The 72,089-nt window shown below is 39.6% G+C and overlaps 1 protein-coding gene across 1 annotated transcript; it reads right to left on the reverse strand.

Moving 5' to 3' along the window:
- Window positions 1-10,907: 10,907 nt before the first annotated feature.
- Window positions 10,908-37,462, reverse strand: LOC131765802 (polycomb protein SUZ12-like). The gene is given in 12 exon segments (XM_067006903.1): window positions 10,908-11,028; window positions 15,455-15,497; window positions 15,500-15,547; window positions 16,688-16,919; window positions 18,697-18,782; window positions 21,947-21,996; window positions 29,408-29,476; window positions 34,103-34,167; window positions 34,248-34,300; window positions 36,630-36,981; window positions 37,097-37,234; window positions 37,376-37,462. Coding segments are annotated over 12 exon segments (1,344 nt in total).
- Window positions 37,463-72,089: the final 34,627 nt, after the last annotated feature.

Raw genomic sequence — 72,089 nt, forward strand, 5'->3', positions numbered from 1 at the left:
ATGGGGACAAGGTGTGCTCCCGGGAGGCCTTGGACTGAAAGTGGCCCCCTGAGAGAAGCACCCCAGCTTGGACAGGAAGTTTAGAGGCGTGGGAGAGCAAACTAGGGCGCCCCCTCGGAGCAGTGGGAGTGGCAAGAGGGCCGGGGGCAGAGGGCACCCGCGATGGGAGGCCAGTGGGCTCTCAGCAGAGGCCAGCTGAGCCCGCGGGACCTGCCTCTGAGCAGGGGCCGGGAGGGCAGTGCTGCCCTGTGGCTTCCGGGCTTCGTGGATCACGGCTCTCCGCACACGGGTCGTAGGGTCCTCTGACCCTGTATCGCCTCCCTCACCCAGGGCCCCTCGCGAGGCTGCGCCACTGGGTGGCCTGTGTCGACAGGCACAACCCCATCGCCCGCCCCTCTCAGACCCGCCGCCTCTGCCCGCCTGCCTGGCCCTGTGCAGCTTGCGACCCGGGGGACCTTGAGGGTCCCCGCGCACTCCGCCAGCGGCCTCTGCTGGGTCTGCTGCTCCTGCTGGGTGTGCTGCTGCGGCTGGTAACCCGTGTGCACACCACGGCGGCCACCTCCAGCACCCCAAGTCCGCGGGAGCGCACGCGGGCCCTGATGCGGGACTTCCCGCTTGTGGATGGGTGGCTGCAGTGTGTGCGGGCTGCTTGGGGCCGTTGGGGGCCTAGCCTCGCCCTGGGCAGTGGAGGAGGTTCGGAGGTGCCCACACAAGCGTGGTGTGAGGCTCCCTCAGGCTGCCCCAGGCCAGGCAATGTATCCTGCCTGATCCCAAGACCTAAGGGGCCCACCCATTTGCCTTGACCTCCCTCCAGCCACAACAACATGCCCTTGGTCCTGAGGCAGTTGCACCACAATGGGCTGGGCTCCAGGCTGTTAATCTGCGCAAGTTCAGCCACGGCCACACCAGCTTGGACGAGCTGAAAGACGGTCTCGTGGGTGCGCAGACACCAAGGGGACACACAAGGTGTCACCGTGGCTGCTGGGGAATAGTGGGGTACTTTGGGGGCCTCTGAGACCACAGGTTAGTCACATTGGAACTATGTTACCATAGTGACCTAGAAAGTGCCATGCCATAGATGCTGGGGGCTACAGGGGTCACCGTGAGCCACCCTGACGGGCATCCAAGTACCACAGAAAAAAACAACGCGTTACAGGTGACTTCTGGGCACAGTGAGCTGAGAAGGCGATGAGAAGCCCAAGGATTTCCAAGCCCCAAACCAAGCCCTGGCCTTCCCTCACTTCTGGTCAGCCTACGTCCCACACCAGACCCACCAATGGGATGCTGAGCACCTCACCCCGGAGCAAATCGACCTCATCCGCCTCACGTGTGCCTCCTATTCTGCTACCAGGGGACTTCCCTGGTAGTCCAGAGGTTAGGACTCCACGCTTCCACTGCAGGGGGCTCGGGTTGGATCCCCGCTCACCGGGGAAGAGGCTCAGGTTCAAGGGCTCCTGCTTTGAACCATCTTCTACTCAACATGTAGAAAACAAAGCCTTGATCTACCCTCCTAAGCCTTGTCCTCTATCTCTAATTATGGATTCAACAGACACTTACTGAGCCCCTAAGATATGTCAAGCACTGGTAGGCACTGGACATAACCTGATGAGACAGGAGGGAAAGGTTCAGTAGAACACAGGGTTATAAAAAAGGCACTTAAAAATATGTGAGAAATTCAAACTGTGTATGGTGCTATGAAGGAGCAGTTATGTAAGGCTGTGGGAGTCTACGTCAGCAGGAAAGAGACGGATGCAGCTTGAGGAGGGCCTCCCATAAGAAATAAACTCTGGGGACTACCCTGGTGGCGCAGTGGTTCAGAATCCGCCTGCCAACACTATTTACGGTGGCCAGGACAGGGAAGCAACCGAAGTGTCCATCGAGAGACGAACAGATAAAGAAGATGTGGCACATATATACAATGGACTCTTACTCCGCCATAAAAGGAAATGAAACTGAGTTATTTGTAGTGAGGTGGATAGACCCAGAGTCTGTCATGCAGAGTGAAGTAAGTCACAAAGAGTAAAACAAATACCGTATGCTAATACATATATATGGAATCCAAAAAAAAAGGTTCTAATGAACCTAGGTGCAGGGCAAGAATAAAGACGCAGACATAGAGAATAGACTTGAGGACTCGGTGAAGGGGAAGGGGAAGCTGGGAGGCAGTTAAGAGAGTAGCATTGACAAATATACAATACCAAAGGTAAAATACCTGGCTAGTGGGAAGCAGTTGCACAGCACAGGAAGATCAGCTCAGTGCCTTGCAACCACCTAGAGGGGTGGGATCAGGAGGGTGGGAGGGAGACGCAGGAGGGAGGGGATGTGGGGATATATGTATGCATGCAGCTGATTTGTTATACAGCAGAAACTGACACACCAGCGTAAAGCAATTATACTCCAACAAAGACGTTTAAAAACAAAAACAAAAAAACAATCCGCCTGCCAAGGCAGGGGACAGGGGTTTGCTCCCTGGTCCGGGAAGCTCCCACAGGCCGCAGAGCAAGTAAGCCCGCGAGCCACCACTACCGAGCCCACGTGCCACAATTACTGAGGACCGCGTGCAGAGAGCCCATGCTCCACAACATGAGAAGCCACTGCACTGAGAAGCCCGTTCACCGCAATGAAGAGTAGCCCCGTCTCGCCGCAACTACAGAAAGCCCATGCCCGGCATCAAAGACCCAACGCAACCAAAAATAAATAAATAAATAAATAAATAAATTCATTCATTAACCAATTAATCAAAACTTACATTTAAACAAATCCCAAACACATGATGGACTGGAGCTTGAAAGACAAGAAAGAGGCAGGGTGTCAGGTTAGAAAGAGGGATGAAGTGTATAGGCAAACAGCGAACAGGGCTGAAAAGGAAATGATCAGCACTTGTGCAGTAGTCCTGATGCAGGCAGGAAAAATGCAGGAATAGTGAAGGAATACCAATAGCCACTTTTTATTTCTGCAATGCCTTTGCAATTCCCAAAGTGCTTCATTTATAGCTGTGATTCTCAAACCTCGGTGTACATTCGAAACATATGGAGAGATTTTAAACGCTACCAATGGCCAGGCCTCACCCCAAACCAATGAAATCAGAATATACAGTTCACTGCGGCAGGAATTCTGTTTCGTTCACTGTCCATATGAAACGTACCTGGCACATACATAGTGCTCAGAAAATATTTCCTGAATGAATAAATAAATGAAGGAATGTACCACTATCACCTGAGATCCAAGGAAGAATTCTTTTCAAACCTTAGGGAGTAACCAGGCAACGTCAGTTACCACGGCAGCCCTAGGAAAAACATTACCAAGTGACACTAACACTTCCAAGAGCCGACATTGGTTTCCACAATAAGTAAACCTTTCTCATTTCTAAAGTACTATACTGTGAAATATGCATCTCAGTAACAACTAGAGGTTACTCAATGTCTGCTGTGAGCAGGAGGAAAAGACAAGGGCCTTACACAGTATCGAAAGCAATGACAAGAAGAAACTAGGGGCTGTGCGCAGAGACAGACAGGCTCTGACTGGCTCTAGTCCCTATGACATTCTGAGGTGATCACATTCTAAGGGCTCGAGCATGAGAAAGCAGCCACTAACCAGCTACCCTGTCTCAAATATTTGCAGAAAGTCAATTCAAATACATACCTATGTATTATTCTTTTCCGATCACTCTTTCAGTGTATCCCTTCGGGCTTTTGCAAAGCGATTCTTTGTTCTGTACCTGAAAAATGAGTGGCACAGGTCAATGGATGAAACATGTCAGAGCAGACATCCAAGGAGCTCTGTAGCTCACAAATGAGGAGCTCTGAGGTCTGGGATAGAATCGTAAAAGTAGTGTAGAATCACAATATCTTAGAGCATCCTTTATATCAGCCTCCCTCTATCATATCACCAATCAGTGGTCATCAGCCTATACAGAAACTTTGCAGTGACAGACCACCCAGCACTCTCTAGACAGATCTAAGCACTGCTAGTTGCTAGAGCAGTCTATATCAAATTCAGAATCTGACTCCCTGGCAGGCATCAGTCCCAGTCTGCCTTCTGGAATGGTACACCCCACGGCACACCTCATCTCTTTTCCATCTCGTCCTCAGACCCCGAATGGCCTTGAACGATGCTCTGCGGGCTTTGTTAGCTCTTCACAAGCTAACAAAGTGAAGGCTTTTAAGGAGAGGAGTGGCATGACTGATCACATTCCCCATGATCACGGTGACTGCTGGATGAAAAACAGACTGTGGGGGCCACGGTAGACACAGGCAGATCAGTTAGGAGAAGGCTCTTCAGTCACCGATGTCAGAGATGATGGTGGCTCAGGATGGAGAGATAGTAGGGGAGGTGGTGAGAAGTGGGCACATTCTAAAGATATTTTGAAGGTAGAGCAACAGGAGTAAAACGAAGAAAATCAAAATCCCATGTTCCAGAGATAACTGTTACTTTATTTATTCTAAGCAAACATGGTCCCCTCTAAAAACCACAAAGCTTGCCAAGGATACTCTTCTCAGAGGTACTAACTCTTTACTCCTCACCCTACTCCAGCCTGGCCTCCCCCTCTGCCACTCTCCCAAAACTGCTCTGATTAAAGTCACCAATTCCCTCGAAGTTGCTCAACCTATGAGACACTGACCTGTCTGTCCTCAATCTTGTTTGGCTGGCAGCACATGGCATGGTTGAGCCTCCCCTCTTCCTTGATCTCTCTCCTCCCTGGGTTCGTCGACCGCACACTCTCCCAGTTTTTCTCCCTACCCCTGCTTTTCATACTCTTGCTGGTTTCACCTCTTCTTCTCACATGTTGAGGGTGCACCTTAGTCGGGGACCCTCTTCCCTTCTAATTTCACACATCCTCCCTCACAAATTTATTCACACCCATGGTTTAAAATATTGGCCATGACCATCTCCAAAGGCATCCCAATCTCACAACAATTGCGCAAAACACATCCCCACTCGGATGTCTTAAGGGCATCTTCTACTCAACATATAGTAAACAAAGCCTTGATCTTCCCTCCAAAGTCCTGTCCTCTGTCTCCATTTCTTTGTTCAACAGACACTTACTGAGACCCAAAGATATGCCAAGCACTGGTAGGCACTAGACATAAAATGATGAGGCAGGAGGGAAAGGTCCTTTAGAACACAGGGTTACAAAAAGGGAACTTACAAATATGTATGAAATTAAAACTGTGTATGGTGCTAAGAAGGAACAGTTATGTAAAGCTGTGGGAGACTATGGCAGCAGGGAAGAGACTGATGGGGCTTAAGGAGGGCCTCCCTAAAGAAATAATCTCTGGGGACTTCCCTGGTGGCACAGTGGGTCAGAATCCGTCTGCCAGCACTATTTACAATAGGCAGGACAGGGAAGGACCCTATGTGTCCATCGACAGACGAATAGATAAAGAAGACGTGGCACATGTATACAATGGACGACTACTCAGCCATAAAAAGAAATGAAACTGAGTTATTTGCAGTGAGGTGGCTAGACCTAGAGTCTGTCATACAGAGTGAAGAAAGTCAGAAAGAGAAAAACAAATACCGCATGCTAATAAATATATATGAAATCTTAAAAAAAGGTTCTAATGAACCTAGGGGCAGGGCAGGAATAAAGACGCAGACATAGAGAATGGACTTGGGGACTCAGGGAGGGGGAAGGGTAAGCCGGGAGGTAGTAAGAGAGTAGCATTGACAACTATACAACACCAAATGTACAATAGCTAGCTAGTGGGAAGCAGCTACACAGCTCAGGTAGATCAGCTCAGTGCCTTGCGACCACCTAGAGGGGTGGGATCAGGAGGGTGGGAGGGAGACGCAGGAGGGAGGGGATGTGGGGATATACGTATGCATGCAGCTGATTCACTTTGTTATACAGCAGAAACTAACACACCAGTGTAAAGCAATTATACTGCAACAAAGATGTTTAAAAACAAAAAATACAATCCGCTTGGCAAGGCAGGGGACACGGGTTTTCAACCTGGTCTGGGAAGGTCTCACATGCAACGGAGCAAGTAAGCTCGCGAGACACCACTACCGAGCGCACGCGCCACAACTACTGAGGACCACGTGCATAGAGCCCATGCACCGCAACATGAGAAGCCACTGCACTAAGAAGCCCGTGCACGGCAATGAAGAGAAGCCCCGGCTCGCCGCAACTACAAAAAGCCCACGCCCGGCAACGAAGCCCCATGGCCACCAAAAATTAATTAATGAATTAATTCATTAATCAATTAATGAAAACTTATATTACGAAAAGAAAAAAAATGAAAAGCAATAATATCTGCTGGAATTCCCCGGTGGTCCAGTGGTCATGACCCCGTGCCTCCACTTCAGGGGGCCTGGGTTCAATCCCTGGTTGAGGAACTGAGATCCTGCAAGCTGGCATCACAGCCCAAACAAAAATGCAATAAAATAAAATACAACTAAATAAAACAAGAAAGCATCTCTGATTCAAGGTCTAAAGGGTGAGAAGGTGTTTATCAGGCCAGTATAGGGGCAGAAAACGTTTCCCATTTCAGTAAGTAGCACCTCCATTTACCCAATTCCACATCCTTAACCCACATTCCCCACATCCAATTCATCACTAACTCCTATTCACCTCCAAGCCATCACTAACCTTCCAAATAGGACTCTAACCTGCCTGCTTTACTCCACCTCCAAGGCCACCACTGTGCACAAAGCCAGTCTCCTAATGAGTCTCCCCAATGCCAGTCCTGCCCCCTCCTAGCCATTCTCTTACACTAGCCAGTATGGTGTCTGAAAAAGGCATCTCTGCCAACCCCACTTCTCTCTTTATACCCTGCAATGGCTTCCCACCAAGTTTAGGATAAATCCCAAATAGATGACGGACTACAGGGTGAATGACAAGAAGGAGGTAGGGTGTGAGGTTAGAGAGAGGGATGAAGGGTCTAGGCAAACAGCGAAAAGGGCTGAAAAGAAAATGATCAGCACCTGCACAACAGTCCTGATGCAGGAAGGAAAATGCAGGAATAGTGAAGGAATACCAATAGCCACTTTTTATTTCTGCAATGCCTTTGCAATTCCCAAAGTGCTTCATGTATAACTGTTATTCTGAAACCTCGCTGTACATTAGAATCATCTGGAGAGATTTTAAAAACTACCAATGGCCCGACCTCAACCCAAGCCTATTAAATCAGAATATACACTTCACTGTATTGCATTTTATTCCCTGCCCCCAAACATCCATTAAGCCCCAGGAGAAGGAAAAGGGGATGTGACTAGCAAGAGATAGAAAATTCCTGCACAACAATGGCCATGGCAAGCTTAGGCACTTTTGGTGAAATCTCTCTGGGAAGTACTGGCAGCGGAAGAAAAGGCAAACTGACACAGTATTGCCTGGTGTGCATTTCCAGCCTCTGCCTTCTTTCTCATCTCTTGGTGGCAGGTGGAGGAAGAGGCGAAAAGGTTAAACATTTTTACAAAACCGGCAGAAGAAGCTTATAGCATCCTCTCACTATCTCTGCATAGGTTCTGACCTCTGCAGCACTATAGAAGCTTTGCCCAAAGTAATGAACAGCTGAAAGTCAAATGTAATACTTCATCAAACGACTTAAAAATGCTTGTACACTGACTGGAAAGGGTTAAGTTGCAGAGAACACAAATGGACCCCGAGCAACTTTTGCCAAAATAGAATATTGTGCTCTATGTACAGCCATACCTCTTTTCCATATGAGCAAACAGTCAGAAAGATAAAAGAACTTGGTCCAACTCACACAAGTAAGTAGGATAGATTCTGGTCTGTCTGTCCTAAGCGTTGTGTTCTTTAACCACCAGGCTAGCTTTTCTCAAATCTGATTCATGCATACAATTACTATACACCTCTGTTTGCCTTGAATATTCCCTGCTTCTACATATGCCTGCTGCAGTTTTAAATATTGCCCACTTTGAGTCCCCAAAGCAACCGAGAAGACACAATAATTTGGTCACTCTATACATGGACCACTGTTGTGCGACTGCCCAGGAAGCTTATTTAAAAAGTGCAGCTTAGGGCTTCCCTGGTGGCGCGGTGGTTGAGAGTCCGCCTGCCGATCCAGGGGACTCGGGTTCGTGGCCCGGTCCGGGAAGTTCCCATGTGCCGCAGAACGGCTGGGCCCGTGAGCCATGGCTGCTGAGCCTGCGAGCCCGGAGCCTGTGCTCCGCTACTGGAGAGGCCACAACAGCGAGAGGCCTGCGTTCTGAGAAAAATAAATAAATAAATAAAATATGTTTTTAGACCTGAATGTATTATCTTTTCTTTCCTTCTAAGGTGCTATTATTTTTGTTCCAAGCATTATCAGTCTACTAGTGACCCTAAACTAAAAATTTCAGAATTACATTTGACCCCTATTCTTGCTTCTGCTTTTCTTACATCATCATCAAGTATATAGATCCTTACTATCTTATTAGTCCAGTATCTTTGCTGCTCTCCCAGGTTCTAATTTTTACTTCCCAATCCATATCCAGGAGACCAAATAATCTTCTCAAAGACTGCTTTCATGCTATTCCCTTTCACAGAAATCCTTCGATGGGCTCCTGTTTATTTTTACTGCCACACAAGTCCAATCTCCCTCTACATCTTTATTACAAATAACCCTCGTAAAACTATAATTTTAGACCGGAATGAAGTGAAAGTGTAATCATATAAACCAATTTTGACACAGTGAATCCATATCTAGGAATTTATCTTATAAAAATACTTGCAATGCAAAAAGATACACGTATGGGTTGGCCATAAAGTTCGTTTGGGTGTTCCATTAAGATCTTACGGAAAAACCTGAACGAACTTTGTGGTCAATCCAATACAAGTATACTCACTACAACATTTGTGAAATGTAAAAAAAGTAAAATAAATTATCCATTGAAGTGACATTGGTTTAGTAAATTATGGGACATTTATTTAAAACAATAACACAGAGCTGTTGAAAAGAAGCAAATCTATATGACCTGACTTACAAGGATACCCATTTTATATTGCCTCAATTTCTTGGGAAAACCCAACAACTCATATAATAATCCTTACTCTCCCATGGATAAACGTAACAAACTTTAACAAACAAATTTAAAACAGAAAGATAATACCTGCAGAAAATTCAAGCACTGTAGATACGTATAAAGAAATAAAAATTATTTAAAGTCCCATCACCTAGGGGCTTCCCTGGTGGCGCAGTGGTTGAGAATCCGCCTGCCAATGCCGGGGACACAGGTTCGTGCCCTGGTCCGGGAAGATCCCACGTGCCGCGGAGCGGCTGGGCCCTCAAGCCATGGCCACTGAGCCTGCGCGTCCGGAGCCTGTGCTTCGCAATGGGAGAGGCCACGACAGGGAAAAGCTTGCGTACCGCAAAAAAAAAAAAAAAAAAAAAAAAAAAATTCAGGCAAGACTTGTTATCTATATCTTTTCAGTTAAACAGTTGCTACCTTGTAACAAAACTGTAGAATGAAAATTAACTGTTACATAAAACTGTTAATAATTATATACAAAATTAAAATTTTTATTTGTATCGCCAGTCTGCCCTCCAATAAGGTTATACCAACTTATTCTTACATTAAAGCATTATTTGAGAGCATGTGCCCTCACGTCTCCAACTAGAAACTCTCAACCCTTTGTAACTGTTGTCAAACTACTAGTCAAAAGTAGTATCTCTGATTTTGTTTGCGTATTTTTGAATACTAGTAACATTGAATATCTTTTAAAAAGCTTACTGGTCATCTATATTTGCTGCTTTAAGAACTGTCAGACTTTTACCCATTTTTTCTAATTAGATTGCTTATGTTTTTATTAACTGCATATTCATATTAGCCTTCTGTATGTTACAAATATTAGCCCCAGTCCATCATTTGCTTTCAATTTTAGCTTTGTGCAGTATATGATTCACTTTAATTAGTCATTTTTATTTTATGCTTTCTAGCTTTTGTAGCATACCTAGAAGGGCTTTCCTCATAGCAAGATTACATTAATATTCAGCTATATTTTTCCCAAGTTATAGAGTGTTAATTTTCACATTTACATTTATGAGCCTTCTGGAATTTATTAGGTCTAAGTTTATTTCCAGATGGCTAGAGACCAATTCTGTCACATGGATAATGAACAGTTTATCTTTCCCACACAGATCTAACACCAATTTTATCATAGATTAAATTCAAAATATACAGGTCTATTTCAAGACTACGCTTCAGTGATGGGCTTATCTATTGCTAAGATTTTACCATAAATTTAAGTTCTTTTAACTTTATACTATGTTCTGTTATCTGGTAAGTAAAGGTTCTCAAAAAACTTTTCCATAATTTTCCTTAGTATTATTACATATTGTTCTAGGTTAACTTGAGACTAATTTAAGGCTTAAAAAAATCAGGATTTTGCTTGTGCTGGTACACTGATCTAATATATTTAGAAATAAATGACATTAGTATTCTGATGAGTCTGCCTATCCAAGAAATGTATGTATGCCTATTTATTTTTTAAGTCTCTTAGAAGACTTATTTTAAGCCTGCTTCATCTAAGATTTGAAGATTTCTTGATAAATTAGTCATATGTTACCTGCTGTTACTATGAATGGAATTGAAAATATCAGTTAACATTTACTGAGCACTTATTTTATGCCAGGCATGGTGCTAAGCATCTTTAATTATTTCATTTAATTCATCAATTCTATGCCTTGTTTCACAAATGAGAACACCGAGACACACAGGGGATTAAGTAATTTGCCAGATGCCACATAGCTAGGAGTGGAGATTTGAAGCTGGCAACCTGGTTCCAAGGATGATGCCTTCCATTAAATACTCTGAACTAGATAATTTTGACTTGTGTTTTTCAAAGTATAAAAGAAAGGACTTCTTCCTTCCAACCTGAATTCCTTCCAATGTGAATTTGCATTTGGGGAAGAAAACATCAATAAAAAATGGGAGTTCATAACTATAACATGCTCAGTCTTCTAAGTAGTCCATACCTTCCCATCATAAATAGTCTCCCATGTTGCTCTTTTCTTGCTTCTTGGACATTCTTCCATTTCCTGCATGGCTACTTCATATTCCCCATCTAAAAGCTGTAAGTGCCTGTTAGACAAACACATACACTTTAAAGTAACCTGACTATTATTGTAAGTACACAAATTCTACATCTTTAGATTTATACTAAAAAGCACTTATTAAATTTATAAACTAGCTTACATGCCCAACAAGACTTAAAGATATACCTACACTCCATTCCTGACAAAAGAAATTTTAATGATTTGTACTGATAATTATTACTAGAGAATTATTTCATTACTGTAGCTACTCAGATATAACTTTAAACATTTAAAGTATAATAGGCCTAAGGTCTTAAAACTTGCTAAGTTTTAAATGTTAAGTATAAAGCATGTGCGCAGGCTTTATACTTTTAAAAACAAGGTAACAACGGTGTTATAATACTTGCTTTAGGGAACAGCTAAGAATTAGGTCTCTGTTATCTTTAACTACTGTAAGTACTTGAACTAGAATTCTTGACTTTTATACTTGACCAGTAAACTAATTAACTGTAAGAACCTGGGGGGCACCTGGCACATACAGGTGCTCAATAAACATTTCATAGGTGAATGAATAAATGGAATACTGGTTGAATCAAAGAATCGATGAAATTCTACCCATACTCACAGTATACTTTTAATGTGTGTGTACATATCTGTGTGTGTATACATAGTTTATGTTATTTTCTCCATACAATTAAACACTACTAACCTAAATACCATTCTTCAACCATACTCAATAATTAATTGTATATCAAGAATCTGGCATCTCTTCATCAGTCTTAGAGAAATTCTGTTAGGTGGTATTAGCTGACATTTATTGAGTGCTTACTATATGCCAGGCACTATTTTAAAGACTTTACAGAGTTCATTTAATCTTCCCAACACCTCTATGAAGTAGATGTTATTACTCCATTGTTCAGAAGAAACTGAGGCATAGAGAGGGTTAAATAACTTGCCTTAAGATGACACAGTAAGTAGCCAGAGCTAGCAACAGAATCTAGGCAATCTGTCTCCAAAGTCTGGCTCTTAACACCGCATGATTTTGAGCCTTAAGAATTCTTGTCTTGGGCTTCCCTGGTGGCGCAGTGGTTGAGAGTCCGCCTGCCGATGCAGGGGACACGGGTTTGTGCCCTGCTCTGGGAAGATCCCACATGCCGCCAGAGCGGCTGGGCCCGTGAGCCATGGCTGCTGAGCCTGCGCGTCCGGAGCCTGTGCTCCGCAACGGGAGAGGCCACAACAGTGAGAGGCCCACGTACCGCAAAAAAAAAGAAAAAAGAAAAAAAGAATTCTTGTCTTTATGCTGTGCTACTGAATTTATTCTACTTCAATAATTTATCAACAAAGCTGTTCAACTTAATAATTTAGAAGATAATTTTATTTACTAATTTGAATAGGTAATACATTAGTATACTTCTAAAATGGAAAGGACTTTTTCCTCCTGCATGTTTACATGGCTACATAATATTCTATTTTATGGCTGAACATGTGATAGCTACAATCCAATGTACTCTCCTACCTGTAGTCTATGAAGAGGGCCTTTTCCCCCACAGCCTCATCAACAGTGCTTTATCAAGTTTTTTGATATCTGTCAAACTGCTAAGTGAAAAAATGACATCTCAGTGTACTTTTATATTCAGATGTTTTACCTTTTAGTTGTTTAAAAACCATATGTATTCTCTTTTCTTGTAAACATTTTCACGATATCCCTTCCTCATTCTTCTACTGGCCTGTGGTGTTTTTCTTTTTACTTAGTATAATCTTTTTATATTAAAGGAATGAGGCATCTATCTATACATTATGAGTTGAAATTAATCTTCTCCTGACTTGTTATCTTTATTTTGACTTGGCTTATGATGGTGTTTTTGTTTTCAGAAGAAGGTTTTTTTTTTTATTTCACTCCATATTTCATACTCTTTCAATATGGCTTTTGAATTTTAGTCATTCTTTAAGGAGACTTTAGCTTCTCAAGAGATTATAAAAAGAATTTTTAAAACATCTAACTCCTCAGATCTTGGTTGGCAAATACTTCTCCTCTACTGAAAAGAACTATGACCCTTTGAAGAAACAGCCAATTCCAGAGCAGAGGTAGGAAAAGGAGAATGTAAAGCCTGGAATATCTAGAAGAATATTGCAGAAAACAAGAAAATAAATAAATAAAAACAAGTCAAAGGGACTTAGGAGCCTGCTTGGAGGGGCTCCTCCTCACCAAATTTGGGACAATTTGAGCATTAATATAGCAACATCAATAGATTAAAACAGACTGAATAAAAGTGGAATTCGTTAATCCATACTGATTTAAAAAAAGGTTGAGAAAAGGAACGTTCTTCTTCACAGAAAAATGCCAACAAACCAAACATGGAAGAACTGATAGAAAGTTACCATGTGGCCACCGCCATAGAATAATTTATTCAAGTAAGAATCATCAATGGATGCTAAACTATTGCGTTAAAAAATAACTGTTGGGAGAAAAAGGATATTTATCCAGTTTCATGTATTATTACAGAGGTTGCATATTAATTAATTAAAGTGAAAAGGGACCATTACAATGGAGAAATATGGTAAACACCACTTTAGCCAAGCGATCAAACCTAATATCAGCTGTGTCTGTGACGTCCACAAAGAACACATCACCAATGAGTGTTCCTGCCCAAAATGTTTAACCTGAATCTAAACATAAAGAAACAATCACAAAAGTCCAAACTGAAAAACATTCTGCAAAACTACATGCCTGTATTTAAAGTGTTGTTACAAAAGGCAAAAAAAAAAAAAAAAAAAAAAAGGCTGGAAAATGGTTCCAAATTGAAGGAGACTGAAAAGATATGGCAACTGACAGATCGCAATCCTTAACTGGGGTGAGTAGGGAACAGAAAAGGACATTATCCAGGAAACTGGGGAGAGAGTACTGTATTTTTGGTATCATGTTAAATTTCCTGAATATGATAGGCGTACTGTGGTTATGGAGGGAAATGTCCCTGCTCTTAGGAGATACACGCTGAATGAAGTGTTTATGAATAAGGAATGAAATCCAGCGTCATGATCTAACCCTCAAATGGTTTGTCACAAAAATACACTCACAAATAAAGCAAATGTGGTAAAATGTTAACAACTGATGAATCTAGGTGAAGGGTACACGGGTATTACTACCTGCATTGTTCTTTCAACATGTTTATAGGTTTGGAAATTTTCAAAAGAAGTTTGGGGAAAATTCTCCCATGATTTCCTCTTGGTACTTTTTTAAAAAGCAGTTTCTTTGTTTTAACGTACAAGGAATATGTTAATACAAGGAAGGTAGAAAGAATTCTTAAAAGAATGTACCCTTACCCTCACGCTGCCTAAAATATATAGAACATTTACCAACACTGATGAAGCCCAGTGTGCAACAACAGCCTAATTGCTTCTCCCACAGACACAACCCCTATCTCTTAGCATATATGTTTCTGTTGTTCTCCATTTAAATTTTTGATCTACATTCAAATTTCTGACTTTAAAAAAACACTATATTGGTTTCTGCTGGTAACATTAAGCGACATTAAGTGATATATTCTAAGACAATATGGTAGCAAAATCCATGGCATTATTCCTAATCACCTTTGCTTTCCCATTAAAAGCCCTATAACCTGTCTTTACCCTAGTGGCTAATAAGTGGATTACATTAAAGCAACAAGTTACTTTTTAAAGAGCAGGAGAAACACACTCATTGCTTTTCTTGGCTCTTTCTCCTATACCTGATGGTGGACTGTGTTAACTACCAGTGAGCAGCCTAGGACAAGAAATCATGACATATTATAAGTTTCACCCTTCAACCCTATCAAAAAAGAATACTGTATTTGCTTCCCAGAGGTTCTTTTACTGGCACTAAGATGCTTCATTCCCAACTGAAAACTGCAGAGATGATTATAAATCCAAGTGCTCCTTGCTACCCTGTGCCAAATGCACACAGAGCCAAACGATGATTTCACACACTTTTCTTCCTTAACTCTAGTAAATACATAATCTCAAGATTTGCATGGGGCCCACTTTATTCAGGTCTCTGCTCAAATATGACCTTTCCTCAGAGGCTTTCTCTACAAAACCACCATTTATTCTCTTTATTTTTCTTCACAGCATTCCCACTAAGTGACATTAGTTGATACAATTTTGGGGGGTGGTGTCTATTTCCTCCACTAGAAGTTAAGCTCATGAGGGCAGGGGTTTTGTTGCCTTCTCACTGCCTAAAACAGTGTCTGACAAAGAGGACACACTCAGAAAATACTGGCTGAATGAACAATCTTAACTGAGCCGTTCAAATAGTTCCTCGTCTGCGTTTATTGCTTTCTAGGTGATAAAGACAAAAGTTCAGTATTTGCAAATTTGTTTTTTCATCCATAAGAATAAAGAGAAACAAAGGCAAAGAAACAGTATCATCACTATATTCTGCTTCAAAATAAAAACATTTCTAAAACATGGGAGCCTTGCTTGTCCATCAACATTACCTGTTTTTATCAAATACTGTCATTTGTGCAACAAATGTTTTTCCCCATCTTCACGATTTCGTTTTCTTCTAGCTGCAAGTTCTTCATTGACATCTGAATTTGACAAACATTTCTCATGAATCAAATATTCAAGCAAAAACAGATTTATGATATATAGTCCCTTCACATAACATACTACATTTATCCCAAATGAGGTACAAATAAACTTAAGTTGCAATATAATAATATCCAAACACTCTTCAACTTTATGTCTCAACCTTATGTGTATGTCCTTACTTCCTGATATTCATTGACACTATTAACTCCACATTTTTGCAAATGTTATTTTCTGTTCAGAATGATCTTTATTGCTAGGCAAGGAGAAAAAACCCTCCTCATTCATGGTTACTTTCCAGGAACTTCAAAGGATACTTCAAGACTCAAAGATTATTTCTTCCAAGCTGCTTCTCCCCTGAACTTCACAAATACCTCTATTATACCACATATCATTTAGCTGCAATTATATTTTATGTTTATCTCCATACTCTAGGTTATGAGCCTTTGGAAGATGGGACTGGACTTTTTAATCATCTCTGTGTTCCCAACACCTATATGTTGTTTGAATGATTACCTCAAAGGTGGATTCAGAACTGTTGGGAGGATACAAGGATAGATGTATGTTAACTGTAGACTCTAAGTGGTGGGTAGATAGGTGCTCACTACCAAATTCTTTTGTCTGTTCCATATGTATGAAATTTTTCACAATAAAATGTTGAGGGGGGAATGAATTCATTGTTTGCTGAGAGACTAATTTAAACACCAGTCTTTTCCATCCAGTGTTTTATATATACATATATATATATATATATATATATATATATATATATATGTGTGTGTATTTTCATTTTGCTGCATGAAATGTTTCATCATACAACAATGAGAATTTTACAGATTAAATACCTAGTACAACATAATAGCCAAAAGTCTAAGAGCAAGGCCAATGTACCATAAAATTAAGTATCTCATTAGACTATAAGAGATTTGCAAATAAATAAAGGCCATGCTATTAGAACACATGCATTTATTTCTAGTTCTGTACCACTTTTCCCTCTAAATAATTATGAAAATAACTAAAAAAAGAAATATTCTGTACACAATTACGAATACTATGAAGATGGATTAGTTCAATCATTTTCACTGATCACCTTAATCTCCAACAACAAAATCTAGTAAAATTATTAAAATAAAAATTACCAATATTTTCATTGGTTTCTCCATTAATCATTCCATTAAACTCTCTTCTTCCTGGACAAGTCACTCTAAATAGCAATGAGTAAGACTTCACCATATGGCTGTTACTAGGTTCAAATTCATTACTGGAAACTGCAAGGGACGGGAAATTTCCAGGTTTTGTTTGATTGAGGTCAGGATTCAAAGGCACCTGCTTTTTACCTGTAGGAACTTGTCTTATTGGACAACGTACATCCTGCAAAGGCAAAGATTATTATATTTATTTATGCATATGCAATTGTAAGAATTACAATAAAACCTCTAATCACAGCTATAGGAAATATGGTATAGGCCGTGATTTCCAAATGGCATGCTAAAATTCTAACCATACATCTGAAAATTGTGATGAAGCAAAAAGAAAATTTGGATCAACTATCTTTCAAATATTAGCCTAATTGAGGATATCCTCAATACAATGAAAACAATGATATAATAGTATATCTAATATTTAGCTGATGGTCATCAGAAAGTTTTAAGTTAGAAATATAGAACTAAAACCATGCTTAAAATATTACAACTCATGTAAATTAATCTTTTCCCCTTAAATATTCTATTTTAACAAAATGACTGATAGGACTATTAGAAATGAAAAAAGATTATTACAATAACCCCACTGTCAAAAACACTGAGAAATAGTAAATCCATATATTTAAATAATTGTTTATAAGAAGTAACATTAATCATCTTATGAGTAATGTTCTGTAATTATATAACTAGTTATGCCGAAAGAGCAAAGTTGAAAAATTGCAAGATGCAGAAGACCTTTTTAACAAGAAAATATAGTACATATTTTAGGTAACTTCTTTTTAAAAACAAACAGAATACATGCTTATGGTCTTAAAATTCTGCTCTACAAGAATATAAAATGAGAAAAATAAAAGTCGCCTCCACCCCCCTCCCCGGGTCTTATACTCCAGAGAAGACTAATATTAGCAATTGGTTGTATTTATCCTCTGAAGAAAATATGTATGCCTATTACTTTTTTTTAAACACAAAAAGGATCATACTATAGTTACAGGCACATTTTTTTGTCTAAATAATAATATTATCTTGAATTTTCACATCACTACTTGTTGTGTATGGGTGTTGGGTGAGAGCGTGGAGTATTACTAGCTAACTTTATAGAGTTTTTAATATGTACTTACACTGCTGTCTCCCATCACCTTGGTCTATTCCATACCAATGCTCTAGCACAGTTTTCACCATATCACCTTACTGTGATTGATTTTGGAAGAGCATGAGCAATCAGAACCTCTATACAGGTCATTCCTCGTTTTTTTGGTCTCACCACATGGCTTGTGGGCTTTTACTTCCCCGATGAGGGATGGAGCCCAGGCCCCCTGCAGTGAGAGCATAAAGTCCTAACCACTGGACCGCCAGGGAATTCCCTCCCATTCTTAAAATACCCAAGGACTTAAGGCTACTAAAAGTATCTCTGTTGGCTTTGGTGGGTTGCCCAGAAATTTAACCACCATAATACTTGTTTCGACGGTGAAATGATTTCATCTTATAAATAAAAACTTGAAGCAATATATTTATAAGTTAATGGCTGATAATGCTAGAAACAGAAATTTCTTTGCCTGAGAGTAGTGTTACAATATAATCCTTTTGGGAAAAACTCTCTCTTAGACCTTATTTAAAACATTAATGTGTACAAATAGCTACAAAAAATAAGCTAAGAGGCTGAAGTGGCAGGAATCAACTGAATTTATGTCCTAAGATGCTAAAAGATAGCTTCTTCCCTTCACTGTCATACTCCTGTAACAGAAGGTTCTATGCAGATACCTATAGCCAGATTAGAAAAAAACATGAAGATATGGGAGGTTGGCAAAAGAGCTTATCAGTTTTACAATTCAGCCATCAACATATTTAAAAGCTTTTAAGGTTTATATGCATAAACAATATATATGCATAAACATATTCAATGAAAAAAATTATTCCATTTCATCTACCAGTAGCATCCTATACATTACCTTTCCTTTTTTGTGGCAAACTTTCACAAGCAGGACTTCCAGGGTAACAGAATTTTGTTCATTTTCTGAATTTTGTGATGGCTTATCTAAATAGAAAATCAATACTTTAAAATCTATTTTACACTTGATCTTAGCCAAAAGGCCGAGAAATGATTAAAATCTATTTTTAAAAAAATAGTATTCATTTTCCTAAGAAGTCTGAGAATTTACAAAAAAGACTTCCTATAGTGAAGTCTTCTCAGAAGTTTACTCATTCCTGTTTCCCAAAATCAGTTTCAAATTTGACAAATACAGTTAAGGCTTCTTAGTAGAAAGCACAAATGAAATAGTTCAGGCGAGGTAACACACAAAATAAACATTAAAAATTTTTTTCCTTCTTCTAAAATCTATCAGAAAAATTATTTAGTTTAAGATACATTTAAATTGAACTGGTTACTATTTTTACATATTTCATTTCATTTTGAATGCTCAGATATTTAAACTTAAAAGGCTCTTTGATTTGATCGAAACTTATAACCAAAGGGATTAAAAAAAGTTTTCAAAAAATATTAAACATAAAACTTACATGCCTAAATGGGATAGCAAAAATTAAGATATTATTTACTACCTAGGGAAATCTCTTGGTTTATAATGTTTAGGAAATTTAATTTTAAAGTAATAGTCTATATTCTCTATATCAATGAACTCTAACAAAGGTTTCTGCAAATTAAGGTTCCAGAATACTTCCCTACAGCTTGTCTTTAATCCCAAAGGCATTAATAGTCCAAAAAACTTTAATATTTAATCATTCATCATTAAGTTCCTAATATATTGAACTACTATGTACACTTCTATATAGTTCTCTATATATTACAGAAAAATCTATAAACATATACAGAAATAAAATAATTTTTGTTCTGAGATTTTGGACAATACTTCTTTCTACTTGAAAACATTCTTCTTACTCAGGGTATATACATAAAATACATTTCAATCAGTCTCTTGAAAGTTGCAGCCAGGATAAAAATAATTTAATATACCAAAAAATAACTGAATATCTAAAATGCAGTAACAAAAAATACTCTCTGAACAATACTCACCATGAAAATAGTACCCTAATAATCTTTGTGTATTCATTCTAAGCAGTCTCAAGTAGTAATTGCTAAACAAAAGTCTTCATTTAAAAACAAAAGAAAAAATAATCATATTTTAGGGATTGTGATGTTGCTTTTCTAACCTGATTTCTTAAAAATATTATTTCTTTAAAAAAAACTAGAAATATAACTTGAATAGACAAAGGAGGCAATATATCTGCTTCTTTCCAACTTCCACTCATTTCAAAGTTACAATGGGAAATTATTTTCTGGAAATAGAAGTATCAACAGAGTTTACTTTCTCATTTACTTCAGTAATATCAAGAAAATAAAGTTTAAGTGAATTTGTGCAATTTTTGAACTTTTTTGCCATGTAGATGGGAAAGAAGTTTATCGTACCATGTTCCAGTTAATTTCAACTAACTAATTCAAGTAAATTCAATTACTATTAATTAAATAATATTAATTAGTAAATATTATTCGATTAATATCCATCAATGATTTCAGTGATGAATAATTTATATGTTTTATAGAAGTCCCTGAGAACAAAGGGCAAACAAACCTATAAAATTCAAATTATAAGCTTCTAAAGTATTAGAGTTCATGTACTTTTTAAGTATCACAGAAGACAAAGTATGATGAGTGATTAGAAATATGATCTCTACAAGATGATTATAAATGATTTAGGAGGAAAAAAACATGAAAATGCTACTGAGGTTACTTAAATAGACCAGATGTAAGGCAAAACTATAAGTAAAGTTACATTAGCTGCTAATACAGATATGACCAGACTTCAAATTTCTTACATTAAAAACCTGACTAGTTATCAAACTGTTCTAATATAACCATTCTGCTTATTATTAAACTTTGTTTCTTACTAAACAATACCAAGGATGACCAACTTGACCTGTTTCTTATAAAGGTTTTATTCCATTACCTGATTATTAAAGGATACACACACAAATTTAAGATGGACAAGCCTAGAGGCATTTTATTCATTCTGAAACCAACGGAAACTTTACCCAGTATGCTTTCACCTCTTTTAATGAAGTAACATTTATGACTATATAATTTTCTTTATATAATATCTAACACATTGATATATCCCATTGGTAGCAGTGGTTGTTTCAGTTGTTTTATTATTGTATTAAAAATACTCAAAATGTTTATGCAGAAAGGGCTCTACTCAGGAGACTCTTCACCTATTCCAGGTTCTAAGGCAATTAATTACAATTCTCATCATTAGTCTTTATAATTTAAAGTTTGAAAAACGTTGGAAATAAAAAAATGACAAAAATCTAAGAAATTGAATTTCATTACAAGTCCTTCCCATTATTTTCTACTTACAATCTTTGGAAAGATGATGGCTCTCAGTTGGGTAAGATAATGTTACACAGCATTTTTAAAACTGTGATACTTAGAGCCCTAAAAGGTACGGTTGAGCGGTAAGAGCTGGGATTTCATCTATTTAGATATGAGCCAGATGAAGCTAACATTTACCTTCAAGAATGATCCCACACAGCACTGATTATTTTAATAATTTAAAAATCTACTTAAAACTTAAATAGACAGCAAGACAGCAATAAGAAAACAAGGCGATGAACACAACCTTATGTATAAAGTCTACCTACAATTTTTAAAAAACTTTTAAGGCAGAGTTTCTTATTTATTTATTTTTATTGAAGTGTAGTCGATTTACAACGTTGTGCCCACCTCTGCTGCACAGCAAAGTGACTCAGTTACACACATATATATTGACACATTTTTTTTAATGCCAGAGTTTCTTAAAACTTGTTCCTCAGACAACCTACTTCTGAATTACCTTGGTGCTTTATTACAATGCAGACTCCTAAGCTCCACCAAAACCCTGCTAGATCTGAGTCCCTGTAGGGTCCAGGTATATGTATTTCAAACAAACTGTCAAAATGCTTCTACACACACTAAAATTTAAGAACTACTACTTTTAAAGTTTAATGAGTTGCAAGTTACCTCCTCCATATCCCACCATTGACCAAATAAAGCAATAATTGAAACTGTTGGAGAAATCCACTAAAGAGAAATTAAATTATCAACATCAACATCTTTTCCATTAAATATAATTTTCTGAATTTACACGCAATTTTTTTCAGTCACAAAGGTGTTTTGTTGTTAGAATGCCAATATGTTTAAGTACATACCATTTTTGTGGAAGAAACCAGTAAATGTAAGCTGCAGATGAGTTGACAAGCTAAACAGAACAAAAAAATTTTATCACTTTAATATTCTATAATAAAAATAACCTAAACTTTAAAATATAACACTGAAATCAAAGCTACTTCAGCTAATATATAAATATTTGGCTGCCTAATTCTTAACTCTGTTCAATCCCATGACCCCATGCTCTCCCTGTTAAGTATGACATCCAATACAGTGTGTCTATACACATTACACACACACACACACACACACACACACACACACACACACACACACAAATAAAAACAAAAACACCAAAGAAGCAAGGCAGAAAAAAATAAACCACCAAATAAGAGGCAAGATAATTTACTGTGCTTCAGTGTTCTACCTATAAAATGGGGACAGGTTTCCCTTCCCACCCGTCAAAACGGTAGCTGAATCCAGGCAAAAGTTTTTGAGTATTTTCAAGCTACGAAATTTCAACCTCCTAACAAATGATGCAGAACCATCACTTTCTACTTCAATTAGGGATGAAATATTACAATCACAAATCTGCTATAGATTTGTAATTTACTGTTTCAACTTGTCATTTTCACTTTTAGTTTTAGAAGCAATGAAAAGGAAGCATAAACTATAATGATCCTTTTGTTTTGAAAAATATTTACTACCAGTGGAAAAACTAGTAAGTTGGGATAGAATAAACAAAAACATCAACAGGCTTTTATAGTACCTTTCAACTGGAAAAAGAGCAATCTATCTCGTGATCAGGAACCATTCATAACTTTCCAGAACAGATGTTGGGAAAAGGGAAGCAGTACTTTTACTCAAGAAACTTACTAAAGAATCAAAGTAAATAGCAGTAAAAGGGCAATAAGGATCAATAAAGGGTATGTTTTTGTGTTTTTTTTAAAATGATGGTGACAATCTACGCATCCTTATAATCAGAGGGGAAGAGTTATGTAAAGACTTTGAGGCAAGTGAGTGTTAAGGAACAGGTAATGACTGGAAATGAGGACATGTTATAAAGAGGTTAGCTCTGTAACTTTGCCCAGGACTCTTCTTCTTAGAGAAACAGGAGGTAAGTGAGATATTTCAACAGAAGATGTGAGGATACCTCTATTTTCTTAGTGAGGTAATCCATGAAAGCGTATGCTTAAAAAAACTACAAGGTGGGGGTCCTGAAGGGCATTTCTAGAACAGTACTAAGAAAAGTATGCTAGGATATCAGTAGAGAACAAAATGACTATGGTAGAGTAGAAGTGTAAGGGTCCAAGCAGAGTTAGAAAGCATAAACATAGAAAAGAAAAACTAAGAACAGCAACTATAACTTAAGTATCAAGAAACTAAAATGGGATTCTTGAAAACAGTTAATTCATGTATCTTACTTTCTAACACGTATCAGATACATTTCAAAAACACAGAGGAAGTGGAGAGTTGACTATAAACGGGGCATGAGGGAATCTGTAGGGTTTATCTTAATTGTAGTGGTTGTTACCTGACTGAATGCATCAGAACTATATACCAAAGAGTGAACTGGACTGCATATCATTTATACCTCAAAAAAAAAGTACATTAAGGGGATCAACTGTAAAGGAGCTCAAAGGACTTTTTCAAGGTAATGAAAATGTTCTATATCTTCACTGTGGTTATGCTTGTGCGAATGCATACATTTGGCAAAACTCAAACTATATACTTAGGGTGAGTGTATTTTATTGAATATTAATTATACCCAAAGTTGATTTTTAAAAAGTATATCTACCATCTATGAAATCTACGTGCCATTTTACTAAAAGATAATTAGCATTTTCCTATCAAAACTGTTCCATAAATGTAACCTAACAATGCAGAATTGGTGAAACTCCAAAACAAAACTGAAAGAGAGAAATATTCTACAGTTTCCTTGCTAGAAGATAATCCATTAGTCCCAACCAGTTTATCCTATTCTTAGTTGCTTCAGTTAAACCTACCTACTAAGGCCAGGTAAATTTTCTTAAAATGATTTTGTATGAATCATTCCTTTCTCCAATTTTCTAATGGGTCCCCAACTGTGAAATCTTTTGTCTAACCGCTGTCTGTAATATGGTTCCCATTCCTTTTTACCTCTAAAGCCATATATAGGAAAGTAGAATAGGATGACAAAATCCAAGTTTGAATTCTGGCTCCAGTTATTAGCTGTGACCTGATATCTATAAAATGAGGAGATAACCTCTCTCAAGATTGTGAGGCTTGGATAAAATACTAAACAATCCATCAAAATACCCTCTCCCTCTTCTACAAAGACCCATCCCCAAACATCCCAGAGCTTAATTTCCTTTACAAGCACCTGTATTTACCACTTTTTTTGTCACAATTTTTCACACACATTCTCTCTTGACATATCAGTGTCCTTAGCACCTAGCAGTGTCTTACAGAAAGGCACTCAACAAATGATTTTCAAAAGGATAATGATGTCCTCCCTAGAGTAATAAGATTTCTAAGGTCAGGGATCAGGACCCATTATACTGTAGTACTTATAGTATTATTTACATTGTTTTTATAGGGAATGCGATTCTAAGTTCCAACTGTGAAATGACAGAAATACCTTGCATTGATCTACCCCAGAAAATATTTTAAATTAGTGTTATTCAAAACGTGGTCTGCAGACTGAGGTCATCCGGGATACTGTTACCATTCCACAACACGGCAAGAAGTTGAGAATAAGACTTTAACCACTTTCATAAAAATTTAACATTGACATAACATCCAAGTATGTGATCAGTACATTTACAAAAGTATCCATCCAAAAAAGACTGGAAATTAAAAACAAACAAAAAGGTCACCAAAGGATGGTCTGAGACACAGTTTTAATTGCTACATTATAAGTTAAATAAGATGGCAAGCACACACACAAAAAAAGACGGCAAGGACATTCAGCCACCATTACAACATTTCTTTGAGAAAAGGAATTCCAAATTTCAAGTAACCAACTTAAAAAACAAACTTGGGAATGTGATTTGCTATGCACAATTTCCCCTCCTCCTTCCCCTCCTAAAAGTAAACACTCTTGATATGGACCTAGAATAAAATGTAACAATGAGGCCTAGTTGATGGCTGAGTCCAAGGAAAAAGGGCAGTTTTCTTTCCCTTTCTGATTTACCCTCTTCCCTCTCTTGTTGCTACTGTGTCCACATCTTAATTGGTTAAACTGGATCAGAAGAGGGGAATGAGAAGGGAAGAAACAAACAAGGTCAGGCCTCTTTAGTTTTAGGCAGCAAAGGATCTAGCTTAGATGATCAAGATAAGATATCAGATAAGGATTTGGTTCCTCTTCCTGATGTGTTCCCTATCTGTATCTTAGGAAGCAAGCAATATGGCAACAGGAAACTAGAGGGGGAATGTGAAATTTGGGGATAAGAGTCTAAACACAAGTACCTGACAATTCTAAAGAAGTCTGCAGAATAAGGTTGAGTACATTTAAATTCATAAGGGACTAACATTTTGCGATGAGATTCATGTAGGAAACTCAAATTTTAAGAACAGCCAGATGCCACAGGAGGACCAACATTTTTATGCAGGAAAGAAACCAAGATTAGGGCCTTGAATTTGTACACATTAATCTGATAGTGGCAGGTGTAAGGCTTCATTTCTAGGGTCACGGCTGTATCACCTCAAAATAGCCCAAGTGTGATGATAAGCTATTTGGCATCTACACTGTTACATGTCATGCTGTGATGTATTATAAAGCTGAGGAATTGGTGACTGCATCAAGCCCATTATTCTGGAATGACGTCTTTTTCTCCTAAATGCCAATAAGTTCCATACAGGCAAGGTCTTCATCTGTTTTGCTCATTATTATATCCCCTAGGACTTAGGATAGGGTCTGGGACATGGTACACTGAGGAAATGGGAATCCCAGAAAAAAATCCCAGACTTTGTTACAGTACAAAAAGATGATAAAAGGAAGATTACTAATTCAGAAGTTTAGGTTGTAATAACAACAACAAAAAGTGATGAAAGGTACTTTACCTTATCAACCTACTAAAAACATAGGTTTGAAAATATATCTAGTAGATGTTCTAGTTCAGTTACCTTTGGAGGGGATTTCTCCAGCTACTAACAGTAGACCAGGAACAGAAAATGATTAAGTGGAAATGCTTCTAATCTGACCACAGGAAATACTTCTGGAAGCAATTCCAACTTGGAAATCTTTTCATGATACCTTTCAGTCAGTGGAGATGCACTTAGAAGACAAGAGATATGACTAGAGAATTCCAAAACTGGTAGGATTAATAGCCCAAGAGACCCCCTGGGATCCTGCTAGAACAGAAAACTACAGAAAGATCAGAGATTTATACCAATAAACCATGGCGCTTGGTCAAAACTCAAAATAAACTCAAAACCCACAATATACTGGCATGCCAGAAACAAGAGACGGAGAAGACAGAATATAAGGCATTACATCAGAAATTCTAAAAAGAAAATAAAGATATTTTAAATATACATAACCACACCAAAAGAGCAAGGAGAAAGATTAGGAAAAACCTGGAGACTAGAGGTCTGGTCACTAGACTATGTGAAAAACCTGGTCAAGTAGTTTGACCACTATGAATTTCTAAAATTTGCTAATTGCTGTGGAGTTTTTAGAAGCCACTGTTCGAGAAAAGAAAAAATCTTCATAGTTGGTGGGTGTTATGGTTGAGTTTTAAGGTTACAAATGCAATTCTGGTCTATTGTCACAAATGGTTACCTTAAAGAAGTGAAAACCATGAAATGTCCCATGTTTCTTTTTTCTATCAGCTCCTTCCCCTAATAAATTTCTGCCATTATCTGAGACAAGTAAGACAAATATAGATCTAGAGTATAAAACACAAAAGAGATCCTGGGACACCAACTTTATTTTGTACAGACAATGCCAGGAATTTGGGTTTGTTTGTAAGTCACTACAACTGTCATAAACAGGTCAGGCATTTGACTGTTCTAAGCTTTGGGCTGTAGTACTACAGTAATTTGGGGTATCTTGATATTCTCCTGGAACTCTGAGAATGAAATACATTGGGTTTGAGAGTGGAGACATTAAAACTGTGGAAGTACTAAAACAACATGAGTTCCAGTGGGAGACATCCAGACAGTAGCTACTGAACAGACCCAGGATCCAATTAAACTGAACAAGATCTCTATGTTTGAGATGGTAAAGAATAAACATACACATGGAAATACCTTTGTGTATGTGATTTAAGATTTTAACATCTACAAATTAACAACAAAGGCTTATTTTGTTCTCTCAGGGAATTTGCCCATAGATTTTACAAGTAAAGTTTTACAATGCTGGCATTATATACTGGTATCTAGAGAACTTCTTACAATCCTATGTGATAAGTTTAGTAGACCTATTGGTCTACTAAACCAATTATGCCTAATTTGAGATGAGAAATACACTGAAGAAATTTAATAATACAGGGCCTTAGGGGTAAACTTAAAATGAAGCAACTTCTCAATTAATTTTAGTGACTCGGGGAGCAACAATGAGACATTCATAAAGATGGCGGCCAGGGGGGCGGTTGAAGCACCTAGTACAGTAACTCAGTACCTCCTGGGCCTAAAGTGCCTCACTGGGTATTAAATAAGCATGGTCAGCTCTAACAGTTAGGTCTGTTTGAAATAAAAAAGATCTTGGGTGTTGAAATGACCAACTCACTGGTCCCAGCTAGATCCTAAAGAGTGAAAAAGTTGCTTTTCAAAATTACAAGCAGGAATTCTATGCAACTCTCTGATGTTTCTGTGAGTTGGTTAACAATACCCCTGTTATAGTACTGGCCTAGCTATTGAACCCATTGGGTCGAAAGAAATATAATCATTGGGTGAGTGATTATTCAGAGAGAACTGACCAGTATAATCTATCTTCCTCACAACACACACTATCAAGGAAGTTCTGTAATATTTATCAAAGCCAGGGTCACAATGAGATAGTAGTAAGGTTTAGCAGTGATGAAGGTAGAACCCTGATGGGGAAGATGAAGAAAAGGGTCAAGTTTTCTTCCTCTTGGTTCATTCTTCCTTCTCACATGAGCCCTGAAAGACCTGGAGGGCAAACTATTAAGGTGTTTAGAAGAAAAGAAGTGAGGATGTCACATTAGGTTCTGACTACAGCTTTATACTTTATAAGTTAAAAAGGCCCTGAGGATCCCAAAAGCTCTGTCCAGGGTAGGTAAACAGCCAACGATCTGGAATAGAAATTCAAGCAAAGAATAGAGAGTGCATGCGCTGGGAATATTCTCAGTCTTTATAAACCTGTATTGTAAGGTATTCCTTGGGCAATAACAGATTAGGTAAAGATTTGGGAATGGACTATCAAAGTCTATTTACAAATCAAGATTGCCTAGATATGGAAATATAAATTACACTTCAGTCCTACAAGACTGCAAGATACTGATACAAAAATTTTAAAATGCAATAAAAAATTCCAGTAAAATAACCTAATTGAAAAGGCAAACTTAAAATAAAAGCAATTGAAAAATGACATCTTATACTAGTCACAAAAATGAGAAAGTATAAAGGAAGCATCATTAAGTCAGTGTACATCCTATCTAAACTGGCAAGATATGATTTAAAACTTCAAGAGAAAAAGAAAAATCCATGTGGCAATTTTCCCAATTCCATTTTTTTTAATCCAGTATTTTTAGTTCTACATTCTTCCTAAAAGTAGTCAATGAATAAACAAATACCACCCAAGTCCCTGTTTCTCTTTAGAATAATATTCAACTTTCTTTAGTTTTCATATGAAAGAACAAATAGAAGCATACTGTCGAGGAAGGGAAGCATACTGTGTAGCCTAGGCAGATATTAGGCTAGTCAGAACATTTAGGGATTAGTTCTGGGTAACACATGTGAAAACAGACAATAAGAAGGTTCCATCCAAAGGGCCAGGTTTCTGAAACTATCATGTGATAAACATATTTCAAATATAAACTAAAGTTAAGAATATTTTGCCTGAAAGTTATAAATAAGAGCAAGGACAAGATGGGGAAAAAAAAGAGAGAGAGCCTCTCTCAGAATTGTAGATGATTACTTAGAAGACATGTGATGTTGTGAAGCAGCTGGCACAGTACCTAGCATATACCATAAAAAATGAGTCTCCATCATTCTTTAGAGGAGATAGTAGGATTAACACTAAATACAGAAGTTACAGAAACTCTGATTCAGAATGCAAGAAATTGGTAGTAGAGAAAAACAATAATGAACAGAACTGCCTTAGAAAACAGTGAGTTCCCAGCATTAGAGATATTCAAGATGAGGCTTAAGAACTGATTCTCTGCCAGGGATGCTACAGAAGTAATCCCTGATCTGTGTATGAGTTTGGACCAAGTGAGGTCTAAGGTTCATTCTAACTCCTTACAATATTGAGGTGATCACTAGGAAAATGATCACTGTACTTTTTCCTCTTTCCTCAAGTATGTCACTTCATGTAAACTTTTAGGTTATCTTACCTATGAGATTTTTGCTCTCCTTTCATTTTCTCTACTTTTGATAACATATCATCAACTTTAAATGTTTTCCTGGAAGAGACAGATAAACAAAATAATCACTTCTCAACTGGGAAAAACAAACAGATTATACTTTACTGTCACTATAATAGGCAAGTTGGAGATCTGATTTTATTTATAATAAGATAAATTATGGGATGGTTAGCCATAACAATGAATACTATCGAGACAGTGTTATGTTGTAATACAGCAAACAAGCCCTCAAGCCCCATCTCAAATGCTAACTTTTCTACGAAACCTTTTGTAATTATTCCCAAACCAGAGTGATTTTTTCCCCACCTATGGCACTTGGCTTACATTTATTTTGACATTTAGTCTCCTAAACGTGAAACTTGCATAAATATTTTATTTCTACTAGATTATCAGCTCCTGAAGGGCAGAGATTTGTTTTCTTCAAGGAAAGCCACATAGTGCTTGGCATATTGCCTTATACTTGGTAGGTGTTCAAGCATTTGTTGGACTGAGCCAAACAAATGCAAATTATGTATATTTTGAAACACTTGTATTTCCATTAAGTAACCTGACAAATATGGATATTCCATAAAACAAATATGAAGTTAGTAAAACATCCTCCAAGATTAGCAGCAATGGCTAAAGTTAAGTATGTCATTTTAAAGAGATGGTTGTCACCATCACGAAAAAAATTTGAAGTTTAAAGGACATACCCATCAAATCATAACAAAATTATCAGCTTTTAACTTAACAACTTTAAGAGAAAAAAGTAATTTCCAATAAAATAGAAGCTTATATTAAGAATAACCACACCCTTAGCAAGCAATTTAAGAATGAATGGATTCTAGGGCTTCCCTGGTGGCGCAGTGGTTGAGAGTCCGCCTGCCGATGCAGGAGACACGGGTTCGTGTCCTGGTCTGGGAAGATCCCACATGCCGCGGAGCGGCTGGGCCCGTGAGCCATGGCCACTGAGCCTGTGCTTCCGGAGCCTGCGCTCTGCAACAGGAGAGGCCACAACAGTGTGAGGCCCGCATACTGGAAAAAAAAAAAAAAGAATGAATGGATTCTAAAACAAGCCTCATCTTAGTTCTTAAGGTGCTCTACTATATACATTTTCTAGAGGCTGAACAATTAGACCCAAATATGTTAATTGGAAACAAATATTTCTATTTATACTCATATATTTTCTTCAAATATAGAACTTGGAAAGATTCATGTATTCTTATAAAATTTGAATTCAGATATTAGAAAGTTACTAATATGCTCATTCCTCAAAAACAGCTATTGTACTCAACTACTATAATAAAAATTATCAGTAGAGAAATGTTAATGTAAATATACTGTAGTAAAACACTGATAGGAAGAGCAGAATTGATACGATCTATATTTTCAGGTTCATATAGAGACAAATAAGAATAAATAGGTTAATAAATAGCCTCCATTAACAAAAGATCTTTTTTATAAAAAAAGCTTCTCTCTTTACCTTTAGAGTTACTGAAAACCTCAATATTAAAGTTTCCCCCAATAAAGCACAGTAAGGAGTTCTTTATGAAGGATGGCAGGCAATACATTTTCAATCTCCATAGATAAGAGAGAAGAAAGAAGAAAAATGTAGGATTCTTTTAGGCTAGTTACAAAGAACTTTTCAGTATAAATACTGAAATGTACTACTGAGGAGGGTTGTAAAGTTACTGAAAACTTTTTAGAATAATATGTTTATCTTTGTGTAATGATTAAGAAGAAACCCTGTCTGTAGGAAGAAAAGTTAAGACTGTAGGTCACAAGGTTCACCTCTTCCAACTTTATGCAGCTGTACATAGGAAAACTGAATATTAACAACCATTTGAATAGATCATACAGGTAACCCAGCATTCCTTAGGAAAAACAAAACGAACTGTATAGGCAACTATACAAAAGCAGCCCCACCTCCCAACACCAAGTATTTCTGTTTCTTTAGAAAGGTACTGCTACTGTAGCTCAGATTTAACAAGGGAAATAGTTATCAAAAGGTCATCATAAAGGAGAATATTCTTAAAATTCAAGACATTTTCGGGGGAGGATTCAGAAACAGCTTACATAAAACCTACTAAAATGGATTCAATAAAAGACGCCGTTGTCCTCACCAGTATTTCCACTGTGCCAGTGTAGTGTCAGGCTACAGAATCTGAATACCTCTATGAAGTGCAACTAAAGTAAAAGGCAAGTTTAACAAATATATCAGATTAATGTTACACCTGCTTGTACAACTTCAAAAGGAGTGATAAGTGTACTCCAACAGTGAATATGATGTTGTTGTGTAACAGTACAAAAGGAGTTCCAAAAACATTCTGAGCAAAGGGATTGTACTAAAAGCAATTCTGTAAAAGCAGTTCCAAAAACATTTGGAACAAAGACCACAATCGCTGGGCTGAATTCATCACCTTCCAAATTCACCAACTTACTTTGAAAAGGACAGCGTTCATTTGAAGATATTAAGTTGTAGTATAATTTGTTAAAAATCAGTCTTATTGTCTTATATATGCCAGGCATACAACAAAAGAATTAAGTGATTCCTAATGCATTTTTACATGGAAGTAAATTAAATGGAATGTATGTTTCTTGGCTGGCAAACTGCTTCAAAACTGTCCCAAAGGAAATTTTTTTACCTAAGGGGTACTAAATTAAGAAAGTTCATTTCTACTGCCATGCTTTTGAAATTGCCTCCACTCATTAGCAGACAACAGAAATGTATCCCACAATGAGGCAGTCAAATAGTCTAATAAACAAACATGATGTATATTTTTAATACACTTATGGATTAAACTCAAATTTATTCTGAAAACACTTTATCATTTTAAAATTAAAATCAGGAAGCATTCTAGATGATAACTGCAGTACTTAAAAAACAATTTTTTTTGGCCACACCTCAGCATGTAGGATCTGAGTTCCCTGACCAGGGATCGAACCTGTGCCCCCTGCAGTGGAAGCACAGAGTCTTAACCACTGGACCACCAGGGAAGCCCTCTACATGGTAACTGATCTTCCATATTAAAAATACTTAAAGAAAAAGTTTACTACTAAATCAAATTCACCTAGATTTATAGAGTAAATCAAGGGTCTGCAAATTATGGACCATTGGTCAAATCCAGCCTGTTGTCTGTTTCTGCACAGCCCATGAGCTAAGAATGGTTTTTACAGATAAAACATTTGCAAGTGATTTGATAACAGAGAATAGTAACTCTAAATCCCAATTAGCTAAATGTTATCCCTCCCACCCTACCCCACAAAAATAAAAGAATCCCACATTTCTCACTAGTAGGCACATATTATAAAACACTGTACTCCCTGGCTCCAGTGGTTAGGACTTGGCGCTCTCACTGCCAGGGCCGAGGTTCAATCCCTGGTCAGGGAACTAAGATCCCGAAAGCCGTGCAGCAACCCCCACCCCCCAAGAAAGAAAAGGAAAAAAAAAGAAAACACTGCACTCAATTATTATGTTTTGAATTTCATCAATTAAAAAAAATGTTGATATTCGTTTTCTCTTTCTGTGTAAGTACCTACATACTACCTAATATCCTCAATTCCGTTTCCTGGACCACAAAGGCTAAAATATTTACTATCTAGTCCTTTAGAGAAAAATTTTCCTGATTCCTGGCATAGAGTAGACAGGTAAAGAGCTGACATAATTCTGCTGCTTAATTCATCACCTTCTTCCTAGTTATTTAGGCACCTGGCAGGTTTCACCCCTTAAATGCAATGCGCGCTCGCTCGCTCTCGCTCTCTCTCTCTCTCTCTCTCTCGCTCTCTCTCTCTCTCTCTCTCTCTCTCTCTCTCTCGATTCAGAAAGATTACCAGAAGACAAATAGTTTTAACGTTTCAATCCTTCAAAATACATCTAGATATATCTACAAAGCTAAACTATGTCTTGCTGTAAAAAAAGCGGTGCTTATTTAATAACCAGTAGGAGTCTCCAAAGGAGTTTAGTTTCAAAGTTTATTGAAAAGCTTAATGGTTTTACTAAGTCAAAACTATGACAATACCAAATGCTTAGTAGAGGTTCCCTCCTTTAAATGTAAAGTTGTTCACTTGATATGCTCAGTAAATAGTCATGGGTGCAGAACAAGAAACTACCATTCTATAATTATATACGGTTAAATGTTACATAGCAAAAACAAGCTCTCTGACACCTTCAGATTCCACTTTAAGACTAGGTGATTAAGATTAAGAAGTTTTTAAAGACATTCCTCCTACTGACTTCAAAAGTATTTCCCTTTTAATAAGACAACCACCAAAGACATAAAATGAGACTTTCTGAACCTATCCTCATAGAAGTGAATTCTTTATTGTTAGAACATATAAGAAATATTCAGACATTAACTGTTAAATTTATGTATCAAAGATAGTTCCCATGAGCCCTTTAGTAAATACTTAAATCCTCAACTTCTACCAAACTTGAAAATAACTATTAGCACAGAGTAAAAAACATTAGTCAGTAAAATCACTTCATTTACTCCATTACCAAATCACTTGTTAGGAAAAAACTGGCAATCAACTGGGATTTACAGAAATGATACTATTAAAAATCACTTTGCAACCAATTCACTCTTTCACCTCAGTTTTCATATTTAATCTTTCATTAGAAATCATACTTTAAAACAAAATTTTAACATGGTTTGAACAACTTGAAATAAGATTCATAAAATGTACCTTTTGATGTTTGTTCTGGAGTTTCGATGAGACATGTAAGTAAGAGTTCTATGCAAAAATACTGGCTATAAAAAAAGTTAAAATATTAAAATTAAATAGGTGAAATTCTAGGAAAAAAATAATATCAGTAAATTTTGTTGATTACTTACCGCGCTATAAGATTTCGCGTTCGAAGAAACCTATAGATCTGTGTTGGTTCTAGGTAACAGAAACAAAATCCAAAGTTATCTAAATTTACTTATTACTTAAATTGTTAAGAAAATACCAACCCAGACCATGTTATATAAACCAATATATAAACCCATAACCTATTATGGAAACTATGTAGTGAACATTTACATCAAGAAAATAAGTAAGCACGATCAGATCAAAAGACATTCAATCTACAGCATACATTCACAAAATGCATCTACATTTACTTTAAGTTTCTCTACAATCTAGTTCTTAAACCTTGCATTTCTAAGGTAGCTATTTTTAAACTAGCTGTATGAAGAACTGAAAAGAAGTAGTTATATTCATTTAATTTATTTAATTAAAACTATTTATAACCCATCTCCTTCTAAAATGTAGCTAAAGTGAAGGAGTTGGATTCAGTAAAGGAACTCTTTATTGAAGCCAAATAAGAAAATAAAATGTTCACTTTTTAACTGGTCTTTTCAAAAGTCTGTACAGTAGTAAGCCGAAATGGAAAAAAACCGTTACCTGGATAGATGTCCTAATACAGATATAATCAAAGTGAAATCCAAGACATAAATTAGCTAAAATTTTCGATGAATACTGCTAGTTATAGTTCAGGTTTCTACTTTGCTCAGTGTAAATATTACCTCAGTATGTAAATACTGCCTCAACACATATTTTTAAAGTACCAGATTCCCACAGTGTTTTTAATGCTGTTTAGTTAAAATCTGTTATAAAGGACTTAGGTTACAGATAGAAAATATTTTATATACAAGTACCATAATAGCAGTTACATTAATGACCTGTTAGTATTATGTTTCTTTAAATAAAGCGGTATAAAAATGACCTAATATGACTAACTATATTAGTAAATACATCAAAGCATATAAACTTCTCAGAAACTAAGATCAATATTAGAGAACAATCAAGTTGTTTTGTGACCATATCTAACTCTTAATGACAGTTCATCTCTCTGAAGTAGACTCATCAAAAAAGCAAAACAGCTAAAACTTTCTTGCAGGATTTGTCTTCTCACTACATATGGAAAGAATTTTTTAAATTTCCACTTAATCTTCAGTTAGTTTAGTTTTAGTTTCAAATAAACTAAAAGGAGATGAGATGCTTTAGAAAGGCTGCAAACATGTATGTTTACTGTCATCACTGTGCTGTAGTTCTCCACCATATTTCCAACTGAAAGCCTCTCCAGATTTCTGAAAGTATATTGAACAAACGCTAGAATAATGTGAATCTTTCTCAAGCAGGTTCCATACGAATTTCAATAAAAACCGAAATTCCTTGTATTAAAATCCAATTAGAATTTCATGAAGCACTAATGAGAGAGAATGAAAGAAGGGTATTAAACAACGTAATACATCTTTCCAAGAACAGCTGATACCAAGCCCTTAACATATGCCACAAAAAAAATTGTAAATAAAGACACTGAGTGGTAGAGCTGAGTTTTTTCAAGTCTCTGTAAGATATCTAGCTATTAAAGGTCATCCAAATTACAACATCCATACAAAAGCAAAGAGGAAAACCATCAGGATGTAATATTCATTCAAGAACAGTTCAGCTTACTCACAGTCATGACATTTCTTATATATTTTATTGCTCCTTTCCAGACACCTTGCCCCCTTCCCAAATTAAGTCGTAGCTTTGCCCTCGAAACAGACCTTAAAAACAGAAACTGACATCAGAAAATGTCCCGAAATGAAGACAACTACAAACGGACAGAAATCCGAGATCGTCTAGAGAGAAATAAGATGCTTAAACACTGCCTGTCTCAGTTTACGTACCCATGAAACAGGTGGAAAGATGTGAAAGGTGTAGAGCATCAAACGGTGCCATGTTAATGCACCAAGTTAGTGCGAAGGCATTTCAGACTAATGACAATTTGGTCGATTTTACTGCACTCCTCTCTTCACAGGCTTAATTTGGCTCCTCTAACCCTACAACCGACAGCCTTGTACTTCTAGAGTATGGAAGGCATGAAAGAAAGCAAGAACTAGTCCTGGGATCTGACGGTAGATCCAACTGTACAGTCCAACTGTGACCTCCCCACCTAAAAAGCAGCCTGCTCTCAACGCGGGGCACCATGCCTCAGCTCGCGTGTAAATCTTCGGCGAGGCACGAACCTCACCTGGACCCCCAATCCACCTCCCTCAAAGGCCCTAGACTTCGGGCCCCCTCGAGCCATAACCCCGGAAGGCGGAATGGCCCCCTCAATTTCGCCCTCCACTCCCGAATCAAACCGACTCCCGGTGAGGAAGGGGGTCCCAGCACGAGTGTCCCGGCCCCCTAACGCTGCAAGAGTGGGGATTCCTGCCCTCAAAGCCTTCATCACACTCACTCTCAAAGGCCTGGAGAAAAAGCTCGTGGTCAGCCTGGACGTGCTCCATTTTCGGCTTCTTCACCGGTAACACCGCGGCCCCCGCCGCTGCCGCCACGGAGGAAGAGGAGGAGGCCAGGTAACCACCGCCGCCTCCACAGCCCCCACCACTGGATTTGCCGCCTGACGCCGCCGCCACTGAACCCCCGAAGCCGCCTCCCCCGGACGCCGCGCAGGGCCCCGAGCCGCCCCCTTCCCCACCGCCGTGCTCCTGAGGCGCCCTCGCGGTTCCTGCCTCCTCCCCCACGCCAGCTACCCGCCGGGCGGCCCCAGAGAGTAAGCGCCGGCAATACCAACCGCTCGCCCCAGAAGGCTCCGGCGGACCGAGGGGGGAAGGACGAGAGAGGCGAGGGGAGGGGAGGGGAAGGAGGGAGGGGAAAAAAAGTGTCTCCTCCTGAGAGCCCCGCTCCGCTCGGGAGACCGCTCACTTCCCCCGCCCGGCGCTCTGATGCCCAGCCTGTTGGCCCGCGCATTCCCCCGTCAGTCACGCGGAGGCGCTTCTCGCGCAGGCGCACCTTGGTTGGCCCGTGCGCGCTGCTGACCGCGGGCCCTGCCGCCTCTTTGAACTGAATTCGCGGGAAAATTAGGGGTTGGAGCGGCCTTCCTGCTGGCCCCGGTGCATTGTGGGGTGAGAGGGACCCAGCGAGCGGCTTAGGGAGCCGTTTCTCGCCTTCTGAGCGTCGTCAGTCGCCACCCCCGGGGGATACAGGACCCCTGAGGAGAGGCAGGCCTCTGAGGAACGGCGGGGCGGGTGCTGGGGGGTCGAGGGGCTCATTAAATGAACTGAGATCCATGCCGGATCATCGAGTCTCTAACTTCACAGGAAGGGGCCTGCCTGGGGTTGGTCGGGTCGCTTCTGGTCTGAGGGGCTCGCGGGGCGAGGATCTCTTCCCCTGTCCCCTCGCCACCACGTGACTCAAGCCACCCTTGGCCGAATCCCACCCAGCGAGCCCTGGAGAGGACTGGGGGCAGCCAAGGGGTTGCGGCTGCTGCTCTCGGACACCGCTGGGCTCCACCAAAGGGAGCGATTTCTAGGGAGCAGGAATGTCCTGTCAAATGAGGAAAAGGATTTTCTGTAGATGCGGTGAGGCATCCGGATCGTTACTGAGAGCGGTCGTGGCTTCTCAACGTGTTGGAAGCAACACTTAGATTTTTGATTCCCGGACACCACAGGAGTGGCCAGAGGGACAAACTGGATGATTTCTTAGAAGTACCTACACCCATCTTTGAGAACCTGCTCATTTTGCGCTCCAAAACTGGAGAGGGGATCCGGTGTTCAGCCGGTCTCGCTTAAAAAGAGAGATGCATAGGCCCGGACGGGTTTGGAGTTGAGCTAATACTCGTCAAGATTTGAATTTCAAGTCGGACAAGATGATCTCTAAGGATGTTCTTCCAAGTCAAATCCTGTAATCTTGTGTTACATTAAAATGAAACATTATCTTCAAAAATTCTAATCTGTAAACAGAGCCGTTTCATACTTTCAATAATATTTTTAAATGCCTGCTTTGAGCCCTTTAGAATTCACTTCAAAACGCTGTTTACAAAGCAAGTACTTTTGGAATGGTTATTTAAATAACCAAAGTGCTGATTTTACAATGCATTTGCTACATAAGAAAGTGAGCTCTACAAATGATGCCTGTAGTATAAAATTTGGCATTTCAGGAACACATCTGAAATTATGTATACCTGTTGCTGATTTTTAAGTACAGTCTATATTTTTAGTCGGACAAAAAGTTCAGAATGCTCTCTTTGTTATGCTGTTCTGTACTCAGTATTTTAAAAAAATATTCGCCCCTACCAAGAAAAAAAAAAAGGTTTTGTTTTGTTCTTTAGATTTCTCAAATAAGCCTTCTCTGACTAGTGCCACCCCTAGAGGCTTGTGGGGTTTTAGATCTTGCTAAACTGCTCATCTTTAGCTTTACAGGGTTAGAAAATGAAGTTTCATCAATTCAGTCAGGGTCTGGAGAACTAAAGCACACTAAGCAAATCGCAAGATATCAAATTATAAACCAGAATGCTCATTTATGAATTAACAGTAAATGTAACTGGCAGAATTACCAGTCTTTGTCATTTATACAGGGTTCTTTGGGATGACGGGAGGGTGGAGATACAGGTACAGTCAAAGAAAAAGACCGAGTCACAGGTTATAAATCTTTGATGAACAGAAAAATGCGGCCAAAGGAGTTGGGATGTTCTTAAAGGGTATTTCCTTTAGGAATGCCATGGTAGCGTTCTAGGCTTCAGCATGGACATGGTTTTAACGTACAGTCGCTTACCAGTACTGGTCATGAGAATCAAAGCCATCCATTCCATGGGAGGGGCATAGTAACAAATTCTCCCTTTTTGTAGTCTGCTTTGTAGAACACTAAAAAAAATCCTTATACCCTCGGACAGATTAGAATTAATTGAGGGGTTTTCTTGGTTACATTACAGTACTCTTAATCAGACTCTGTCCTATAGGTAAAATGTCTGTATATCACCTCAGTATTGGTCACTTCTGTGGCCAGCTTATTTATTTTGTGTTGTTATTTTTAAGGTTGGTGTGGCAACAGTTTTTGAGACTTTCGATGCCAATTCACTGTCAAAGACAGGTGTATGTTTAGTCCCCTAACTCACACTGAATTTGAATTGCTTTCCAGGGTTTCCTTTGTTTCTGCCTTCATGCATATTTGGAATTGGTAAACTCCTAAAAGGCAAAGGCCCTTGTTCATTTCTTTTATATTTCCTAGCACAGGACTAGATATACATGCAAGGAAAGAAGAAGAGCAATCATTTTGACCTTTATAGTTGTGAGTATGCTTTTATGTATATTACCTCACTTTGTCATAATGATCCTATGAAATTGGCACTAGTTTCATTTTACAGAAGAGAAAATAGTCTCAGAGACGTTAAGTGATTTGCTCATTTAGTGGCAGAGCTGTGAGTTGGACCCAGGTTTTTTTTTGTTTTTTGTTTTTTGTGTTTTTTTTTTTTTGGCTGCACCCAGCAGCAAAGGGGATCTTAGTTCCCTGCCCCCTGCATTGGGAGCACGGAGTCTTAACCACTTCCCTGGACCACCAGGGAAGTCCCTGGACCCAGGTTTTTAAAATTCAATTTCTATGCACTTTTGCAATCAGCATAAAGTTACCCTTAGTATCTCAAGTTGATGGTTTTTAAGTATGTTTTAAAAACTGAAGACCACTTAGCTTCTCTTACCCAAAAAAATCATTTTATACTCCTTCCTATTGTGCCCTTTTTCATCAGTGTCCCCACTTGGCCTTACAGAGACTTCTGTGCTGGGATTTTTAACCTTTCTTGTTCCATGGACCCCTTTGGCAGTCTGATGGAGCCTATGAAAACTTCTTTTGTAAATGCACAAATATAAAATGTATTGGATTATAAGGGAAACCAACAAAGTTGTGATGTGTTAATATAGGTGCTTCTTTTTAAATTTACTAAATAAGATCTAGCAGCAGGTCAGTCTTATGACTATCATAATTTCAAAGCAGTGATGAGGGCAAATAATATTTTGAGATACCTGCAAGAAGTGTAATGTGATATGAAAATATCTGTAACTTCTCTTGGAAACAAAGCCACAGGCATTGCTAACAGTACTGTGATTTGTCACCTATATTAGTAGTTGAAGGAAATGCTAAATTTCAGTTAGAGGTTAATGTACATAAAGAGGTAATTTATTTTCTCCTCTAAATTCGGGGACTCCCTGAATTTGATACAGATTTACAACTTGGCGTCACAGCATCAAGTCTTTTTCTTTCTACTTGGCTGTAAGCTCTTGGGGGCAGAGATGATGGGTGATTTGTTTTAGCAACTGAGGTGTCTGTCACTGTGCCTGGCATAGAAGAGGGGCTCATCCAATGAGTTTTGATAAATAGGAATGGACACCAGTGCATAAATATAAATACTGATAATAATAATTAAGTACTTACTATGTGCCAGGCAGTATTTTAAGCTTTTAACAATTCCAACTCATTCAGACCTCCCACCAACCCTCTGATGTTGGTAACTATTATTTTTCCCATTTTATAGTTGAAGAAACAAAGGCAAGTCTTGTTAAGTAACTTGCACAAGACAATTAATGGAGCTGGTATTCTAACCCAAACAATCTGCTTCCAGAGCTCTCACTCTTGACCATCATGCCATGAAACTGGAGAGCTTTAGAGATATAAAATATTGCACGTGTCATTTCTAGGTCAAGAAAAATTAGTAAATATTGCCTCTGATGCACTGGAATGAATGATCCTCAGTATTGAATGCATTTGCTGAAAAATAACCTAGGTATCAGTTTTCCTTTTTACTTGTATAGTGTCTTTCTATCCTCCATCCACTCCCATCACCTTAAGATTAAGCACTGAATCTAAGCCAACAAAAGCTATATCAGAAAAAATATATATATGTTTAAGTCTTGCTTTGAGTGAACTGAAGTTATATTTGCTGATAAATTCTTGGAGAGATATAATCAAATTTGATTTTTAAAAAGGAATGGCCTCCAAAGTAAAAATACTAATAACCTCCTAATACAAGTTAGTGTGAAAGAACAATTTTAACAGTTCTATTTGAAGTTTAAAATCAAAAGCTTGCACATTTTTGTTTCCTTTGTCTAGAAAAGAAAACTATAAGAACCATGGAACATTCACTGTGTATTATGGGGTTTTCATAATAAACCCCTGATTTGTGTGTGTGTGTGTGTGTGTGTGTGTGTGTGTGTGTGTGTGCTTATCTAGTTTTAACTAGATATAATAAGGGTGCTAGTAAGGCATAGTTAGAACCCCTGAGACAAAAAGAAACTTGACACTAATAACTTGAGGGAGGAAAAACCACCTGAGACAAATTGGAAATATCTAAACCTGAATTTTGGGAGGCCTACATCTGGAGATAGCTACTATGCCCATTTTTAAAACTATAGGACAGGTGGTTTTATCTTTAATTTTAAACAAAAGCAGGAGTGAATTGATATTTATTGAGCATTCTATCCATACAACAATCATAAACAGTTATGTTATTTACTATTGTTAGCCTCTTACACATGAGTAACTGAATCTCAGTAACTCTCTCCCCATCTCACAGCTTTTAAGTGGGTGAGCTGAGATTTGAACCCAGTTACAGGGAACTCAAAACCCCATGTGTTTTCCAGTATAACAAAGGTATCTAGGAAGCATTTTGGAAGCCCCAGAGTTTCAAAAATCTACCTCAAGGGAAACAGTGTGGACTCTGCTTCCCCTTTTGTTCATCTTCAATCAGATCTGTTCTGCTTTTATGTGTTTATAATTTGTTTGAAGATAATGGATCTACTTGCTGAAAAAATATTTTTTGAAAACCACCGCATTACACTCAGCTACCTTCCCAAGCCTGATAATGAGAAACAATGAGCTAAAATGACACTAATAATGCATTCTGGGCTATACTCACCTCAAACTTTGACACCATTAAAAACAAGAGTATGCTAAGAGTAATGAAGATTACTTTAATAGTAATGAAATATAGATGAAAAAAATCTGTGTATATCTCACGCATGCCCTGCCCAGAAAAAAAAAATTCAGTCTTGCTGTTGTTACCCCTTATCTTTGTGTGAACTGATTGTTTCCAAACTAAATGTTTCCTTCATTTTCTGAGGAAAAAAAGAGCATTACTATGTCACCATTCTTCATAAATAATATCAACAAAACTAGGTATTATACCACTTCCATAATAATGGTATAGTCTGGATTTCCATTTAAAGTTTATAAGTTCACCTTCATTTTACAATTGCTGATTACTACTTTTAATCAGAACAAATTAAGAGATACAGGTCTTTAGTTTTAGCTAGTTGTCATTTTACAAATATTGTTCTTCTTTCCATGATATGGTTTTTGTTTGTAGGATACATTTAGCAATTACTGTTTATAACTTAATTTATTAGATGAAAACAAATTTTATAGCTAGAGGAAACTTAGATAGTATCTAGCTTAAGCCTCTTTTTATACACCTGAGGAAACTGAGTTCCACAGTTTAATTTGCCAAGATCACACAGGAGGTTTAAGTATATGCCGAGAGAGAATCTATAGGGCTAAATATTTGTGGAAAAGCTGCCTCTTAGCTTATACATTCAGTATTCTTTAGGATGTTTGGTATGTACTTCATTAAAAAAAAGTCCTCATCCACCTTACTCGACTCAGAATTTTATTTCTGCTTGCACACTATTCAGTGGAACTAGACCCTGGGAAAACATTGCTGTTATTCCTGGTTGAACTACTTTTTTTCTTCATACTCAAGGCTTCCTACAATAACTTATTCACGTGACTAATTTGCGAAAGTTGCCACCCTCATGGTTGAGCTGAATAAGAGAGGTGTCCTGAAGAGACCGCAGAGTGCTTTAGCAGCTGTTTTTGATAGAACAGCACAGACCTTACCTGTTGCCACTGGGATAGTTAGTACTCTACGTGCCTGGAAAAAATTCATTGAGGTCATAAAAGCATTTGACAATAGATTTCAGAATTCTGTAACCATTTTCTATCACAGAGGCATTGTAAGTGACGAGAGAGAGAGAGCGATTGGGGGAGTGTGACTTCAACTTGATATCAAGATAAATTGTTTCTGTACTTTTAGTGTATCAGGATCAAAATTGACACGCAGAGGCGAATTTTAATTTGGTTGAGCTGTCTTCAGAGCGTACTCTTCGAGGAGAATTTTCTTACTAGGAGAGAAATGCTTCTGGCTCTATTTCTATTTTTAAAATCTATTTTTTTCCTCAAGTTCCACTTTGCAACAAACTTAGGAGAAAGAACATTATACTATCAATCAAGACTTGACTTGGTCATTATTTCACAGTGTGAGTTTGAGAAAGTTATTTACGTTCTCTGGTCTTTCTTTTCTCAAATATAAAATTAAGGATTGATTTAGACCAGTGATTTTTGTCCATAACAGAATCCCTGGAAGTTGAAGGTAGATCATGTGTAATGTGGAAAATCATGTTCAACATTATAATTTTATTTTTGGAAAGCAAAAACAAAGCTATCTGCAGTTTTTACCCTATAATCAGTGAAAATAAAGTTCTGTATCAGTGGGTACATGAAGAGATAGACAGTTTTCCAGATATCAGTGTTCTTAAGGCACATCTCCCTATAAAGATAGACATGGGTTACAGGGGTAGGGGAATACGAAGTTTTCAAAAATCAAATTAGATATCGAGGGAAAAAAATCAAGAAACACTGATATAGGTTATTGTTAAAGTTATCCCCGTTCTTTAATTCTAAGAAAATCACAGAAATCACCTTCTAGTGTGCTATAACAAAGTTAAATTCATCCTAATGTTCCTTTTCTGTAAAAATCATAAAACTTGGGTTCTACTTTTGGTTCCTGAATGATCAATAAACAAAAGGCAAATAGTGTTATCTTTTCTCCAATGGAGCAAAAAAGGGTTAACAAATTCAGCTCAAAACATGTCAAATGGTGCAGAATAGTGCCGGGTAAGAAGGTGAATTGCACAATAACCCATCTTCTATTAATTCTGTGTTACACTATGGTAAGAAGAAAAAAAAGCCCTGTATAAATTCCTTTTGGGAATTTGTTCAGTCTTTTTTTTAATTACCTTTACTTCTTTTTATTTTTTAATTAATTAATTAATTAATTTTTTGGCCATGTTAGGTCTTTGTTGCTGCGCACAAGCTCTCTCTAGTTGTGGCGAGTGGGGGCTACTCTTTGTTGTGGTGCTCAGGCTTCTCATTGCAGTGGCTTCTCTTGTTGCAGAGCATGGGCTCCAGGTGCACGGGCTTCAGTAGTTGCAGCACGCAGGCCTCAGTAGTTGCAGGACATGAGCTCGGTAGTTGCGGCACGTGGGCTCTAGGGCACGTGGGCTTAGTTGCCCCATGATGGCGTGTGCGATCTTCCCGGACCAGGGATGGAACACATGTCTCCTGCATTGGCAGGCAAATTCTTAACCACTGTGCCACCAGGGAAGTCCCCAGTCTTTTTTTCAGGGCCCCAAATGGTCAATTATTTTTAATGTTCCATGGATGTTTCAATAATATGGATATTTTCTGTTGTGTCCAAAGTTAATCATCTAGGGAATTCCCTGGCTGTCCAGTGGTTAGGACTCAACGCTTTCACTGCAGGGGCCTGGGTTCAATCCCTGGTCGGGGAACTAAGATCCACGCAAGACACTCGCGGCAAAAAAAAAAAAAAAAAGAAAGAAAGAAAAGAAAGAAAGAAAAAGAAAAGAAAACACATACACAAATAAAGTTAATCATCTATATCTGTCTACCTATCAATCCACCTGTCATCATCCAAGATACCACATTACTTTTGTTCCTCACGCTCCTTAGTCTCCTCTGGTCTGTGGCCTGTGACAGCTCTCAGACTTTCCTTGTTTTTGATGACCTTGACAGTTTTAAAGAGTACTGGTATTTTGTATAATATTCCTCAGTTTGGATTTGTCTGATGTTTTTCTAATAGAGTGGGGTTATGGGTCTTGGGGAGGAAGATCCCAGAGACGAATTGCCATTTTCATCACTTCATATCCAGGGTACCTGCTATCAACATGATTGTCATTGATGATGTTAACCTTAGCCACCAGAACAACTAAGTATTTCACAGTCTTCTCCACTCTACTCTTTGAAAGCAAGTCCCCACGTGAAGCCCACACTCAGGTGTGGTGATAGAGGTTGTGGTGGTGAATTAAGCTCCACTTCTTTGATGGGGGAGTAGCTTTGTAAGTTATTTACAATTCCTCTGTATAGAAGACTTTTCTCCCTCGTTTCTGTATTTATGCAATCATTTATTTATGGATATTTACTTGGATACTTTGGGCTATATTCAGTACTACACCATTTAATTTGTTGTTCAGATCGTTGCTGCTTTGGCCATTGGGGAGATGTGCCCCTTTGACACAGCACCATCATTTGTGTTTTGCTTTTAGCCATTTCTTACTTTCTTGTACTATGACAAGTGCCAGCCTCATCTTGTATATTCCCTACCCCAGTCCTAGAGCAGCCATTTCTCTAAGGACCTCTGGTTCCTTTCATTATGATAAAATGATGGAGAAACCAAGATGTGGGTGCTGGGTGTGCTCATAGCTTCTGAGGTGTCATTTCTTCTAGGCCCTCTCAGTGGATAGGATATATGTGTATGTATTCTAGCATGTGCATACACACAAATATGTAATTATTTCTGCCTGTCATCTCTATTACATTAAGCTAAACTTGAGTTTGTACTGATGTCTCAGACTCTATTTCTTTTATTTTAATGTTTGCTTTTCAATAGTAGTCGTCGTGTTCTTTTCAATCTCTCTCCCTTTCCTGAGCACTTACCCCAAGAAGCTCCAGATGGTGCTGTTAATATAATTACTTGTGTGTTTAACAGGTGCTACCACCTTTTCTTTTTTGCAACATGCAGGTTTTCATTTATTTTAAAATTGAGATATAATTGACATATAACATGATATTCATTTTTTTAAATAGATCTTTTTTGGAGTATAACTGCTTCACAATACTGTGTTAGTTTCTGTTGCACAACAAAGTGAATCAGCCATATGCTGGAGAAAGAACTAATTTCATTTTCCCAGGAAACTTGAAATGTTACAGAGGAGAGAGGTGACAACCAAATCCCCCAGTAAAAGGAAGGGTGGCACAGCTCATTGCCCTTCCCAGCAAACACTGAGAGAAACAGGCAATGGGGACAGCAAACTAGTTGAAGGTCTACTTCTCAGTTATCCTTCCTCTTTCCTGGCAGAGCTCACTCTCCAGACTGGGGGCTTCCTCTTTACTTTAACGTGAGTCCCCATCATAAGGGGCATGTTTCAGGTTTCTCACGTTAAGGGCTCCTGGAAAATTGTAGTATCAGTTATATCTTTCTGATTCTAATTATGTTTCTTATACACTCAATTATATACTCAAGAGTTCCTTTTCTTTCTCGTTAGAAGCTAGTTTTCATTTCTTGGAAATCTTAAAATTTTACTGACGTGTCTGAGCAGAAGAAGGGAGAACAGAATATATCTTTTTTTTTCGGACGCACAGGCTCAGTGGCCATGGCTCACGAGCCCAGCTGCTCCGCGGCATGTGGGATCTTCCTGGACCGGGGCACGAACCCGTGTCCCCTGCATCGGCAGGCAGATTCTTAACCACTGCGACACCAGGGAAGCCCCAGAATATATCCTGAACAGAGGGAACTTCACCATGAAACCCCAAACAGAGTTGGGGAACTTGTTTTACTCTGGGATAAATGTTTCCTGACACTGTGAATTCAAGAGTATCTCATCGAGGAGTATGGCATATAGCGAGTAGTCTGGAAAGTCATGAGTCTTGAAGACTTTTTCAAGTGCCTAAGCTACTGAATCCTGCTTCCAACAACACTATGATCGGGCCTTTTGCAAAGTTAATAAATATCCCTAATTTCTCAGGAAAATGGCTTGCAAAATCAGAGTCCTTCTGAGACAGGCTGGGACCTGGGACCCTTTGCTGCAGTGCTGCAGTGTTTGCACATGGACACACCTCTCCTCGAGCAATAAAATACAAAGAAACTATATGGGACTGCATGCAGGCACAGCTGGGGCAAATTCTGGATCCAAAAGATACAAAGAGACCAAAAAAACCCAACTGCCAATTTTGAAGAGCCTGGAGCAAAAGCAGGGTACTGCGCACTCCCCCTGCACACAACACCACTTAAGGAGTGAGCAAAACACCTAAGCCACCCCTGGACACACCCCTACCCTCACCCGGTATAAGGAACAAGCTTGCTCCCCCTCAGGGAGCCAGCAAGCAAGGGAACCTGTTACTTGTTTTCACTCCCCCCTGGTGCAGCAGGGGCCCCAATAAAGCCTTGCCTGAATTTCTTGCCTGGCCTCTGGTCAATTTCTGTTGATTGGGGTAGGCCAAGAACCCTTGTCTGTAACACTTCCTACTTTCATATTTCATCTCTTTCTATTCCTGGCTGTACTGCCTGCTCTCCAGTCATACTGGTTTCAGCATTATTCCATGAGCACTTCTATACTTTCTTACTGTGCTTGGAATGCCTTCCCCCCTTCCCTCATCAAAGTTCTGCACATTTATCATTTTCACTTAGATGTCACCTCTGACATGAAAATACTGCCTAATCTTGCCAGATAGAATAAATTACCCATAGTGTATGTGCTTGTCTACCCTATTAGCTAACATCTAATTCATCTGTGTATCTTTAAAGCCTATTGCCGAAAAGGCATTCAATAAATGTTTGTTGAACTAATTAACAAAAAATGAATATATCTACATAAAGTTGCTTCAGCGCTGCTTGGTGGACATCAGAGCTTGCCCCTAGGTAAATACTGAAAGTATTTAAAGGGAAAGATACACTGAAGTGGGAGCCAAGTCACCTAGCTTCTCGGATCCTAGCTCAACCAACATCTACATAGCCTTAGAAAAGTCGCTTCAACTTTCTGGGCCTATTTCTTTACACAATTAGAAGATTCCGCTGGATCAGTTATTCTCAGTCTGGAATGAGATCATAGCCTCAAATATTTGGGGTCAGAAAAATCTCTGTGATCCTCTGATAAGAAGATTGCTAGTCCTATGAAATTCTACCTGTATGATTTCTTGAAAGCTTCTTAGAGCTCAGTTACAACTTTTAAGTGTATTTCATCCACTGCCTTATATTCTATTACTTCCATTTATGTTTTACATTATTTCTATGACATTTCTTCTATTCATACATGTAAATATGGTCCAGAAACTTAGCACCACATACTTTAATATGCCTATCTTCCCCATACATAGCTTTAAAAAATCCTCTGTAAGTTCAGTCTAAAATTTGTGCACTTAACTGGATTAACCCGCAGTTTATTCTGAGGACATCTCTTGTAGCTAAAAAAAAACACACTAGCACTTTTCAAAATCAAAACTCCATTTTACCCTTAGAGCTTGTGATGAGAAAAATATATAATGCTGAATAAAATTTAAAAACCTGACCCACTAGTAGACCTAGAAGACAAGGAAAAACATGCTGAGTTTTTTCTTGGTAGATCACCCAGGCTGAATTATTCATTTGCTAGACATTCCTATAGTACTTTGTACATACCTTTTTAAAGGTACTTACCACATTCTATAGAATGTATTTAGGTTTCTGCTTCTCCTACTACACTGGGACTACATCAAAGAAAGGAAATGTATATTATTCATCCTTTTTTAAAAATTAATTTTTCTTGGAGTACAGTTGCTTTGCAATGTTGTGTTAGTTTCTGCTGTACAGCAAAGTGAATCAGTTATACGTATACATATATCCACTCTTTTTCAGATTTCCTTCCCATTTAGGTGACCACAGAACATTGAGTAGAGTTCCCTGTGCTATACAGAAGGTTCTCATTAATTATCTATGTTAAATATAGTAGTGTTATATTATTCATCCTTGGATCCTCAGCCTCTTTTAATTTAGAACTTAGCAGATACCAGATCAATATTTTTGGATGAACAAATAAGAAAGGTAGAATGTGAATTGAGCCTTGACTTGAGGGTTTCAGAGGGCAGAGAAGCAATAAAGAGTTTCACTCAGGGGAATGATGTGATCAGAACTGCATATGGAGGATTACTCTGATTTAATTTTATTACATTCGAGACCATGGTTTTTTTATTTTGAAACAATAATTTGCAGGAGCTGGCTCATACCAGCTTGCAAGAGCCAACTGGTGGATCTTGAGGAATTTTGTAAGCCATTTGTTAAACACAGTTGTTATTTAAAATTAGGTTATATAAGGTTAAAATTAAGGATATTAAAAATAAAAGTAATACTCAAAACCCATCACTTCCAAATTATTTTATTATTGATATTTTATGATCACCTATGCTCTTGAGATTGTCTCTTGTATCTATATTATAGAAATACTAGTATAATTATATACTATTGTGCTTCTCTTCCCAATTCTGCATTCAATGGTATAATGTTGGTAGCTTAAAATCAGCCACTGTGCAAATATTTACACTTTGAAAATGGGCAAGCACTACCAATCAAGGCCCCACACCCCCCACACACACACACCCCGCCTTTGGAGAGTTGGTTGTTAGTCATTTACTGGCACAACATTGTTTAGAAGGCAAAATTGGCCAAGGGGTAATGAAAAGTTTGGAAAATAGAGATGAAGAAATCTGCAGACAGTAGGGAAAATAAAGACATGAGAAGTGGAAGAGAAAAGATGAGAGAATTAGAATTATTTGGAGAGTCTGATGTACAGATGAGAGAAGTTTGAGAAAGTAAGAACAGAGAAGACATCCGGATGGAGTGGAGCAGAGTATGTGTGTGTGGAGGGGAGAGATCTAATGAGTAATGCAAGGAAAAAAAGAAAAGTGAGGAATTTTCCAGAACTAAAGGGCAAGAATTTCTAAATTGAAAGGGCCCTTGAGTGTTTAACACAATGAATGAAAAGATGTATAGCAAGGTATATCATTGGGCATTTTCAGAACACCAAAGATAGAAGATAATCAAAGTTTCCAGAAATAAAATACAGTAATACACAAAGGACTATGGGTCATGTACAAAAGTAAGAATTTCATTAGACTTCTCAACAATAACTGTTGAGATAACTGGAAGCTAGAAGACAATTCATAGTTGTAAGGAAAAATGAATTCCAAACTAGAATTATATACCCAGACAAATTATCACTTCAATCAAGTGAGGAGGTAAAATAAAGATATTTTCAGACATGCAAGATCCCAAATAAAATTACCTCCTTTACACTCCTTCTCAGGAAGCTAGCAGAAGATGTGCTGCACCAAAACGAGGGAGAAAAAACGAGACATGGGATCCAGGACACAGGGGACTCACACAAAAAGGTAAGGAAAATTCCCAGGATGACGATGAAGGGAAAGCCCAGAACAACAGCTGTGCAATTGGCTTAGTGAGCAACAGTTAAGATTGGAATGGGGGGAAGATTCCCGAGAAAAAACAAAATAAGATGTATTTTACCTGATGAATGAATGGAGATTTACAGTTTGGGGGGAAATGAGTGAGATACGACATGTAGAATGCTTAACAAAGAACTGAGACAGTGATTAACTCTAGGGACTAGACAGGAGATACAATCATAGTGTATTACTCAGACCCACTGTGAAAAGTATTTTCAATGCATAATAATGTAAATTAAAAATTGTTTTAACCCACGGTGTGGGGAGGATGAGTGTGTGTGGAGAAAAGGGGACAGAGTTGGTGAGAGACTGCTAAGAGGATACCACATTGAACGGGAAACAGACTGCCCCCTCCATAAACAAAGGACATTTCCCTCAGAAACTGCCCAAGTCTTGGACCCCTTTAGTCTGAGAAAGGACATACAAACGGGGCCAGAAGGGAAAAATGGAGGGCTTGGTTGCAGCAGTTCTTTGGAGCAAGGCTGCGGGATTGTGGACCCTCTCGTCCCCCGAGGAAGGGACAGGGGTGCAACCCTCGACCCCGAACTCGGGGGCGGCTTTCGGGCCGAGGGGCCGGGAAACCCGGAGCCCTGGTGCCTGACTCGCGCCACCTGCGACCCGGGCCGCCTCCTGCGGCGAATCCGTGGCCTGGGAGGCCAACGGCCTGCGGGCAGCAGGGGAGGGCTGGCGAGTTGGGCCCGGGCTGCGGCGCCGAGTAGCTGCGGGGACCAGACGGGAGCGGAGGGCGGCGCCCTGTCCACGGGGCTGAGGCCGCTCTATCGACGGCCGGCAGGAGGCCCCCGAGGGCCACCGCGGCCCGGTGGGGAGGCGCCCGCTCCGCTCCGCTCCGCCTCGCTTCCAGTGCCCATCTCCGCCGCTGCGCCCGCTGGGCCCTCTATCCCTGACTCTGTTCCTTGTCCCCTGACCCCGGCCCTCGGCCCCCCACCCAGACCTTCTTCTCCCGCTGACACGGATCTTCATCCCGCGGGCCAGGCCCTGGGCCTCCGACCCTCCGACCCTGACCCTCTCCTGCGACCCCAGCCTCTCGCCCCCGCCCAATCCTCGCTCACAGACACCGACCGCCGCCCGGAGCCCTCCCTGTCCGCAGCCCTCGAGGGGTCTGGGGTGAGCCCTGGCCGGGCCAGAGGAGGCTGACAGCTCAGCCCGCATCCCGGCCCGGGTCCCGATGGTGGTCCCTTGGCCCTGGCCAGCCTAGTTACCGCAGCGGAGGTGCTGGAGACTATGTGAGCGAAGAGAGGGGCCCCGATCGAATTTCCAAGCTGGGCGGGGTGGGGGACCCCAGGAACCAAGAGCAAGCAAAGGGAGTGGACGGTAGAGTGGTGTTTTGGTTATACCGTGGTTAAATCTGTTCAACACACGGGTCATGCGTTTATCTAGAAATCTGGAGGTAAACCAGTAGACAGAGCTGAAAACTTTGCACGTAGTTGCACAGGCGCGTTAGAATAGGAGAGAGGGGACGTGTGGGGTAGGGGAAGGCTGTTTTCCTTTACATGTTCTAGAGTACTATTTGACTTTTAAAACTAGTTAGTTCAAAAAAAGGAAAAAGATAAAGAACCATTGGAGACCTTTAGTAAGCCTAGATTTCCCAGCAGACTCCCCCACTTACTAGCTGTGTGAACTTGGGCAAGTCTCTTCACCTTCTGGAACCTTGGTTTGCTCATCTGTGAAATGAAGCTTCACCCACCCACAGAGTTTCAGTAAGGATTAGTGTGACAGGTAGGCAAAAATGCTTTGTCAGATTCAGTGATGGGCACAAGCTAGTTGTTCAATGAACCTTATGAATGAAGTTATTTTAGAGTGAATAAAGGGGTTTGCAGCCAAAAGCAGCCTCTCTGCCACAATACCTGTGTGCAGAAGGGCTGGAGTGGATGTGATCCAATTTGAATATGGGTTTTTGAGCAGACCAAGGTTGTAAAGGAGAGAGCAATAATAGAGCTGCTTGTGTGAACACCTAGAGGACTTTGTACATGTTAATTTGTACCTGGACAGCTCCCAGGTTGTGGAGGCTTGGGGTGAGAAGGGGAGAAAAGGGAGCTGGATTTTCGAAAGCAACAGAATATGCCCTCTTTATTATGAATACCTTATTAGCAAACAGATAACTTAAGGAATGAAATTACTCACCTTACAAAAAGTATTCCTCACATGAAAAACGGATCCTAAGTCCCTTAAGGCAGAATCTTCTCTGGTGTTTAAAAACAATGTGCACAGTAAAAGTTGAGGTATTTCAAGCAATTGCTGTGAAGTCAGTCAGAAGGTAAGATAAAGCACGTTTTCGTTTTAATATCCCAAATAACCTGAAAAAGATGACACAGCTGGAATTTGAACCAGAGTTTGATTCTGAAGCCTCTTCCTTCATTTTTCTTTTCTCTTTATTGAAATGTTTTATTTAAATAAAAATGACAAAAATAATACACCTTTGCTATATTGCTCCACAATATAGTAAGGTAGAAAGTCACCATTCCACTTCTCAGAGGTAACCAATGTGTGAATGGTTTGGTGGACAATCCTTCTAACTTTTTATTTTGCTCCTAACACGCACATACACACATTTAAAATGGATTATACAATAACTGCTGTTCTGCAACTTGCCTTTTTTAGATTTAACAACGTGTCATAGGCCTATTTCCATTTCATTACATAACACACTCCTCATTCTCTTTAATAGTTGCCTAGTATACCATTGTATGGACGTATTCTAATTCATTTAACCACTTCCCTGATAGACAATGTAGGATCTTTCCAAGGTTTTGCTATTACAAACATTGCTTCAGTGACCCTGCTTATATGTATATGTTCGTGCATTTTCGTTAGTGTTTCTGTAGGATAGATTTGTAGGTGTCAGAATGGCATCAACGGCTGGGCCTTAAGCATGCATGTTTAAAATGTTGGTAGATACTGCCAAAACGTATTCAAAATAAAGCTGGTTGTGTTAACGGTTATGCCCCACTGCCCCTTGAGCAAAGTAGTGAATGCATTTTGAAATAGCTGGCTTCCTTGGGTAGTGGCAGCTGTGTGGACCCATGGGGGAGAGCTACTCATGGAGAAGGAAAAAGAGAAAGATTGTGACCAAGTCTTTGAAGCAGAAAGCACCTTTCCTTGGGTGCTTTGTGTTTACCCAAGCCAATGGTAGTCCCTGAAACATAGCAAGGGAACTTGAGGTTTGTGGCACTCTTGTGGTTCATAAATCCTCACTATTGAAAAGAATATGCTTTGAATTTCTAACAGTATGTGACTTTTCTGATTAAATAAATAAATAAAAGATTGTTAAAAGTGACCCCGTAATAATCTATTGCTGTAAATCCAGAGTTTCAAATCTGTTTAAAGCAAGGTACATTCACAGTATACGTGGATCCTGGCTTGCCACAGGAGGGTGACTTTAAGGGAAACCAAACAGCTCTGAAGAGAACATTTGTCCCCGTGCCTCCCAATAAAGGTTCAAAGCTCAAAGGGTCAATTGTCAAAGGCTCTGAAGAACATCTCAAGTGTATCATTTGGTAGAAAATACGAAAATGCAATACTTTCACTCTTTGACAGGTGACCGCAACTGTATGAACCAAGAATGGTGTTTTAGTTAGGTTGAGGGTTGTAAATTACAGGGACAATCTCTTTAAGGCACCTCAAGCAACTGGGCATTATCGTGACACAGAGAGCAAGAAGGGGCCCAGAATTTCAAGAGTACTGGATTCAAAACAGTTCAAATGGGACTTCAATTGCCGGAGTCTGTGGATCCTCATTCCAGGGCACGCTTATTAATGTTATTCAGTGACTCTCTCTTAGGTACTGTGTTCCTTCCCCCATCCCCTTTTACTCTGTACACCTTTTCTATATTTCGGAGTTTCTACTTAATGTAGTTTCTGCTACCTTAAAACTTTGCCTTGCCAGGCTCCTCAAGCTCCTATCTTTAATTCTTGGATTCTCTTTTGTTTTAACTCACATGTTCCCATCACGTAATTTTTTAAAAATATTTATTTATTTATTTATTTCTGGCTGTGTTGGGTCTTCGTTTCTGTGTGAGGGCCTTCTCTAGTTGCAGCGAGCGGGGGCCACTCCTCATCATGGTGCGCGGGCCTCTCACTGTTGCAGCCTCTCTTGTTGTGGAGCACGGGCTCCAGATAAGCAGGCTCAGTAGTTGTGGCTCACGGGCCCAGTTGCTCCGCGGCATGTGGGATCCTCCCAGGCCAGGGCCCGAACCCGTGTCCCCTGCATTGGCAGGCAGACTCTCAACCACTGCGCCACCAGGGAAGCCCCACGTAATTCTCTTTTTACTTCTTAACTTAGAATCCAAAGAGGGAAAGTTAAGCTAGTTCATTTCATCTTTTCATGCCAGGGTACATTATAGGTTTTTGGCCAGCCAATGGAAGGGTTGTTCTTGAGTCAGGAGCTTACTTGTGGTCTGAGCAGTAGTGGCAAATTGCCCAGGGTCAGGTGGTAAGAAAAAAGTAGCTGTGGGTAGATCAGTTTTCTGCAGGAAGGGTTTTGGGCATATTAAACTCTGCGAGTGACTCTTAGATAGTATGTGTTAGTAGAGTTGTTTCTTTTCAGTGAATATTTATTGAGTACCTAATGTTTTCCAACACTAGGTTTTAGGGACTTCAAAGATAAATAAAATATTTGTTCTCTTTGTTATGGAAGTCACAGTATTATACAGGGTAGACGTAGATTAAAGAAAAATGTTACAGCACACACTAAGTAGTAAACTGCACAAATATTCATTCATTTATTCAACAAATATGTAATGAGCACTTACTATGCACCTAACCCTGGAGATTGAACAGCAAAAAATGTCAGCTCCATGGAGCTTCTGTTTCAGTGTAAGCCTGAAGAGACACAAATAATAAACACTACTGTAACATGTTGGATGGTGATCAGTGATATGGAGGGAAAAAAAGCAAGAAAGTAGAATTAAGGATTGTTGAGGATAGGAGCTGCAATTTTAAATACGAAAAGCTTCCCCAAGAGAGTGATATTTGAGAAAGATTGAAGGAGGTGAAAGAATGAGCCAAGAATTTATCTGCATAAGAGAATTCCAGGCAGTGAGAATAGCCAGTGCAAAGGCCCTGCATTGCCCTGTGGAGGGATACCAAGGAATCTAATGTATCTGCAGTGGAGGAAACTAGAGCAGGTGAGAAATAAGGTCAGAAAGGAAAGGGAGGGGCAGGGCACCAGATCGTAGGAAGTTTCTAGGCTTGTGGAAGAGTTTTAGTTTTTACTCTGAGTCATGAAGCCACTGCAGAGCTTTGAGCAGAGGAGTGATGTGGTCTAACTTATATTCTAACAAAATAACATTGGCTGTTCTTTCTAAAATTATTTGTATTTTTTGCGGTACGCGGGCCTCTCCCTGTTGTGTCCTCTCCCGTTGCGGAGTGCAGGCTCCGGACGCGCAGGCTCAGCGGCCGTGGCTCAAGGGCCTAGCCGCTCCACGGCATGTGGGATGTTCCCGGACCGGGGCACGAGCCCGTATCCCCTGAATCGGCAGGTGGACTCTCAACCACTGCACCACCAGGTAAGCCCCTTGGCTGTTCTTAAGAATAGACTCCTGTTAAGAACAGACTCAAGAGGGCCAGGAAGAAAGCAGGGAGACAAGAGTCGGAGGCTTTAGCAATAATCCAGGTGAGGGATAATGGTGGTGTACACTAGGATGATTGCAGTAGTAATGCTGGGGAGAGGTCATATTCTGGCTATATTTTGTAGAACAGAGAGGATTGCTGACAAATTAGATGTGGAGTCAGGGACAACTGCAAGGTTTGTGGTCTGAGAAACTAGAAGAATGGAATTGCCATTAACCAAGATGGAGAAGATTACAGCAAGAGCAGATACTGGGGGAGAACATCAGTAGCTTGGTTTTGAATGTACTAATTTTCAAATGCCTGTAAGATCTGCAAGTGGAGATACTGAGTAGGCAGTTGGGTATACTGGCATGAGTCTGGAGTTCAGGGAACAGTTATGAACTGGTGTTAGAAATATGGAAGTCACATAGATCTATGCTGTCCAATGTGACAGCCACTAGCTGCATGTGGCAATTTAAATTTAAATTAAATGACATTAAAAATTCAGTTTCTCAGTTGCTCTAGCCACATTTCACATACTTAACAGCCGCATGAGGCTTGAGGCTCTTGTATTGGACAGTGCAGATGTGGAACATTCCCATCATCACTGGCATTCTATTGGACAGCACTGAAAGATGACATCTGATGTTACGGACCTAGATAAGTTTCTTGTTTTATGGACCTAGAGAATTAGTGAGAACGGAGTAAAAGAGGTTCAAAGACTGAACCCTTTAGTAGAATTCCCTGCGGTCCAGTGGTGAGGACTTGGCACTTTCACTGCTGGAGCCTGGGTTCAATCCCTGGTCAAGGAACTAAGATCCCGCAAGCCTCATGGTGCAGCCAAAAACAAAACAAAACAGGAAGACTGAGCCCTTTATATAAATGTATATACATAAGTACACAAATTGGTGGTGATGATGGGATAGTGGGGCATTAAGGGCAGGCTTCCTTTTTTTTCCCATGAGCTAAATTTGCCAAGTGGATAAGGGGACAAAGACATCCCAGGCACAGGAAATAGTGAGTGTTAATAGAAGTATAAAACAGCACAGTATAGTTGGGGAGCTATAAGAGAGCTGGCAGTTTTGGAGCAAGGCCATATTATTTTAGTATAGTTAAACACACACACACACACACACACAACACAACTCCAAACCTCTTCTTTGCTTAAACAGTTTGGGACTGAGCATGTGATGCTGAAGCTAAACAGTCCAGGTCTAATTGGAGGGCAGAACGAGAAGGGGAAAAAGAATTTTCCTTGTCATTTGTAAACTGTGCAAGGGGAATGGATGTAAGAATTAAATTTAGAGAAATGGATACCACCTTGCAATAGATACGACCTGTTTCTTTCAGTGATAACAATTAAGTGTGATATTAATTTTCCATCTTTTGAAGATTTGTTCCATAAAGACCTGAAAGTTACTTAGCAGGGACTGGGGATTCTATCTGGATTGGGGGCAAACTGAAAACAAGTTGATGTAACTAATGAGCTATGGTTTTGATGAAATGTATTCATACACAAACAATTGCCAGGCCCCATCCTGGAAGCCAATCATTTCCAAACATGTTTTTTCAAGATCTTAGTTTGTTTTAATAGTAGGTTGTTATCCTCAAACTACCATATTCTTGGTTTTCTTTTTGGTTTTGTTTGTTTCGAGTTTGCAAAAAGCAATAACTTAAGCCACAGGGGAAAAAAACCTCAAAAATGCTTTTCACCAATTAAAAGACACTCTTTCCATTTACATGTGTTTTGAACTACAAGAACCTAAAATTTTTAAAAAGGATTTCACTAGAATTAAAAAAAAACTTTGAAAAGTAGAATCTATTACACTCTCACGTTGTCATTCTAGGCTCCTGCAGTTAAAGACCATGTCATTATTTCCATTATACTTACCTCCTAATTTTCAGGGCTTATTAGCCCGGCCGTAAAAACTTGCTCCGGTTGAAATTTGGCAAGCTGACAAGGCTGCGTGCCAGAAGTAATTTACTATCCAGTGTGGTTCACAAAGTAAAAGAAGCTATATATGATAGAAAAAGAAATGAAAAGTTCCTGGTTCCAAATATTTTGATGTGTGTCACCTCAAACTTTTCAGCTTTGTTGTTAGCAGCTGTGAGGTAACATGAAAGGTTTGAAAGGTACAGATACTTTGCATTCACATCAAACTGAGGGATACGATGTTCTTAGGCATCAAAGACCAGACTCTGTCTATCACTTCTGCTCTGACTTTGAAGTCTACCAGGGTTCTCTGTGTGGGAGAAGCAGGCAGGGGACTTTGAACAAGGTAGGGGGATGGGATTCCAGGCGTCTCTCCTCTCATTATCACTGAAATTAGGTACTTCTCTTCACCTAATAATAATAACAATAGTAATAATGGAAAAAAGAGAGGAACCTTTCTTTTTCTGCTGTTGTTGCTTTGTTCTTTTTTTTTTTTTTTTTGGCTGCACCACGCGGCTTCTGGGTTCTTAGTTTCCCAACCAGGTGTTGAACCCAGGCCCCAGCAGTGAAAGTGCCGAGTCCTAACCACTGGACTGCCAAGGAATTACCTTTTCTGCTGTTTTTAACCACTGAGCTGTTGGTGAACTTAATCTTCAGACGTGACAATGAATACTCTAGGGAAGAGCTCAAGTTTACTTTGAAATTAACATTTAAATAATTTGAAGGCCATAATAGAAATTTTAACTTGATTTGCAAACATCTGGCTACTGTTCATCTGCCAGACTCCTTAAAAGATTGTCTTGGGACCCTAACTGAGACCCCTCTTTACTATTTTCCAAACTGTCTCGCGAGCATTGCAATGGGGCCAAGTGTTTCTCCAACGTGGGGTGAGCAGGTTACATCCTTCTGGGATTAATCTTACTTGACAAGCTGGGAAAAAACCCACAATAATTTATATTCGAACAAATACTAATCTATTGTGGGCTAGAATGCAAAATTCAAATGAAGTCTTTCAGAGAGGGAGAAGGCTTTTGTCTTTTGGGTTTCAGTATTTTGACCCTGCCACACTCCTAAAAATAATAGTTGAAGTTCTTGAAGAGAACAATATCCTCAAAGAGAGTGCTGGTCATTAATTTTTTTCTTTTAAAGTATAATTTTCATAAAAGGCAAGAATCTTTTAAAATAATTTTTATAACTTTAAAAAATAAATAATTTATTTTTGGCTGCATTGGGTCCTTGTTGATGTGCGCGGGCTTTCTTTTAGTTGCAGCGAGCGGGGGCTACTCTTTGTTGCGGTGCGTGGGCCTCTCATTGCGGTGGCTTCTCTTGATGTGGAGCATGGGCTCTAGGTGTGCGGGCTTCAGTAGCTGTGGCACGTGGGCCTCAGTAGTTGTGGCTCACAGGCTCTAGCACGCAGGCTCAGTAGTTGTGACGCACGGGCTTAGTTGCTCCACAGCATCTGGGATCTTCCCGGACCAGGGCTCGAACACGTATCCCCTGCATTGGCAAGTGGATTCTTAACTGCTGCGCCACCAGGGAAGCTGCAAGTGCATGAATCTGAAGTGTATACCTCAATGGATGGATTTTTATATACGTATACATTCATATAATGGCCACCTAGATCAGATATAGAAATTTCCAGCACCCAGAAGGCTCCCTTGTGCCCCCTACCAGTCCATACCTGCTTACAAATCTGACATCTATGGTGAATTTTAAAGGTCAAATAAAGGAGTAAAGATATGTCAAGCTTTCTGAGGTACACCTTAGAACTCCAGACTCAAGAGCACTTTTTCTCAGGCCCTTGGGTTCCTTACTTAGAAGGTGTGCTCAGCTAAGTATTCTGAGACCCAGTGGCCATTATGCAAAGACAGTTTCTTCTGCTGTATTGATCTTTCTCTATAAGGTGCTTTTTACCTCTTCAAGAGCTCCTTCTTGTGTTGATATTTTAAAATGTTTGTGATAGGAGTAGAAGAGTTAATATATAAGAAACTTAGAACAGTGCATATAGGAGCTGGGCACATAGTAAGTCCTAAATAAGTGATAGCTATTATTATGAGATGCAGAAGAGGCACGAAGTTTTTGCCATTATCGTTATGATAATTCCTAGAGCAAGATAAACATAGAAGCTAAATTTGAAAATAAGGGAGGAAAGTGTTTATAGTTGGGTTGATTTGATGTAGTTATCCATCAAATTTGCCTTGAAAGGAAAGATTACAATCTCTCAGAGCTTGCTGACTCCTTTGGACCTAAAGAACATTTAGTACATTTTCTTATTCTGTCATGATTTTACTAATTGAGTGCTTATTATATTTTAGGCATTGTTCTAAGTGCCCAGGTATTGAAGTAGACAAAACAAACACAAATCTCCTGCCCATATGGACCTTACTTTCTAGTGGCATTCCTGCTCTTACTGTTAACACAGGCCCCTAAAGACTTTCCTATTACAAAGAAATTCCATCTTTGTTTTACATCCACTTCCCTCATGTCTTAGAGCTGAGGGAATCAAGAATCAAGCCAACCTTAGCCTAAATTCTGAGACCAGTGGAAAGGAAAGGCACAAGGGTCAAGGGTGGAACTCTTGCTAAGCATATATTCCTCTTTAATAAATCACACGGAGGATCAAGGTGCTAATGCCAATGTTGAAGTAAACAGGTCTAGCAAGAACTCCAGCTGTGGTTTTTTAAAATCATCTTCCAGAACTTAAAAAGAACTGAGCCATGTAGTTAATATTTTAGGTTTAGTAATTACACCAGCAATGTCGCTTTCAAGCTCGGTTGTCTGACGTTTCTCTTAGAAATGCTAAGTTGCTTGGGCAAAGGTTGAAGGAGGGTCTATATCGTATTGATTCTTCTTTGGGTAACTCCCAAACTTTTCAATACCAAGATTCCCTCTTCTGAAAAAATACAGTTTCTGATACGCACCCAGGGCCATATTTTGAAAGATTGCGTCTACAAAGCCAGTATAGTTTTTAAGTAATAAAAATGTCTCCCCATTTAAAAATTAACCAGCTGTCTAATTGGCACATGGAAAACCAGGATCACACTGGTTTACTAAATCTAGTTGAAAGCAAAGACATAGTGTTTGGGACAGCCTGATCCGTTTTAGCGCCCCCTACAATTTTCATTATGCCTCATTGAAATGTTTGCTATAATTTCATGATATCCTCTAGCCTTTCCCTTCGGTTTGTTTGTATTTTAAAAAAAATATTTATGTATTTGTTTAGTTGCACTGGGTCTTTGTTGCAGCAAGCAGCCTCCTTAGTTGTGGCTTGCGGGCTCTTTAGTTGTGACATGCAAACTCTTAGTTGCGGCATGCATGTGGGATCTAGTTCCCTGACCAGGGATGGAACCTAGGTCGCCTGCATTGGGAGCGCAGCGTCTTAACCACTGTGCCACCAGGGAAGCCCCGGTTTGGTTGTATTTTGGTTCTTGGTGTTGGAAAGCAGAATAAAAGGAGACAATATCTTGCAGAAAATGCATTTCACGCCCCTTTCAGGTAACCCCTCTAGACCCGAGGTGATTTTCGCGATCCCAGATCCCGCGCACTGAGCCCCGCCCCCGTCCTAGCCCCACCCCTCGATTCCTGTCCTCCAGAGAAGGGGGGCGGTGCTCACTGCAAACCCACAGTCAGCCGCCAGGGGGAGAGCCAGGGGTCCCTGTCCAACGGCCAGGCGGCGGAAGTGGAAAAGGCGGGACCTGGGGCGCACCTTACATCAACACGTGCGAGCATCAAGGCCAGGTCCCCGGAATAGGGAGTGGGAGCTTCCTGCGCGTCTTGGCTGTGAGAAGGTCTTTTCCAGGTTGTAGAGTTCGACCTCATGGCGGAGATAATTCAGGAACGCATAGAGGATCGACTCCCCGAATTGCAACAGCTGGAGCGCATTGGACTGTTCAGTCGTGCGGAGATTAAGTGAGAGAACGGAGGAAGGGGAAGGGCTGGGGAGGGTAGGGGGAGGCTGGGGTGTGTGTGTGGCGGGGGTCAGGGATAGGGGGCACTTGGGTTGTGTTTATTTTTTTTTAATGTGGTAGAAGCCCATTTCCAGATTCTGATGATGCCCAGAACTAATTTCTCATTCATTGCAAGGTGATCCATCCATTTACCCCTCAAACATATTGACAGCTCTTCATGAAGGATGTTCTGAGGCTATAAAGGGGATAAAACCAGGATACCCGCCCATCAAGAGCTAGCTGCCCTGACACAGTATTGTGGGGGAGACAGACAAGTGAAACATTTTGATCACAGTGCAGCGTACTCAAAGTTGATTGTAGTTGAGTACTGCCCTAGAGATGTGAACAGAGAGCCGTGGGAGCCCAGGAGGAGTAGATAATTCTAACAAGACTTGAAGATGGGGATCATTTAATTCGATTTTATATTTTACCCCAGGGCTTAGCCAACAACTAGTATATAGTTGTTACTCATTAATTTGTATAATAGTTTTTAATGGTTTACTGTGACTATTTCTTCATTTTACAATGACTGCGAATGTTGTACTTTGGCTATGGGAACCTTAAAGTAAACATTTGTTTATGAAATGCAACATATTGTGGACTCTTTAATAAGAGTGGACTCTATTTAGTTCATTCCTTAGCTAAATACAGTGAGTCTTCTCCCATAAGCCCTTTGCAGTAGTGATAGAGGTAGAGACAATGTAGGTTTTTTTTTTTAAATCTACCTGTTGAAAATTCAGAAATAAGAGGATTTAGGAAAGAAATTTGATGATTATTAAAACCCAAGTGACTTGAATTTGGAGGAAAAGAAATCTCTACTAATACCACATATAAATAATGTAAAGTACTACTTAACATTATTTACTTTGCTGGTGGGAATGTCAGTGGTCCTGGCAATCGATTAAGGTGATTTTCATGAAAGTTTTAAGGTACATCTTCATGCCCTTAAGACCACAGAAGTCCTGAAACTAGTATATTGTAAATCAACTATACTTTCATAATAATAAAAAAGAACACAGAGATAATTATGTAAGAGAATATGGGGACTTCCCTGGTGGTGCAGTGGTTAAGAATCCACCTGCCAATGCAGGGGATACGGGTTCGAGCCCTGGTCCGGGAAGATCCCACATGCCGTGAAGCAACTAAGCCCATGTGCAACAACTACTGAGCCTGCGCTCTAGAGTCTGTGAGACACAACTACTGAAGCCTGCATGCCTAGAGCCCGTGCTCCCCAACAAGAGAAGCCACCGCAATGAGAAGCCCCTGCACAGAAAGGAAGAGTAGACTCCAATCACCACAACTAGAGAAAGCCCACAGGCAGCAATGAAGACCCAATGCAGCCAAAAATAAAAATAAATTTATAAAATAAAAGAATATGTACTTGCTTATGAAGGATAATTATTTGGGAATTATATATTTTGGCAAATAGATGTTTCAAATATATTAAAAATACTTTAAAAAATTCCAAAGTTATTTATTTAACTTCTTGTTTCAAGTGTTACATTTTTTTTTTCTTTTGTGGTATGCGGGCCTCACTGTTGGGGCCTCTCCCATTGCGGAGCACAGGCTCCGGACGCACAGGCTCAGCGGCCATGGCTCATGGGTCCAGCCGCTCCGCGGCATGTGGGATCCTCCCAGACCAGGGCACGAACCCGTGTCCCCTGCATCGGCAGGCGGGTTCTCAACCACTGCGCCACCAGGGAAGCCCAAGTGTTACATTTTAAATGGCTTTCTCCTAAGGGCTATCATTAAAAAGGCTTCAGATCTAGAATACAGAATATAGCAAAGAACTCTTTTTAAGGAAGACTTTATCAATTATGTTCAAGTAAGTGAATAATTTTGTTACTTTTTAATCCCCTCACAAATTTAAAATCAGTTATAGAATAGTGAGCTTGATGTCAGTTTTCTACAAAATTCTGGAACTGATGATTAGACAGGTAATTTTTGAACAGGAATAGAGGTAATTTGGTAATAGTGTTGCTCCACTAAGGCTTTGGTCCTTGGCAAACTGAACTTTTTTTTTCTTCTATAGGGTTAGTAGATCAGAGTCTGACAAAGACCCAGTGTATCAGGATTTCAGCAAGAGGTTTGATCAATTATGTCTTGTGGGGAAAAATAAAGGAAAGTGAGTTTGATGATAGCACGTGGTTAGGAAGTTAACGCTTATGTGCCTGAGGCCTGTCAATTTAGAGAGAGGTGAGGTATGCTGCAAGATTCTTCAGTCCTGTAAATGAATGGAAGATTTGAGTGAAGATAAAATATACATGCTTGGGACTTCCCTGGTGGTCCAGTGGTTAAGAATCCGCCTACCAATGCAGGGAACACAGGTTCGATCCCTGGACTGGGAAGATCCCACATGCCGTGGGGCAACTAAGCCCATGTGCCACAACTACTGAGCCTGCACTCTAGAGCTTGCATGCTGCAACTAGAGAAAGCCCACACACAAGCAACGAAGACCCAACACAGCACCGCCCCCCAAAAATACACACACACACACACACACACACACACATGCTAGATCAGTTTTCAGTGGGAGAGAATAATGTGTTGGATGATAAAATCAGAATTCAGAAAGAATCCAATAATAAGATGTTATAAATCTTATACCTTGGGACTTCCATGGTGGCACAGTGGTTAAGAGTCCACCTGCCAGTGCAGGGGACATGGGTTCGAGCCCTGCTCCGGGAAGATCCCACATGCCGCAGAGCAACTAAGCCCGTGCTCCACAACTACTGAGCCTGCTCTCTAGAGCCTGTGAGCCACAACTACTGAGCCCATGTGCCTAGAGCCTGTGCTCCACAACAAGAGAAGCCACTGCAATGAGAAGCCCATGCACTGCAATGTAGAGTAGCCCCTGCTCTCCGCAACTAGAGAAAGCCCGCGTGCAGCAACGAAGACCCAACACAGCCAATAAATAAATAAAATTAAAAACCCAAACAAATAAATCTTATACTTTAACACTAATAAACATTATAAAAGTTTAGCTAAGTTTAGCTTTTAAATAAACCTACTGAATGAACAATATATGAGATCTGGCTAAGAATCTTGTATTTGAAGGAGGTCCTAAGGCTCAGTAGATTGCTATATCAAAATAGATCAAGAAGTATATCATGTCAAAACATATAATCTAAGTGATTAAATGAATAGAAGTGGAGTGTTGGGTAAGTCAGCTGAGCAGAGGAGGTTGCAAACAGTAGGCATTCAGTAGAATGTTTCGAAATGGTTCGAAAAAAAGTATTTTGCACTTGTCAGACTATGTCTGGAGCATTGTCAGCTCAGGATGACATTTTAAGAAGGACTTTGAGAGGTTGGTTAGAAGGCAGCCAGGATGTAAACCTTGTTCTGGGAGGAATCATTGAAGGAAATGGAGATGTTTAACCTTAGGGAGACTTAAGAAATGGCAAATAATTTCACTCTTCATATATTTGAAGAGCTATGTGTGGATTAGGTTGATTTGTTTAGTTTTAGAGCACAAATTGAAATAAGTAAGTAGATATAAAAACTCACATACACACCTCTCTTACATGTATACCCTCTCTGCCTGCACACAACCATATATACTTGCTATGAGACATAAGTGGCATTTTATATTGAGGTTCTGATTATCCACATTGAAAAAATAAAATTAGATCCCTTCCTCATGCAAAAATAAATTCCTATGGAATTGAATAGCTAAATGTGGTGGGAAAACGAAATCTTCTACAAAAAATATGAATGACTTCAGGTAGGGAAAGGTTTTTTTTTTTTTCTAAATTGAAGTATAGTTGAATTACAATGTTGCGTTAGTTTCTGGTGGACGGCAAAGTGATTCAGCTATCCATATGTATACATATTTTTCATATTCTTTTCTATTATGGGTTATTTCAGGATACTGAGTGTAGTTCCCTGTGCTATACAGTAGGATCTCGTTGTTTATCTATTTTATATATAGTAGTTTGTATCTTCTAATCCCAAACTCCTAACTTAACCCTCCCCCATCCTGTTTCCCTTTTGATAACCTGAGTTTGTTTTCTATGTCTGTGGGTCTGTTTCTGTTTCGTTAGTAAGTTTATGTGTGTCATATTTTAGATTCCACATATAAGTGATATCATACGGTATTTGTCTTTCTCTTTCTGACTTACTTCACTTACTATGATAGTCTGTAGGTCCATCCATGTTGCTGCAAATGGCATTATTTTATTCTTTTTTATGGCTGAGTAGTATTCCATTACATATATATGACACATCTTCTTTATCCAAATCTGTTGACGGACATTTAGGTTGCTTCCATGTCTTGGTAAATAGTAAATAGTGCTGCTAGGAACACTGGGGTGCATGTATCTTTTCGAATTATAGTTTTCTCTGGATGTATGCCCAGGAGTGGGATTGCTGGATCATATGGCAACTGTATGTTTTTAGTTTTTTAAGGAAACTCTGTACTGTTTTCCATAGTGGCTGTACCAGTTTACATTCTGGTAGGGAAAAGTTTCTTAAAATGAAGAAGACTGTGAAAGCACAAACCATGAAAGAGAAGATTGATTTGACTACGTTAAAGGTAAAAAATTTCTGTGCAAAAAAGACATCATAAATAATGTAAAAAGATGAGCCACAAAATGAGAGAAAATATTTGCAACATATATAGTCAGAATCTAGAATATGTAAAAAACTACAAATCAAGAAGAAATGACAAATAAGTGGAAAGAAAATGAAAACAACTGGAGGTATAGGTACATGCAGTTCACAAAGGGGAAACATCAGTCATTGGTAAACTTTTGAAAAGATGTTAGCCTCGTTAGTAATCAGGTAAGTATCAATTAAAACCAGGGTGCGGTACTACTTTATATCCATCATATTAATAAACGTTTTAAAGACTGACAGTATCAGCATATAATTTGTCCCACCACTTTCAAGAGCAGTTTGGCAATATCCCATGAAGTTGAAGATCCGTGTACTGTGTGACCCAGCAATTTCATTCATTCAGTCATAAAGTATATATTGAGTACCTGTTACGTACATGGCACTGATGGGGTACAACAATAAATTAAGCAGACAGAAATCATGGCCTTGGGGAGCTTATATGTTAGTGGTAAAGTTCCTGGATATATCCACAAGAAGATCTGTACAAGAATATTAATTGCAGCTATTTGTAATAGAAAAATTGGAAACATACGCATCACAGGAGGAAGGATAGGTAAATTGCATGTTCGTATAAAGAAATGCTATACAGCAGTTAAAATGAATGGACTTGAATTCCACATGACAGCAGGGATATATCTAAAGTCATAATGTTCAGTAAAAATATGGAGTGATGAGTTCAGTATGATATCATTTGTATAAAGTTTAAAAGCATTCAAGACAGCATTATAATAAAGTTTGAAGTCATGCTTGTGAACGATAAACACCTGAGTCAAGATCATCATTTCCTCTGGAGAGGGAGAAGAGTGGAATCAGACATGGGGGGCTTTGCCTTTATTTGAAATGTTTTATTTCTAAAAACGTTTTGAACCAAATATAGTAAAATGTAGGCTTTGACGTAGCTGTGTGGTAGCTGCATGCATGTTCTGTGTGCTTCAAATATTTCATAAGACAGTTTTAAAATGAAGCATGCAATCTTGTAAGGTTCTGTGCCTTCTGTCTCTAGTAGTCTTCAAGCTTAGAGAGGAATTATATAGTAGTGCTTTTTGGAGAGTCTTAGAAGTTCTCAGTGGTCCTTTGGAGGAGAAGGTAGGGAGAGCCAATTAGGTGCCCTGTTTCAGCTAGTACAACCCTGTTTATCTGCTTTATTTGCTTGTGCATCAGCTAAAATTTTTGAATGGTTAGTTTCCTAAAAGTTTGAACACACTGTTGTAGACTAGGAAGTTAGATTGATATTGTAAATCTTAGAAGTCTTAGAGTTTTAGTAACATGCTTTCTTTGTATGTAAGATGTTTAGATGCATGCTAATGTATGTATTTTTGAGTTTTGCAGATGTAAGGTGAATTTTTAGTGAATGCTAGACATTTACTGTAAATTAGGTTTCTTGATAGCAAATTATTTTCTGTTTTATGTTCTTAATTTTTATTTACATTATGATTTTGACTAAATGCATCTCCTCTATATAAAAGGTTATACTTTTTTTGTTTTCTCTTTTTTTGTATGTTTTTCTTTCATAGTATGAAATCAATCTTTTGGAACAGATCCAGCGAAGACGAGTTGTAAGTAGATGATTTTCTGGAAGTTGGAAAAAAATATAGAATTAAATAGTGTGACTGCAAAGCTAGAACTTGGGTTTGGGAAGTAGTTGGCATTGATAATTGTGTGGTGATGTGCTCATAATGATACTTGTAATTATTTGCTTTCTCTACCAGTACTGTTTAAAGATCAACTGGGAATGCTGCTTTGGATAAATGGGATTAAACTGAGGCTTTTTTTAATGTCCCTTTTTAGCATATTGGGTATTCATTTAAGAAGGATGAGATTGAAAATTCTATCGTACACTGGGTACAAGGTGTCTTCCGACGTGCATCAGCCAAGTGGAAAGTAAGTGTTCAGAGTGCCCTTAGCTGTAAGGGATGTGAAGATGTGTATTATACGTATTATGAATATGGATATTCAGATGTATGGTTGTGGATTCTTATCTTGGGTATCTCAATACTTATTCTAATGATAACACCATGACTTGAAACCACTTATCAAACCATTAAGAAAATTGATCGCATTACCTGAGAGTTAGTCTGTGAGGATGATGCTGAAAACAGTCGATTTGATTCATATTTAAGGATCAGAAAATTGTCTGGGATTTGGATATGTCTCTAAAGTACCCCGAGCTGGGGTACTTGGAAGTGGAATATAAGGTTAGAGTAGGCGCAGCACCTCAGTAACTTGGTTTTCTTCAAGTTTGGTTCTGGGATCGGGATATATTACATGGGAAGTACTTTGGATTCTTGGGAATGACAAATTTTAGTTTGCTGCCTCTGATTGAGACCATTTCAGAAGTGCATTGAACAAATTGGATAGATGACAAATTTTGTCTTAGATCATGGTAGGTGGGAGTGGGGGGACAGAACAAGTTGTCATGGCTAAGAGAGCTAAGGCGGGTAAGGAACAGCCTAATAGGCTGAGGGATGTGGCACATTGGATTTTCTGAAATCTGCCTCTGTTGCAAACAAAATTAATGAATGCAAAGGTGTATTGTATATAAAATTCAAATTCAGGCAACTTACTCCATTGCTTTTCTTGCAGGATGATGTTCCACTTTGGCTGTCTTATGTAGTCTTTTGTAAGAAGTGGGTGAGTATTGGGCAGCCCTGTCTTGGTCCCTCTTTCCTGCTTTTGGTTAGTCTGCATTTTAAACCTCATACTTGACTACTGAACTCCATATTTTCTTCAAAGGTGTGTAAAGTTAACAAATGGGGAAAGAACCCAAGAAGGCTGAACGTCAGTGTAACAACATTTGCATATTTGAATGACTATATAAATGGCTTCTATATCAGCTGAAAAGAAAACGGTCTTTATGCATATATGTTCAGTAAAGTTGAAAACATTTTTTAGATATTTAAAATGTTTATGTTAAGTGTTTTAGGTAGAAGAGAACCCTGAGTGAATCTGTATTTCTTTATATGTTCTTAGCAATAGCAGATGTCACCTCATTGGAGTTCACAGTTGGTGAGGGTACAGTGCAGATCACTTAGAGTTTAATAGCAATGACTTTGCTGTGTAGGAAGTAGAATTTTTCTTCTTTTACAGGCTACCAAAGTTCAACTTAGCAAGGTATTCTCTGCCATGTTGCCCATTCATTTGAACAAGCCAGGTATGGTGAAATCCTTGTCAGTTCTTTTTCTATCTTTTTGTAGACTCAAGCCATTTTGTAATTTATTTTGCTTGATAAACCTAAGAGAATTATTTTGAGAACTTGAGGATATGAACTTGGCCTCAGCAGTTTTTATTCCCGAATAGCTGCCTCTTAGTTCATCCCTGCTACTGTGAACTAGTTACTGTGCCAGGTGTTGTACCTGTGAGCAAGAAGGACTAAGTTTCTTTTTAGCTGATGGTGGAAGAAACTCTTCAGTTCTTTGAGAGGAATTCTGTTTGGAGGCAGTCAAATCTGAGGATTTCAGAAACATAAAGGGGAAAATATTAATACAGATTTTACAAGAGCGATTAGCACAGAGTAGGTGCTCACGTTTTCTAAGAGAAGGACTTCTCTTGTGAACATTGTGTAAGCAGTATGATATTTTTATTTTTTTAAAAAAATATTTATTTATTCATTTATTTAATTTTTGGCTGCATTGGGTCTTTGCTGCCACATGCGGGCATTCTCGAGTTGCAGTGAGAGGGGGCTACTCTTTGTTGTGGGGCGGAGGCTTCTCATTGTGGTGGCTTCTCTTGTTGCAGAGCGCAGGCTCTAGGCGCGTAGGCTTCAGTAGTTGTGGCGCACCGGCTTAGTTGCTCCGCGGCATGTGGGATCTTCCTGGACCAAGGGCTCGAACCCGTGTCCCTTGCATTGGCAGCCGGATTCTTAGCCACTGTGCCACCAGGGAAGCCCAGCAGTACAACATTTTATAGTGAAGGTGCTTCAGTGTGTGTTCTGGAGTATTAGGTATATAGCACACGAGACTCAAAATCGGCTACATTTGGCACTGGTTGATTCCAAAGGATACAACAAGACAGCGTTAGTACTGTCAGCCATTCGGAGGCTTGTCTTTGGTGGGAGGGCATGAGAGCACGGGAGTGGGCAGAGGAGCCACACTGCCATAGAAGACCCCTGGATAGGTGCAGCTTCCAGATAGTATATCTGTGAACTGTGCTCAGTTTCAGGAGGCAAATGCTCAAGAAAACCCAGAGCAGTGGCTCTCTACCATTCATAGCTCTCCTCGTCCAGAGACAGTTACAAACCGTGGGTCATTTTTACCAAAAGCAGTCTTGCCTGGTAATAGCTGATCTTTGTTTTTCAAACATCTTTATTGGAGTATAATTGCTTTATACTGGTGTGTTAGTTTCTGCTGTATAACAAAGTGAATCAGCTATACATATACCTACATATCCATATCCCCTCCCTCTTGCGACTCCCTCCCGACCTCCCTATCCCACCCCTCTAGGTGGACACACAGCACAGGGCTGATCTCCCTGTGCTATGCAGCTGCTTCCAACTACCTATCTATTTTACATTTAGTAGTGTATATGTGTCCATGCCACGCTCGCACTTCATCCCAGCTTACCCTTCTCCCGCCCCGTGTCCTCAGGTTCATTCACTGTGTCTGGTAATCGCTGATCTTTATGAAGTTTCTAGGGAGATAGCTAGATGTTACCTCAAGGTTAATTTCTTATGTAGAAGGACAAAGGTCTTTTGTTTGTTTGTTTGAAGACTTATTCCCAGTAGGTAAAATAAAAAATTTACTTTAGGGCTTCCCTGGTGGTGCAGTGGTTAAGAGTGTGCCTGCCGATGCAGGGGGCACAGGGTCGTGCCCCAGTCCGGGAACATCCCACATGCCGCGGAGCTGATAGGCCCATGAGCCCTGAAGCAAGAACAGGATGGAGAGTCAAGCAGCACGCACCCTGCCCCGAGGTTCACATGCTCCTTTATTCCCAGTCCCTTCTGTCCCCAGTGGGGTCCTCTACGGCTCAGTAAAATGTTTTTCTGTAACAGATTACTAGGGTCGCCACTGCTCAGACTTAGGCCACTACCCCTGTGCTAGGCACTCCTGCCACCCGGGAAAGGTTTCAAAGGTAGAACAGCTCCAGGGGGTGCCAGGGATCAGAGCAAAAACATGAGAGGCTGGGGATGAAGGAGTTTGGGCACAGTCCCTAAAGCATCTCAGTGGTTGAGCTTCTGTGAGAAGGCACATCCCCAGTGTGTGTGGGGTGGGGTGGGGGGGAGGGGCCCCTAGCAGAGGCAGCAACGGGGAGGGCCTGAGGCTGGAAATGGGGAATGGTGTGCGGCCTCTGAGCAAGCACAGGCACTGAGCCCTTGAGGTTTCTCGAAAGCTAGAGCCACAAGGGCCACGAGATAAGGCAAGTGTAGCAAGAGAAGCCAGGTGACAGATCTCTCCTCAGAACCTATACTTCTCCACGAGGCTGGGCCTTCCATGCTGAGGTAGGAGGGATCCTGGCCAGAAGGACAGCAAGCAGCTCTGGGAGGAAGGGTGCTGCACTGGGGGCTCTGCTGCCATGGAAATGACTTC

The sequence above is a fragment of the Kogia breviceps genome, chromosome 11 (assembly GCF_026419965.1).
Source record: "Kogia breviceps isolate mKogBre1 chromosome 11, mKogBre1 haplotype 1, whole genome shotgun sequence".
Classification (NCBI taxonomy): Eukaryota; Metazoa; Chordata; class Mammalia; order Artiodactyla; family Physeteridae; genus Kogia; species Kogia breviceps.